Source organism: Myotis lucifugus, unplaced genomic scaffold (genome assembly GCF_000147115.1).
Source record: "Myotis lucifugus unplaced genomic scaffold, Myoluc2.0 scaffold_221, whole genome shotgun sequence".
NCBI lineage: Eukaryota > Metazoa > Chordata > Mammalia > Chiroptera > Vespertilionidae > Myotis > Myotis lucifugus.
In genome coordinates, this window is record NW_005871269.1 from 1,783,271 (window position 1) to 1,839,611 (window position 56,341).

At 42.6% G+C, this 56,341-nt stretch overlaps 1 protein-coding gene and 3 pseudogenes across 3 annotated transcripts in view; 3 read left to right on the top strand and 1 right to left on the bottom strand.

The window, feature by feature from the left end:
* The window catches only part of MTAP (methylthioadenosine phosphorylase), a 48,708-nt gene extending 39,771 nt beyond the window's left edge, over nucleotides 1-8,937 (top strand). For both annotated transcript variants that reach the window (XM_006098120.3, XM_014463774.2), the window contains 2 exons: nucleotides 3,157-3,279; nucleotides 8,481-8,937. In XM_006098120.3, coding sequence (XP_006098182.1) covers nucleotides 3,157-3,279; nucleotides 8,481-8,519 — 162 coding nt within the window. In that variant the 3' untranslated portion in view covers nucleotides 8,520-8,937. The remainder of the gene's footprint in view (nucleotides 1-3,156; nucleotides 3,280-8,480) is intronic.
* Nucleotides 8,938-8,976: 39 nt separating this feature from the next.
* LOC102442483 lies at nucleotides 8,977-9,834 on the top strand (annotated as a pseudogene). The gene has a single exon (XR_001350112.2). The product of XR_001350112.2 is annotated as a translationally-controlled tumor protein pseudogene (transcript).
* A 9,635-nt stretch (nucleotides 9,835-19,469) lies between these two features.
* LOC102418797 lies at nucleotides 19,470-20,294 on the top strand (annotated as a pseudogene).
* Nucleotides 20,295-42,460: 22,166 nt separating this feature from the next.
* Nucleotides 42,461-50,391, bottom strand: LOC102419118 (annotated as a pseudogene).
* Nucleotides 50,392-56,341: the final 5,950 nt, after the last annotated feature.

Genomic DNA, 56,341 nt, shown 5'->3' on the forward strand with positions numbered 1-56,341 from the left:
TGCATGGTGGAGTGATATTTCTTTGTGTGTGTGTGTGTGTGTGTGTGTGTGTGTGTATTGATTTTAGAGAGAGGAGGGGAGAGGGATAGAGAGATAGAAACATCGATGAGAGAGAAACATTGATTGGTTGCCTCTTGCATGTCCCCCCACCTCAGGGATCAAACCCACAACCCAGGCATGTGCCCTGTCCAGGAATCAAACCAGTGACCTCTTGGTTCATGGGTCGACATTCAACCACTGAGCCATACTAGCCTGGCTGAGGGCCTCTTTTATAAAAAATGAAATAGTAAAAAATAGCCACAGGACCATTAATGTACAAAACATATTGATATTAATTTCTTAATATACTCAAGTATTTAGATTGTTCAATTTTTCCCTCTTGTCTCATCATTTTCAACTATTCAGAGTCTCTTTTAACCTAATATTTTTCTCTCTTCATCCCTTGCATTTCACTAAAAGAAACTGGATCATTTATTTTAAAACAGAGAAAGGGACAGAACTACAGTCATATGTGTTTATTGATTTCAGAGAGGAAGGGGAAGGAAGAGATAGAAGCATCAATGATGAGAGAGAATCACTGATCAGCTGCCTCCTGCACACCTCCCACTGGGGATCAAGCATGTGCCCTGACCAGGAATTGAATCATGACCTCCTGGTTCATGGGTTGGTGCTAAACCAGTGAGCCACACTGACCAGGCCAGTCAAGGAATTTTGAAGTAAAAATGTGTAGGGGTGGCTGCTCTGAGCACATGTAGGACAGGTGACATCTACTGCAGGGGGCCCCTCCCCACCATCTCAGGGCTGCTTGTTTCACCAGTTTCCTGTAAAACAGGAATATTCTTGCTCTCTATCTGTTCATTTACTTGGATTTTGGGACATAGATGAACACAGGTTCGGTGTCTTGCATGATGCCTTATCCTGACTCTTCAGTGTAATTAACCACGAGGATGCTTTTTTTTTTTTTAATATATTTTATTGATTTTTTTACAGAGAGGAAGGGAGAGAGATAGAGAGCCAGAAACATCAATGAGAGAGAAACATCGATCAGTTGCCTCCTGCACACCCCCTACTGGGGATGTGCCCGCAACCAAGGTACATGCCCTTGACCGGAATCGAACCTGGGACCCTTGAGTCCGCAGGCCGACGCTCTATTCACTGAGCCAAACCAGTCAGGGCAAGGATGCTTTTTAATGTAAGAGATTTGTAAATCCTGCTGCAGCACAATCCCTCTCATCAAAGGGAACTGCTTGGCCTCACGGTGTTAGGAAGCTGCTCCCAATGAATAGAAGACGTCAGTGTCTGCCACTCCCTGAGGACGCATTGTTGCCTGCCTGTGGCTTTCTGCTTGATCCAGGAACATACCTCTCTGCAGAGCTAACGGTGCTTTCCTACAGTCGACCCCGTGAGGTTGGGAAAGCAGTCAGTTGGAACTACTTCAATTAAAAGTAGAGAAGCTAGGTTTGTGTAAGTGGTAAGTCATGAAGGCAAATAATGTGAAGTGCCACACGAATATATGACAGATAGCATCATCTCAGCCAGCCAGCTGTGTGTGTTGTGCTTCACACCAGATGTGCAGCCTGGCATGATCAAACGGTTTTAGAGTTGCCACGCCACCTTCAAATTCCTGTTCCTCCAAGTACTTGTGATGCCAGGCCTGTAATTTAACAAGTTACTCTTCTGCAGGATGGAGCCAGGGCTTCAGGGTGAGGGGCGTGAGTTGTTCAGTTACACTTCTGATCTTGCTAGATTACTGGGAGAATTGAGCCTAACGGAATGTGTAGAGCAACTAGTTGAATGCTGGCTCCTAGGAGGTTGGTCACCAGATAGTAGCAGTGATGGCAGTGGGGGTAGAAAGACTACAAAAAATTTGTGAAGGAAACTTGAGAATTGAGCTGGTCCTCCAACAGAGGGTTAGATTTGATCGTGAGGAGGTGAATAGGGAGGCATTTTGGGTGGAGCCCAATAGCAGGACCAAAGAGAACAGAAGTCAGTCTACATAGAAATACCAGTCACAGGAAGTGTAAGGACAAGAGTAAATGTAAGGGAAACCTCTTGCACGCTTTATGACCCTGCATTTCAAGGATCCACTTGAACTGTGCCCGTATGTTGGCCTGACAGGCACCCAGCTGGTCACTGCTCTGTGTTCCCACAGTAATGGGACTCCCTCCGCTGCGGTACTGATCGTTTTGTCTAACCACTTCCTGGTGTTTGTGGGAGGGGTCTGGACTTTATACTCCAGGAAACTTAGTTACGTACAAAAGCAGACAATACTATGGGTTTCTGTGAATCCAACGTCAACCATTATCACATCAACTTATAGCCACTCATATTTCATCTGTACTTTGATCCATAGCTTTGTCCATCAACATGTTAGGATATGTCTAACCGAGCCACCTTGTCCTTGTCACATTCCAGCCATAATGCCTTATCATTCCCAGGCAAAGTTTGAGTTTCCAGTTATCTCAGATGATTTCTTCTTCCAAGTTTTCTAAAAAGAAACCAAGTGATTTGACCTGTACTTTCCCACAGTCTGAATTGTTGAAATCATCTCCTCAGGGTAGTTTAACCAGATTCTCTGTCCTCTGTATTTTATGTAAATTGGTAGATGGATCTAGACTTGTGCAGATTCAGGTATCCTACGGAGCGTTTAGTTTTTTCATCAGAAGAGTGGGTTGTTTGTTTGGTTTGGGTTGTGTGTGTGATGTTAGCAGCCCATCCATTAATTCATTGGGAGCTGTTAAAAGAAAATAATGATATTCTGATTTCATCATTTTTCTTTATGAGCTGGAAGACTTCTCTCAAGAAATGTTTCTTTTTGGACTGGTTGGTGATCCAGTGTAGCAACAGTTTCATGACTGGGATCCATTCATTGGACCTGGGAAGAGTAGCCACAGCTTTCTAGAGCCGCTAACACATCACACCTCTGGAGAGAGTTTCTTAGAAATCATGTTGCAAACGGTACTTTTCAAAGGTGTTTGTTTTCTCTAAGACCTCCCCCATGGGACCAAGACCATTTTGATAAATGCAAAACTTGGGCTGGGGTTGAAACTAGAGTCAACTGAATTCACAGATCGGGAAGGAACTTAGGGAAATGTTCCACAAAAAGTAGTGTGATTTTTTAATTGCTGGAAACATCCTGTGCTGCTGTTTCCCTAGGTTTCGGTGGACCGGGTTTTAAAGACCCTGAAAGAAAATGCCAACAAAGCCAAAAGTTTGCTCCTCACGACCATACCTCAGATAGGTTCCATGGAATGGTCAGAAACCCTCCATAACCTGAAGGTAAGTATCCCGAGCCATCTGCAAGCAGACACTTCCACATCCTCAGCTGCCTTTCCTATTATGTGCATCTCACCCTTGGTGCATCTCCTCCTGTGTTTTATACTAGCCTGGATGTTTTCTGCAAGTTTTCATTCCATTTCCTTCCTTAGTAACCATTTGTGATATTGGGTAGTTAGAGCTGGCTGGTAATGCAAGACCATTGGAAGGTGAGGTGGGGAGAGTCCGCCAGATTCTTGACACGGTTCTGCCCTGCAGCGTATCTCTTAAGTCCTACTTCACAAGATGGATAGCACTGGCTCTTCACGTGGCCTACGTAGCCAAAAAAGTTGTTTTTTCTTTGGCAGATCCATGCAGAGTGGTTGCAGCCTTTTAAGCTAAAACTGACAGAGCAGTAACAAAATGGTGCCGGGGAATATCTGCTTACTCTTCATGTTGCATCTAACTAAGAGTCATTAGTGATAAACATCGGGTGGGTTGCAGGTTGGTAACTTTTTATTTTTTTTATTTTTATTGGTTTCAGAGAGGAAGAGAGAGGGAGAAAGAGATAGAAATATCAATGATGAGAGAGAATCATTGATCAGCTGCCTCCTACATGCCCCCTTCTGGGGATTGAGCCCACAACCTGGGCATGTGCCCTGACTGGCAATCAAACCGTGGCCTCCTGTTTTATAGGTTGGTGCTCAACCACTGATCCATGCCAATCAGGCGGTAACTTTTCAACTCTAGTATTAACTCCCCGAATATACAGAGTGGGGCAAAAATAGTCTTACAGTTGCTCAGTTGGAAAATAAGGAAATAATTAGTAATAGTACAAGAATAAACTCTGTTTTGCATACTCACAACTGTAAGCCTACTTTGTCCCACCCTGTAATTTAAACTGACTGCTACACTCAGACATGTATGATTTTTATTTGGACATGTTGTGACTCTAGATTAACCATATTAGATAAGGAGTTGCCTCAAACTGATCAGATTTTACATTCACCTAATATCCAAAGAGGGTAGCCAGTATGTTCTGAGGTCTCCTAGGACACACCTATATACTTAGGCCTTATGCCTGTAGTTGAGAAAGGATTTGAAAGGTTGATATAAGCCCTCCCTACCCCAATTACCATTGAGGAGCCCTGGAACGAGAGCCATAATTTTAGTGTGATGAGGATGCAATATGGTAGTGAATGATTGATAACCCCTGGGTGTGGGGAAGTCATGATTTATACTGTTTGCCAGTGTATGTGGTGTAAATGCTCCAGTATAGCTGACTTTAAGCTACCAACATGAAGCCACTGATAAGCTGAACAGGATACACGTAGATGGGTCTCGTAAGCTGGTATGAGCAGGCTCCTGCACACTAGTATAACTAAGGTGCCTTTAGGACTGGCAAAGTCAAGAATATGGGATTTGTAATCTATCTTTCCTACTAGACTTTTAAGTCCATAAGGAACGAGAAACATCAGTTGGTTTCAACCTGTATACCTAGGAAATAAATGTTCTTTAATGAATAAATGATAATCCCTTTCCTCCATGAAGTATTTTATCATATCTATAATAATAAAAGCATCATATGCTAAGTAGACTGGACAGCCAACGACCTTCTGGACATAGCCACGGGGGCAGAGGCAGAGGCGGTTAGGGACAATCAGGCAGGCAGGCGAGCAGTTAGGGGTGATCAGGCAGGCAGAGTGGTTAGGGGCATTGAGGTAGGCAGGCGAGCAGTTAGGGGCGATCAGGCAGGTAGGCAGAGTGGTTAGGGGCGTTGAGGTAGGCAGGCGAGCAGTTAGGGGCGATCGGGCAGGCAGGCAGGCGAGTGGTTAAGAGCCAGTGGTCCCAGATTGCAAGAGGATGCAGGCCCAGCTGAGGGAGACACCCGTCCCATGCACGAATTTCGTGCACCAGGCCTCTAGTCTACACTAATAAAAGACAAACATGCAAATTGACCATACCTTTGCTATGCCTTAAGCCATGCCCACCAGCCAATCAGTGACTATATGCAAATTAACCCAACCAAGATGGCGGCCAGCAGCCACGGAGCTGGAGCAAGCAGGAGGCTTGCTTGCCCCAGCGATGGAGGAAGCCAAGCTTCCCACCTGCCGCAGCCGGCTCTGAGCTCCACTCAAGGCAACAAAGTTTCAGTTATAGAAGATAACTAAATCCCAGATACCGGCTTTCAGCCGGCTGTGGCCACAGAGCTGGAGCGAGCAGGAGGTTTGGGTTGCCCCTGGTGATGGAGGAAGCCAAGCTTCCCGCCCGGCCTGGCTCTGAGCTCCACTCAAGGTTACAAAGTTTCAATTATAGAAGGCAAATAAATCCCAGAATAAAAAAAAGAGGCTGGGAGCTTCCATCGCCAGGGGCTTGGCCAGCCTGAAAACGGCTCTCAACCCCTCACCCAGGCTGGCCAGGCACCCCAGTGGGGACCCCCACCCTGAAGGGAGTGTGACCAGCCTGCAAAGAGCCATTAGCCCCTCACCCAGGCTGGCCAGGCACACCAGCAGGACCCCCACCCTGATCCGGGACACTCTTCAGGGCAAACCAGCCGGCCCCCACCCGTGCACCAGGCCTCTATTCTATATAATAAAAGGGTAACCTGCAAATTGACCCTAACAGCAGAATGACTGGTCACTGTGACACACTGACTAACGGGGCAGAAGCTCAATGCAGGAACTGTCCCCTGGTGGTCAGTGCACTCCCACAGGGGGAGCTCCGCAAGCCAGGCTGATGGCTGCCAGCACAGCGGTGGTGGTGGGAGCCTCTCCCACCTCCTCAGCAGCACTAAGGATGTCCGACTAAAGCTTAGGTCTGCTCCCTGCTGGTAAGTGGACATCGCCCGAGGGCTGCCGGGCTGCCAGAGGGATGTCTGACTGCCAGCTTAGGCCCAATCCCCCAGGGAGCAGGCCTAAGCCAGCAGGTGGACATCCTCCGAGGGGTCCCAGACTGCGAGAGGGCATAGGCCGGGCTGAGCCCAAGTGCACAAATTTTTGTGCACCGGGCCTCTAGTTGAAATATAAAAGCCCTTATTGAAGACAAGAGGACTAGAAAATAATAAGAATTGGAAATAATAAGAATTGGAGAATGTCAGTTTAGAAACGGTTACACTTGCCTGAGTGTAATGTGCATCTATATATATAAAAGCCTAAGTGACTTTTACGGCAGAACGACCAGCCACTATGATGCACACTGACCACCCGGGGGCAGCCGCTGAACGCAGGAGCTGCCTCCAGTGCAGCCAGAAGTCGGTCTCATTGCTGGCAAGTGCAGCTGCCATGGTGGGAGCCTCTCCTGACTCCATGGCAGCACTACCAGGCGGTGGCAGTAGGCCAGGATGAGTGCGAGCGGTGTGGCACCCAGCCTTGATTCGGGCTCCTCCCTGGCTTCCTGCTGCTTGGCACACTGCTACATCCCCCAAGGGGTCCCGGACTGCGAGAGGAATGTCTGACTGCCATCTTAGACCTGATCCTGGTGACGTTCTCTGCAGAAGGCAGTTAGTCTGAACATCTCTGACTCAGGGAACTCAGGTGAGCCTGCCACTGCGCTTGACTCACCCACTTGATGGTGTTCACAGGACAGGCTGGTGGCCCAGCCTGTGTATGTGCACCAGCTGCTGAAGCTCAAGCAGCAGACTATGCAGCAGCAGAAGGCCATCCAGCCACAAGCCGGCAGTTTGACATCCCCCGAGGGGTCCGGGACTGCAAGAGGGCACAGGCTAGGCTGAGGGACCTCCCCACCCCCACCCCTCCCCCACCAGTGCACAAATTTCGTGCACTTAGCCTCTAATAATGCAATAACGCATCACAGCGCAAGCATGGTTAAGCAAGCCCACCTTGACTTCTTGGAACTGTGACTCATACTGCTATTTTTTCCCTGCATCTTAAGATGTGGTGGGTTTTGGTTTTTCTCAACTGTCCCAATTTGACTAATCTCTTGAACTTAGATGACTTGTCAAACAATAAATTTAATATTTCCACTTCATTTATAAGTCAAAATGCCAGATGTTAGAAATCAGTGTTTTCCTCCCCTCTGAAGCTTCTGAAATTGTGTGTAAAATTGGTTTGTAGTATTCTTTTTTAAAAAAATATATTCTATTGATTTTTTTACAGAGAGGAAGGGAGAGAGAGAGTTAGAAACATCGATGAGAAACATCGATCAGCTGCCTCCTGCACACTCCCACTGGGGATGTGCCAGCAAACAAGGTACATGCCCTTGACCGGAATCGAACCTGGGACCTTTCAGTCCGCAGGCTGACGCTCTATCCACTGAGCCAAACCGGTTACAGCGGTGTGTAGTGTCCTATCTATACCTTTCTAAAGAGGGTGTATGTAGCTTTCATCAGATTCTCAAAGGAATATGTAACCTAAAGAGAGAAAGTGAAGAATCAAGGCCTTCGTTCTATAGCACTAAGGATCACCTTACAATTATTCCTTCTTCTCAGCTCTCTCAGCACTGAAATGTATATCATTCACTAATTAGTTTCAGAAACACTGAGTGCCCACTGTATGTCAAATCGTGGTTTGCAACGATACAATTAGACTTACTATCATGAAGAAGATCCTATTCTCTTTGGAGATCGTGACATTAAAATTTGAATGATTTTTTTTCAGTGGGATAAGGTGAAAAATGGAGGTTGCATAAACAAAAATCCAGCCTGGGGCTGATGTGTAAATGTGTCCTAGTGGATATGTAAGGGATGGAGATGGTGAGAATCCGAGCAGTCCTCTGAGACAAGCATCATGAGCCTCGCTCACAGGAAGGGAGAGTAAGGAATTGGTTAGGTCCAGCGGTTCTCAACCTGTGGGTCGCGACCCCTTTGGGGGTTGAACGACCCTTTCACAGGGGTCGCCTAAGACCATCGGAAAACACATATATAATTACATATTGTTTTTGTGATTAATCACTATGCTTTAATTATGTTCAATTTGTAACAATGAAATTGGGGGTCACCACAACATGAGGAACTGTATTAAAGGGTCGCAGCCTTAGGAAGGTTGAGAACCACTGGGTTAGGAGCTCTGCAGAAATCCCACATCTGGTTAGTGATTTCTACTTTGATGAACGTGCAAATTTCCTGGAGAATTTATTAAAAGTGTATGTCTCATGAGTTTACACTCTAAAATCAAAATACGGTTTTTAACAGCATTCCAGTAAAATCATACATAAAAACCAGTAAGTGCTTGGTTAATTATAATCTGTGCCTACTTTTTTCCTTTCAGAATATGGCCCAGTTCTCTGTTTTATTACCAAGACATTAAAATATAGCATGACTTCCCAGAAGATAAGACTTTCTAATTCTAGTCATATGGGGAATTCTTGCTTAATCTGAAAAGCTTTCGTGCCCTTGCCCGCTAAGGAAGAACATGTGCTAAGACCATGCCCGTGTGAAAGATGCCTTCCGAAAAACATGGACTGCTCCAAAAAACAGGGAAGCAAATGACCAGTAAACATGTGAAAATTCCTAACCTGTAGAGAAAAGACAAGAAGATACCATTCACCCTTCCCCCATTAAATTCATAACAGTAACAGGTGGGAGGTGCAGTTTCTTATGTTGCCAAGGATATGAAGACAAAATGGGACTTGGACTATTTATTGGTGGCACTGTAAATGTCTACAGTCTTTCTGGAGAGTGGTTTGGTAAATGTACCAAAAGGCTTAAAAACACTTAACACCCTTTTTGCTGGTTACTCTGCTCCTTTTATCTTTAAAAATTCATCTTTAAAAAATTAGAGCTTTTCGGCCCGCTCCCCCCTCCCCCCGAGCGCCGCTCCGGCTGCACCACGCTCACGCCGAGCTCCGTGCTCCTGCTCAGGCAGCGCCTCCGTCTCCTTCCAGCCGCCATCATGATCATCTACCGGGACCTCATCAGCCATGATGAGATGTTCTCCGACATCTACAAGATCCGGGAGATCGCGGACGGGCTATGCCTGGAGGTAGAGGGGAAGATGGTCAGTAGGACAGAGGGTAACATTGATGACTCGCTTATTGGTGGAAATGCCTCCTCTGAAGGCCCTGAGGGCGAAGGTACCGAAAGCACAGTAGTCACTGGTGTTGACATTGTCATGAACCATCACTTGCAGGAAACCAGCTTCACAAAAGAAGCCTACAAGAAGTACATCAAAGATGACATGAAATCAATCAAAGGGAAGCTTGGAGAACAGAGACCAGAAAGAGTAAAGCCTTTTATGACAGGGGCTGCAGAACAAATCAAGCACATCCTTGCCAATTTCAAAAACTACCAGTTCTTCATTGGTGAAAACATGAATCCAGATGGCATGGTTGCTCTGCTGGACTACCGTGAGGATGGTGTGACCCCATATATGATTTTCTTTAAGGATGGTTTAGAAATGGAAAAAGGTTAACAAATTGGGCAGTTTGGCTCCATCACCTGTCATCGTAACTGGCTGCTGCTTTTCATCCACACACCAAGACTAGGACAAATGGGACTGATGTTATCTTGAGCTCTTCATTTATTTTGACCTTGATTCATTTGGAGCGGAGGCATTGTTTTTAAGAAAAGATGTCATGTAGGTTGTCTAAAAATAAAATGCATTTAAATTCAAAAAAAAAAAATTAGAAATATGGTAGTGAATGATAACTGCAAAGAATTATGTGTAAAGAAGGATGTTTTATATAGTGCCAGTTTTAATAGCAAATATTCAAAACAATCTGAATATCCAAAAATTAGAGATAAATTATGGTTTAGCTCTAATTAGATTATTAGATTATGAAGGGGCCAACTGAAGATCATGTTTTTATGTAATATTTAATGTCCTAAATGCTGTATAATATAAAATGAAAAAAACATGAGCATTTTACAGTACTGGTTTTGTTTTAGAATTCTACATAAATGCAAAAAAGACATAATCTTTTGTTATATTTTAGGGGTATATTGGATCATTTTAATTTTCTTTATACTTTTCTGTCTACACATTTTTTCTACATAAATATAATCAAAGAGTATGGTTGTTTTAAAAATAAAAATTACTGAGAAAGATCCAGCATTTAAATACATTATTTCTGGGAATGAAGCAAAAATTAAGATGGTAATAATAAAAGGAATTCTTTTTGAGTTCCATCTTTATTTTATAAATAAAAAAAAAAGATCATTAACGACTTGAACAGTCATCTAGATACTTTGTTTGCAAACAACTTCGTGAGTAGAGCCGGGCAGTTAACACTAAGATAGCCTTAAGCTATTGAAAAGACTACATACACACATTATCGTGTGCCAGATATTTTTTAAATTAACATTTTACTGTTAACTTTAAAGGAATGGGTTTTCTTTTCTATCAGAGGCAGATCTTTTTTTCTCAGGATCGTTAATTTTCACTGTGGTCTATTATACAGGGTCCTTGAATGATATAGCTTTCGTCTGTTCAAAGAGTCTGTAAAGTCAGTGTGTTTGTGTCTATGAAACTGCCTTCAAGATTATAAGTTACTAATTGTAATTAAACAGTGAAATAAACCCGTTACCCTCCAGCATTAATATTGAGCTGTTTGGGTTACATGTGATTATGTCTTGGAATCGCTAATGCAGTGGTTTCAACTCTTACTTGCACATTAGAGACCCACAAAGGACCCAGTGGATCTGAACCCAGGATTCTCTGGCTCCAACCAATAATTGTTTTCACTCCCCTGTAATATATACCACCCCGTACTTTCTTTAATTCTTAGATGTCTGAAGATGTGAAGATGAAAACATGGGCTTTTTTCTTGCTGCCTTCAGAAAGTACTGTTCTCCCCCACTTTTAGATACTTTTCTTAATCCAGTTGCCTTTTCTAGCAACCTCATTTCCAGACTTCACAAATGGACTATACTTGTTTTCTGTTACCCATCATTCGTTGCTTATACAAAGCCTATCTAGTTTTCCTTAGACCTCATTCTTCAGAACTTGGACCATTTATTCTTGGTATGCTTCTCTCTCTTTTTTTAAAAAAACAAAATTAACATCGTGATCAGTTTTTAGCATTTGGAAGTGAATTATGGGCGTAATAGAAAAGTTCTGGCTTAGTGATTTAGGCCTTGGAAGAGTGGCCAGTTACAGGTTAGTACATCTGCATTAACTTACAAATCTTTATTGGTACATATTATGAGCTACTTATTATTTTCCTGATTTTGAGGATGGACAATCAGAAGTTTATGCATAGCATTAACCAAAAGAGTGGAGAAGGCTGGTATTGCAAGGTTACATTTGAGACATAAGAATGTTTTGCAAATTAGCCTCAGTACTTCCTGGAGTTGTTTATACTAGGCAACTGAAAAATGTGCTTGATTTCATAGGTATTTGTTGGAGAGCACATTTTTATAGAATAAAAAAACACAAAAGCATTTGATGATTTCATTTGGGGAAGATTAAAAGGAAATTGTCAGTGTTTTCAAACTATGTCCTCAGTTTTATAGATGATTCAGGCTTAAAAAGTCCACACATTGGAATGTGATGACACATTCCTAAACTGCCACTTTTGACCTCACTTTAGTTTACAGATGCCCCCTCCCCTCAATAAGAATCAAGATTACAAGGCTAAAGCAGTAATAAGAAAGCCATTTCCAAATATATACAAATCACCCAGCTTCAAGAATTATCTCAGCCATCGTCTTCTAAACTCCCACCCCCTAGCCTCCTCCCATGTTATTTTGAAGCATTTCTCATATCACATAATTTAATCCATGAATATTTCAATGTTACTTCTAAACAATATTTTTAAGATAATCACAAAACCATTGAGACGAAAAAATGAATAAAAATTCCTTAATGTCATCAAATATGTAGTGGATATTCAACAGTTCAGATGTTTCATAAATGCCATTTTTTACACATCGTTTATTTGAAACAGGATTCAGTTACAGGTCATACATTGCAAGTGGTTGACATGCATTTTGTTTTCATCTCTGTTCCCTCACCCTCTTACTGACTTTCCCTTTCTCCTCCCCCTCCTTACCTTTTATTTTTCACATTCTCTCTCCTCTTACAGTTTATTTGGTGAAAGAAATCCAGTTTGTCCTTGAGAGTTAAATATAATCCAGATTCTTGTAACTGCATCCCCATAGTGTAACATAATCCTCTGTCTATATTTCCTCTAACTTGATAAATTGAATCTAGACTTTTTTTTTCAAGACTACTTTAGAGGAGGTGGTATGTTCTTCCATAGGAGGGACATAATATCTCATCTCTTGGATGTTAGCAGCCATCAGCTTTGGATGCCTTTATCATTAATTTAGTGAGTTGCAAAAAATTATTCCAGTTCAAAGTTACCTTCATGTAACCCCTGAAAAGTAAGGTGACAGCCTCCCTGTTTGAATTAAGATTAAAAACAATATACACAGAAAGAGCATTTCATACAATTGAAGTCATTAATAGCAAATAATCAAAATCCTGTAGGATTTAAAAATGGATCAGATATACTAGTATACTGTGAAACATATTTGGTAAATGATTAGGAACAAAGCCACATGAAGAAAAAATAAACAATGAGACTACCTTAAAATACTAGGCAGATTTTTTGTTGTTAATCCTCACATGAGGATATTTTTTCCATTGATTATTAGAGAAGGGGCAGAGAGAGAGAAACATCAATGTGAGGGAGGCACAATGATTGGTTGCCTCCTGAATGCACCCCGACGAGGGCCCAGAATTAAACCTGCAACCCACATGCCCTTGACCAGTAATTGAACCTGCAACCCTTACGTGCTTGGGCTGATGCTCTAACCACTGAGATACTGGCCAGGACTAGGTGGATTTTTGAAACAACTAAATGGGCCCTAGCCAGTGTGGCTCAGCTGGGTGGGTGTCATCCTGAGCACTGCAAGGTTACCGACTTGATTCCTGGTAGGGGGTGTGCAGGAGGCAGCCATTCTCACATTGATGTTTCTCTCTCCTCAAAAAAAAAAAGTCAATACAGAATTTTTTTTAATGTTAAATTGAAAAAATAAATACTGGTGAAAATTTGAATTTAAAATATAATCAATAAAACTAAAAATCTAGAATTATTCAGAACATTACAGTTGGAGAGGAAAATTGATGAGGTGGATTAGGAACTCAAGAAAAAAACCAAGATGTATAGAGAAATAGAGATGAAAATATGATAGCTGGAAATGTAAAATATAGCACAAGTTCTAACAAATCTTATTAAATGGACTACATGTTCCAGAAAGAGGAAATAAAGAAAATGAGGGATGTGACTGGGTTTAGCATGAGGAACTCGACTCACCAGCAAAACTCCTGAAAATTGTTTTAAAACAATCAGGTAAAATCTCAATATGGTTGAAGAATATATGGCAATTAAAGAAACATATTCAAGAAAATGTATTAACATTTTATAAGAACAGTGAGAGTGTGGAATTTGAACTGAAATCACTTCTCCCAACTCAACAAGATGGGAACCAGACTGGTGCAGCCAAGGACACAGGGCCCCACCTCCTTCAGCTCCCAGGATGTCAGTATTTCTCATCCTGCTCCCACCTGTTCCTGAAGCTAACTTATGGTCAAGTCTAGGTGAGAGGTGGGGTTTCTCTTCTGCCTAGCCACCAAGGAGGTTCTACACTGAGCGGTGCTGCTAGCAATATGGGGGCCCCAGTCATCTTTCTGCTGGCTGGTTAGACAGTGATTCCATCCTGGGAGAGCCAAGCAAATCAGAGCTAAAGGTGCTGTCCCCCACCACCACCCCTGAGCACTCAGCCACTAAACTGGAGAAGCTTGCCATTGTCTCAACCTCCAGCTCCATAGGCATAACCAGAGGTGTTGCCAAGAGAGAGAGCAGGCCATACACCAGAGAGCTCCTTTTCCTAAAGGAATTGGTTTCATTTGAAACACTAACGGTGCTCTCAAAAAGAGTGGAAGTTGTAGGGAAGGGCAATTGGGTACGATATTGGTAGAATCATTGGACTTATAAACTAAATTGTAGGCTGGCTCATTTGCATGAGAGAACCTGGGAAGGACATAGTTGGGAGGAGACTGGGGCCAGAACAAATCTCAAATGATTTTCGGAATTATCCCTTAAAAGGAGTCTGAATTTCATTGGTTTATTGGTGAGCAATTTTTGCCTTGGGCATTATCTACACTAATAAAAGACAAAGATGCTAATTGACGATACCTTTGTCACACCCACCAGCCAATCAGAGTGACTATATGCAAATTAACCCAACCAAGATGGCGGCCAGCAGCCACGGAGCTGGAGCAAGCAGGAGGCTTGGTTGCCCCGTCGATGGAGGAAGCCAAGCTTCCCGGCCGGCTGTGGCCTCCGCAAAAGGCAACAAAGTTTCAATTATAGAAGCTAAATAAATCCCAGATACCTGCTTCCAGCCAGCCTCACTGGGAGCTTGGGTGGCTGGGGGCTGTGGCTAGCCTGCAAACAGCCATCAGCCCCTCACCCAGGATGGCCACACCCTCATGAGGTGAGGGTCCCTGCTGGGGGGCTTGGCCAGCTTACAAAGAGCAATCAGCCCCTCACCCAGACTGGCCAGGCACACCAGCGGGACCCCCACCCTGATCCGGGACACCCTTTCAGGGCAAACCAGCCGGCCCCCACCCATGCACCAGGGCTCTATCCTATATAATAAAAGGGTAATATGCAAATTGACCCTAACAGCAGAGCAACTGGGGAATAACTGGTCACTATGACACACACTGACCAACGGGGGGCAGACGCTCAATGCAGGAGCTACCCCCTGGTGGTCAGTGGGCTCCCACAGGGGGTGCTCTGCTCAGCCACAAGCCAGGCTGATGGCTGCCAGTACAGCGGTCGTGGTGGGAGCTAAGGATGTCCGACTGCAGCTAGGCCTGCTCCCGCTGGCAAATGGACATCCCCCGAGGGCTCCCGGGTTGCCAGAGGGATGTCTGACTGCCAGCTTAGGCCCAATCCCTGGGGAGCGGGCCTAAGCCAGCAGGTGGTCATTCCCCCGAGGGGTCCCAGACTGCGAGAGGGCACAGGCCAGGCTGAGGGACCCTCCAGAGTGCACACCAAGCGGTGGAGCTTGCGGAGCAGCGAAGCCTGATGGAAGCCCTGTGTGTTTATGCACCCTGGGGGTGCAGAGGTCCTGTCCTAGGCAGAGGCCGATGGCGCAACTTCTGACTCCGAGAAGCAGAGAGGAGCAGAGAAAGGCCGGAGCCTCCCTCAAGGTGACCCGAAACCTCCACCCACACCAGGCAGGCTGCTGGGCCTGTGTGCGGAGGACTCACCTCCAAGCCCAGCCAGTCGCCCTGCTGCAGCAATGGCACTCCTGGGTGCAGGCCCCAGCGGGACACGGGGTGGCAGCGGGGGCGCCATGAGTCCTCGGCTCCTTGCCTGCCTTCCGCAGCCTCCTCCTGCTTCAGGGCCTCGCCCTCTGCGGCCTCCTCCTCCCCAGCGCCCAGAGCAGCTTACCCACCGAGGGCGCTCCCCGCTGGCCGAGGGGGTGAATGGAGCAGCGGGGACTCCCAGGTGAAGGGTCGCCCTGGGGAGGAGTCCTGACACCTCCATGCCCCTCTCTTGGAGTGCTGCCCAGGCCCTGAGCACAGCGTGGAGCCATGCAGGCCTGGAGGGCACGGGCGGGGGCGGGCGCACGTGCGCCTGGTGCAGCGGGACGTGCTGGTGAGCCGCCTGCCTTCCGGGGCCTCCCCGGGCCTCAGGCCCAGCGCCCAATGCAGAAGGGCCACAGTGGGGCCACCAGGCCCTGGACGCTGCCCTGGAAGCCACACAAAGACAACCTGCTGCTGGAGGGCAGGCGTGCGGTGCTTCGGGAAGATGCTGGAGGAAGGGAAGGAAGGTCATGGAAGGGAACAATTGCAAGGGGAGATCCCGAAGGTTCTGAAAGCAGAGGACCAGCTCCCTACAGACCTGAACTCTGTGTGGGCATCTTTGTCGGCCCTGTGGAAGTGGTGCAAGACATAGGAGGAGGTGACGGACCGGGGCTGCGCCCAAGGAAGACTTGGAGGAGGCACCGAATGGACAGGGCCAGGCGGAGCAGGCAGGCCCATGCGGAGCCCCGCTGGAGCGCAGCCAGACCCCAAGGCGACCACCAAGCCAGGCCCCCAGGGAGAAGCGAGCAGATGCCACTCCACTCGCTGGAGAAGATCATTGAGCAGAAAACTAAAGAAACTGATTTTACATCATTTCCCAGGTGGAGAACAGTTGGCATGTAAGCCCCTGACCAGTGCCCAGCCTCTCCTCTGTCTGTCTATCTCACTCTTAGGTACCATGTTCTTTGTTCTCTCTTAACTGCAACTCATTTTTAAACTAGATTGCTTTAAAAAAAAAAAAAAAAGACTAAATAAAGTTTCCCTTAAGTTATTTAGGCGGTGCTGGGGCTGCTGGGGGCCAGATTGGAGACACAAACACGCAGGGGAGCCCAGCACCCAGCAGCCTCAGACACAAACCAGCAGGCACGGCACCCAGCAGCCCCAAGGCCCACCACCTTGGTGCTGGGGCCTGATCGAAGACACAGATCCACAGCCCCAGCACCCAGCAGCCCCAAGCCCTGCCATCAAGGTGCTGGGGCTACTGGGGGTATCAGAGACACAAACCCGCAGGCCCGACACCCAGCAGACCCAAGGCCAGCCTCCGTGGTGCTGGGGCTGTGGGGGCCAGATCAGAGACACAAACCCGCAGGGGGCCCGGAACCCAGCAGCACCAAGCCCTGACACCACAGTGCTGGGGCTGCTGAGGGCAGGTATTGGAGACACAAACCCTGTGAGCCCTGCACAGGACAGGACGGGTGCTCCGCTCCAGGCGAAGTGCTTTCCCTCCGACCCAGCTCTCCCTGGGAGTCCGGCGCCAGGCGTGGAGGGCGCTCTCCCTGGGAACCTGGAAATCCGCCTCTGGGGTGACTGTGCAGCAGCCATGCCTGGCGAGCCACGGAGAGGGTGATCTACCCATGCGGATGTGTACACTGGCGGAGGCCACGCAGCTGCCATAGTTGAAGTCGGGGGGATCAGAGTCGGCCAAGTTGGCAATGGAACCCCAGCTCCCCACCGAATGACTAGAGCACACAGTCCTCAGTCACTTCCTGAGCAGCAGTCAGCCCCGACCGGGGATCAAACCCGAAACCTAAGTAGGTGCCCTGGCAGAATGGAACCCAAACCTTTGCTGTAGCAGAGGAGCTCCGACCCACAGCAGGGGCCAGGGCAGCCAGAGGGGTTTTGTTGAGGGACCCTGACCGGCAGCGTGCAGCGCAGTGGGTTAGAACCTCCTCCCGATACAGCAAGGTTGTGGGTTGGATCCCTGGTCAGGGCACAGACAAGAAGCAACCAAAGAGAGCATAATAAGCGGAACAACACACTGGGGTTTCTCTCGCTCCCTTCCTCTCTCTAAAATAATCAATCAATAAAAATTAAAATAAAAAATAAACCCTCTGGCTTGCAGAGTTGCTAAAAAAGATAGAAAGTGAAGTCTCATCCCTTCCCGCTCATTCAACAAATACTTCATATGCTCCTTCAACATCACACTGGGGATGGTATTTGTGTTTGTTTTGTTAATCTTCACTGAGGACATTTTTGCATTGATTTTTTTTTCTCGCAGAGTGGAAGGGAGGGAGGGAGAAGGAAAGGGAAAGGGAAAGGGAGAAAGAAAGAAAAGAAAGAAAGGAAAGAAAGAAAGAAAGAAAGAAAGAAAGAAAGAAAGAATGAAAGAAAGAAAGAAAGAAAGAAAGAGAGAGGAAAGAAAGAGAGAGAGGAAAGAAAGAAAGAAAGAAAGAAAGAAAGAAAGAAAGAAAGAAAGAAAGGGAGGAAGGAAGGAAGAAAGAAAGAAAGAAAAGAAAGAAAGAAAGAAAGAAAGAAAGAAAGAAAGAAAGAAAGAAAGAAAGAAAGAAAAGAAAAGAAAGAAAGAAAGAAAGAAAAGAAAGAAAGGAAAAAAAGAAAGAAAGTAAGAAAGGAAGGAAGGAAGGAAGGAAGTAAGGAAGGAAGGAAGGAAGGAAGGAAGAAAGAAAGAAAGAAGAAAGAAAGAAAGAAAGAAAGAAAGAAAGAAAGAAAGAAAGAAAGAAAGAAAGAAAGAAAGAAAGAAACTAATGTGAGAGACATCAGTTGGTTGCCTCTTGCTGAATCCCCGACCAGGGCCCGGGTTGAGCCTGCAACCCAGGTATGTACCCTTGATTGGAATCCAACCCAGTACCCTTCAGTTCGCCTGCAGAAGCACTATCTACTCAACCAAATCAGCATTTTTTTTCTTTTTAAGTTCTCCCCTAAGGATATGCTCTTTTCATTGATTCTAGAGAGAGAGGAAGGGAGAGAGAAAGTTCCCCAAGCATTCTGACAGGGATGGAACCCACAACCTGTGTATGTGCCCTCACCTGGAATTGAACCCATTACCCTTTGGTGCGTGGGAGGACACTCTAACTACTGATCCACACTGACCAGGACCTGGAGGTACACTTAAAAAATGTTTTCAGATCTGCCCTGGTCAGGTGGCTCAATTGGTCAGAGTCTCAACCTGTACACCAAAGGATTTCCTGTTGGATTCTAGGTTAGGGCACATACTTAGGTTTAGGTTAGATCCTAGTGGGTCAGCAGGTGCTGGTATTTCTGGTATTTCTCTGTCACATGGATGTTTCTCTCTCTAAAAATCAATTTTAAAAACATCCTCAGGTGAGAATTAAATATATATATATGTATATCTTAAAAAATTTTTCAGATCTAAAATGTTATTTGGTTCTTTTTTAAATTTTATTTTTCATTTACAGTTCACATTCAATATCCTATCCTATATAATAAAACCCTCATATGCAAATTGACCAAATGGTGGAATGACTGGTGGCTATGAACTGACCACCAAGTGGCAGACGCTCAATGCAGGAGCTGCCCCCTGGTGGTCAGTGTGTTTCCACAGGGGGAGTGCCACTCAGCCAGAAGCGGGGCTCATAGCTGGCGAGTGCAGCGGCAGTGGCCGGAGCCTTCCGGGCAGCACTAAGGAGCAGCAAGCCGAGCGTTAGGAAGCAGCAAGCAGGTGGGCGGTAAGGAGGGAGGGGTCCCGGACTATGAGAGGGCACCGGCTGGGCTAAGGAATCCCCCACCCATCCCCAGTGCACGAATTTCGTGCACCAGGCCTCTAGTTTAAAATAAAGCAATCACATAGCAATTAGTAAACCTTAACAGCTGGCTATGGTCAGGAAATGAAACAGCCAAAGAGAACCCTGTAAAAACCACTGTCCTCCACCCCACCCCCACCCCAGCTACCCAGGGAGGGGCCCAAATAGCCTTGTTCTCGGCTCCCATGTAACTTAAAGGAGAACTTTCACAATGTCCAGAGCCCTAAAAATCCTGCACATGAAAGAGGAGGATGTCTTCAAATTCCTTGCAGCAGGAACCCGCTTGGTGGCACCAACCTTGACTTCCAAATGGATCAATTCAACCACAAAAGGAAAAGTAATGGCATCTACATCATAAATCTGAAGAGAACCTGGGAGAAGCTTCTGGCAGCTCGTGCCATTGTGGCCACTGAAAACCCAGCTGATGTCAGTCATATGGTCCAGGCATACTGGCCACGAGCTGTGCTGAAGTTTGCTGCTGCCACCGGAGCCACAGCTATTGCTGGACGCCTCACTCCTGGAACCTTCACTAGCCAGATCCAGGCAGCCATCTGGGAGCTGAGACTTCTGTGGTTACTGATTCCGGGGCTGCCCATCAGCTTCTCACGGGGGCAGTAAACCTGCCGACCACTGCTCTGTGTAACACAGACTCTCCTCTGCCTGTGTGGACATTGCCATCCCTTGCAATAACAAGGGGGCTCACTCGGATGCAGTGGATTCTGGCCCAGGAAGGTCTGCACCAGTGTGGCACCATCTCCAGTGAACACCATGGGAGGTCATACCTGATGTCTACTTCGATAGAGCTCCTGAAGAGACTGAAAGCAAAGAGCAAACCACGGCTGTGCTCCAAGGAGGAACTTCAGGGTGAATGGATGTTCTAGCTCCCAAGTTCACTGCTGCTCAACCTGAGGTTGCAGACTGGTGTGAAGGCATGCCGGTGCCCTCTGTGTCTATTCGGCAGTTCCCTACTGACGCCTGGAGAGCTCAGTCTGTCCCTGAAGACTGGTCTGCAGCCCCCCACTGCGCAGGCCACTGAATGGGTAGGAATAAACTGAGTAGTTTTAAAAGTTCCGCAAGCTTTTAAGCAAAATAGAAATAAGGTTGAAGGAAAATAGAATTTCTAAAAATTAAAACATGCACAAAATATACTGTTAACCCAGGATGACAATGGACATAACCCAAGAATATGCTCCCTGGGGAGCATTATCAGAAGCTTACCAGTACAGGAAAGAAAAAGACTCCAGCCAGTTGCTAAAGAAACCAAAACAACAACAACAAAACTAGCAAATAACAACAAGCACCAGAGGGGAGGCACCAGTCCCCAGAGGTGCTACAATATATTATCTAAAATGTCCAGTTTTCAACAAAAAAAAATATTAGTCATGCAAGGAAACAGGAAAGTATGACCCATCTACTGGGGGAAAAAAACAAACCAGAAATTGCCTGTGAGAGCAACCAGATGTCAAATTTAACAAAGTCTTCAAAGTAGCTATTACAAATATGTTCAAAGAACAAAAGGAAGCCAATGATTAAAGAGTAGAAAAGGTATGGTGAAAATGTCACAGCAAATAAAGAATGTCAATAGATAGGAATGATAAGGAAAGAATCAAATGGAAATTCTAGAATTGAAAAGTATAATAACTGAAATGAAAAACTCACTAAAGGGGCTCAACAGTAGATTTGAATTAGCAGAAGATGATAATTAGAAGAAAGATCAATAGCGATTATGCAACCTGAAGAACAGAGAGAAAAAAGAATTTTAAAAAATGAATGGGCTTCAGAGAAATGTGGGTCACTATTAAGTGCAGCATATTTGAAAAAATCATGGCTGACAACTTCTCTAATGTACTGAAAAACAGTAATTATATATCTAGGAAGCACAATAAACTCAAAGAAGGATAAAGGTAAAAAGGTCTACAAACAGACGTATCATATGAGGAATACTGAAAGCCAAAGACAAGGAGAAAATCTTGACAGGAGTAAGAAAAAAATGACTCATCATTTACAAGGGAACCCCAATAATATTCAAACCTGACTTCAGCAGAAGCCAGAAGCCAGAGGAATAATATATTCAAAGTGCTCAAAGAAAGAAAGTGTTAACTAAGAATTCTGTATTCAGAAAATTTATCCTTAAAAGATAAAAGCAGCCTAGCCAGTGTAACTCAGTGGTTGAGCATCTATCCTGGTCAGGGCACATGCCCAGGGTTTGGGGATCCATCCCCAGTAGGGGGCCATGCAGGAGGCAGCAGATCAATACTTCTCTCTCATCAATATTTCTATCTCTCCCTCTCTGAAATCAATTAAAAATATTTTTTCAAAAATAAACTATTAAAGAACACAGCCATGGATACAGACAATAGTGTGGTGAGGACCAAGTGGAAGTGGAGTCAGGGGCTGAGTGAAGGTGGACAAAGGGGGGAAAATTGGGGAGATCTGCTATAGTGTCAAGAATATAAAATTTAAATTTAAAAAATGAATCAACCAATGAATGCATAAATAAGCGGAACAACAAATCTCTCTCAAATCAGTTTTTTAAAAAGAATAAAATGCTTAGGAATAAACGTATGTAATGAAAACATCAAAACACAGATGAATGACATTAAAGAAGACACAAATTAATGGAAAGACAGCTTATGCTCATGGATTGGAATAATATTGTTAAAATTTCCATACTACCCAAAGTGATCTACAGATTCAAAGCAATCCCTATCAAAATTACATTCTCATTCTTTTTCACAAATAGGGAAAAAATCCTAAATTTATATGGAAACACAGAGGATATAGAATAGCCAAACCAATCTTGAGAAGAAGAAGAAAACTAGCCGTAGCCAGTTTGGCTTAGTGGATAGAGGGTCGGCCTGCGGACTGAAAGGTCCCAGGTTCGATTCCAGTCAAGGGCATGTACCTGGGTTGCGGGCACATCCCCAGTAGGAGGTGTGCAGGAGGCAGCTGACCGATGTTTCTTATCAATGTTTCTAACTCTCTATCTCTCTCCCTTCCTCTCTGTAAAAATTCAATAAAATATATATATATTTTAAAAAGAACAAAACTAGAAACATCACACTTCCTGATTTCCAAATATATTACAAAGCTACAATAAACAAAACAGTGTGGTACTGGCATAAAGACAGACATAGAAACCAATACAATGGGAAAAGGGGCCCCAAAGCAAACCCACACATATACAGTCACCTGGTTTTCAAAAAGGGTACCAAAAATACATAATGGTAAAAGGATAGTCTTTTTTAAAAATATATTTTATTGATTTCTTACAGAGAGGAAGGGAGAGGGATAGAGAGTTAGAAACATCGATGAGAGAGAAACATCGATCAGCTGCCTCCTGCACATCTCCCACTGGGGATGTGTTCGCAACCCAGGTACATGCCCTTGACCGGAATCGAACCTGGGACCTTTCAGTCCACAGGCCGATGCTCTATCCACTGAGCCAAACCGGTTTTGGCAAGGATAGTCTTTTTAATAAATACAATAGAATGAAGTTGAATCATTACCTCATACTACATACAAAAATTACTCAAAATGGATTAAAGTCTTAAACAGAAGACTTAAAACTCTAAAACTAGAATAAAACATAGGGAAAGCTTCACAACACTGGACTTGGCAATGATTTATTGTATATGATACCAAAGCACAAGTGACAAAAGTAAAGAGACAACACCAAACTTTTATACTTCTGTGCATCAAGGGATACAATCAATAGAGTATAAAGGTGACCTATGGAATGGAGGTTGATATATTTGAACTATATATCTGATTGATAAGGGTTTAGTATTCAGCATATATAAACAACTCGTACCACTCAACAACAAATAGACAAATAACCTGATTAAAATCTGGACAAAGACTTGAATAGACATTTATCCAAAAATGATACATAAATGACCAAGAAGTGAAAAGATGCTCAATATAACTAGTCATTATAGAAATGCAAATCAAAACCACACTGATATATCACCTCACAACAATTAGGATGGCTGCAATAAAAAAACAAACAAAACAAATTAATCCAGCAATCCCACTTCTGAGTATATATGCAAAACAAACAAACAAAAAAAACAAACCCTGAAAACAGGATCTTGAAGAGATATTCAAACACCCATGTTTATAGCAGTTTTATTTATAAGAGCCAAGATGTGGATGCAACCCAGATATCCATCAAGAGATGAATGGATAAACAAAATATGCTATACAAACAATGGAATATTACTCAGTTTTAAAAAGGAAGGAAATACTGTCACATGCTATAACATAGAAGAACCTTGAGAACATCATGCTAAATAAAATTAGCCAGTCACAAAAATACAAATACTGTATGATTATATTATGTATCGAAATTAAACTTATGGAAACATAAAATAGAATGGTAGTTACCAGACACTGGGGAGAAGGGGAAATGGAGAGTTGTTGTTTAATGGGTATTGAGTTTTAGCTTTGTAAAATGAAAACAAATGTAGTGATCTGTGGAACAATAATATATATGTACTAAACGCTACTAAACTGTACACTTAAAAATAGTTAAGATGGTAAATTTTATGTAATGTGTTGTATCACAATTAAAAAAATAACTTCTACTCTGAAAACTACAAAACATTGTTGTTGTTGTTTTTAATATATTTTATTGAGTTTTTACACAGAGGAAACGAGAGGGACAGAGAGTTAGAAACATCAATCAGCTGCCTCCTGCACACTCCCCACTGGGGATGTGCCCACAACCAAGGTACATGCCCTTGACCGGAATCAAACCTGGGACCCTTGAGTCCACAGGCTGACGCTCTATCCACTGAGCCAAACCAGTTAGGGCCAAAACATTGTTGAAAGTAATTAATAATCTAAATAAATGGAAAAACATCCTATACTTATGGATTAGAAGACTTAATATTATTAAGATGCCAATACTCCTCAAATTGGTCTAGAGCAGCGGTTCTCAACCTGTGGGTTGAGACCCCTTTGGGGGTCCAATGACCCTTTCACAAGGGGTCGCCTAAATACATCCTGCATATCAGATATTTACATTACGATTCATAACAGTAGCAAAATAATTTTATGGTTGGGGGTCACCACAACATGAGGAACTGTATTAAAGGGTCGCGGCATTAGGAAGGTTGACAACCACTGGTCTAGAGATTCAACACAGAATTACATGGAGAAATTTACAAAGCCACAATCAAAGTGAGAGATTTTTATTTTTCTCTTTCAGTAACTGATGCATCAAATAGACCAAAAATTTAGATATAGAAGATTTGAACAACATAATTATCAAATGTTATTAAATAAATATATGCTATATATGATAATTAGAAAAATTACATTCTTTTCAAAAACCCATTACATTTATAAGAAATAATGACATTTTAGTACACAAATTATGTCTCAACAAATTTTAAAGTAACTTTATCAGAGGTTTTACTCTCTGACCACAATACAAAAGTGAAGGTCAATAAAAATTAAAAATCATAAACAAATAGTATCATTTGTAAGTTTAAAAATACATTTCTAAATAACTCATGTGTAAAAAAATAAAGAGTAATTAGAAAATTTGATTACGTATCTAACTGTGACATGAAGCTAACTCTTACACTTAAAGGAAATTTATAGCCTTTAGATGCTTATGCTAGAAAAGAAGAAAAACTAATAACTGCAACTGTGATTAACTATTAGTATTATAAGAATTTAAAAAGAAGAGCTCTGGCCAGTGGCTCAGCTGGTTGGGCATTGTCCCATGCACTGAAAGGTTGCCTGCTCGATTCCTGGTCACAACACATGCCTGGGTTGCAGGCTCAATTCCAGGTGGGGGACATGCAGGAGGCAGCTAATTGATGCTGCGCTCTCATATCATTGTTTCTCTCTTTCTCTGCCTACCCCTTTCTCTCTCTCTCTAAAATAAAAAATATTTTAAAGAGAGAGAGAGAATGTTCAGGTCATGGCAGAGTAGGTGGATCTTGCACTCACCTCCTCCCAGGACCCAATTGGAAATACTATAAATTGGGGAACAATCACCCTGAATAACCAACTGAGGACTAGCTGAAGAGGAGTCTTACAACCAAGGATTTGCAGAAGCCACATCAAGACTAGTAGGAAGGGCAGAGACTTGAAAGGGGTTGACACAGGTCCCACGGGTGGTGGCTGAGGTGCCAGAGGGATACCTCAGCCATGGTAGGTTACTCTGACGAGATGTGGGGCCTAAACCCCAGGCCAGGCTTCCCAGCCCAGAGCATGGAAGAGGCCCACATAGCTTCTGGCTGTGAAAAGCAGCAAGGTTTCTGTCCACCAAGGAGAGGCAGAGTCTGATGGAGATACAGGCAATATTTTCAAGGGCCAACATGCAAAATTTCATTCACAGCCACACACCCTGGGCTCTGGCAGAGGGAGGGTGGTGTGGACTGGAGTCATCTGAACAGAATCTGGGGTTTGTGGCTTGGGGAGAAGTATAGGGGGACAGCCACCAGGATCCCTGTACTGAATCATTCTCGGATACCGCAGTGGCCATCTTTCTTGGGTGGAGCAGTGCCCTCTGAGTGGCATCAGCCTGGGGGAGAGCAATTACCACACCATCAGGAATGCCTCTTGCAGCACTCTGCAATGTTACGCCTTGCTAAGGAATCAAGGGCATAGGCCCAGGCAAAGAAGTCGGGGCTGACTCAGGGGGTGTCAGTGACTGGTTTTGAAGCAGGGCAGCTCACGCCACTTTCCCGTGAGCCTGATTGGCGCTTACCCCTCAGGAGATCTGATAGAAACATCCATCCGGCTTTCCCGGCAGACCAATCTCTGGGCTCAGGAAGCCCACCCATCTGACCACTAGCTGCTCTATCCTAAAGAGGTCAGGCCAAAATCCAGGAAAGATTCAGACGTGTGGCTCTGGAATGGGGTGTTATACCCACCACGTTTCCTTAAGTCTGCACAGCACCTCCCCCTGATGAGAGATCCACTAGCTCCATCTTTCAGATTCTGCCAGAGGCTCTTTCATTGACTGAGCTTAACAGGCAGCTGGCAAATGGAGGCAGGCAGAGGCAGAGGTGGATCCTGGGGTGCCTTGGCACATCTGCTGACCTGCCCTGGGACCTAGTTCTAATAAAAGCTGTCCTGAAAAGTAGCTTGGTTCTTCCCATGTGCAGCCATGCCCCACAGAAGCAACTAAAAGCTGTGGATCACTTGTATATTCAAACAGGTTGCCAAGGGCCAGGCCCAGACGTCTGATATTGGCCTGCACCAGAGTCCCTCCCAAGAGGCCCCAAAACAACACACCAAGTGGCAAGCTTCAGACAACATCAGAGCAGGACCCCAAACTTCACAAAGAGCCTATCCAGAGGGAGATCACAACAGACACTAAACTCTGCTGAGGCGAATGGGACTTCTTTTTAAATATTTTTCTTTTATCTTCTCTTTTTTCTTAAACATTTTTTCTTTTCTATTTTTCTTTTTTTATCTTTTTACTCTTTTTCCTTATTTTTTTCCTTTTATCTTTTCTTATTCTCTTTTTCATTTTTTAATTAACTTTTTAAAAAATAATTTTTTGGTCAGCACTTTGCACAACAGCTTGCAAGCCAAGGTCTGGGTTGAGCTTCACAGTCATCCAGCCTGTGGGTCAATCCCATGCAATCAAGACTCAATTACAACAGGAAGGCCCACATAACTCACAAAAAGGACATTCCTAGAGAAAACAGCTCATATGATCAAGGAGATCATACCCCTGGGTCCCATAGGACACCTACTACATAAGGCCACTCCATGAAGACCGAGATCTATCTAATACATCGGAAGAAAACAAAGAGACAGACAAAATGGGGAGACCAATAAACAGGCGCAAAATGAAAGAAAAGGAAGAATCTCTAAAAAAAAAAGAGCTAAATAAAATGGAGGCACACAATCAGATAGAGTTCAAAGTAATGTTTATAAGAATGCTCAAGGAACTCAGTGAGAACTACAACAGCATGAAAAAAGACATAGAAACCATGAAAAAGAACCAGTCAGAAGTTAAAAATATATCTGACATTGAGAATACACTGGAAGAATTAAAAAGTAGTTTGGATGAAGCAGAGGATCGAATCAGCGATTTGGAAGACAAGTTAGGAAAAAAACACACACACAATCAGAGCAGAAAAAAGAAAAAAAAGAATTAAAAAGCAGGAGGATAGTTTAAGGGGACTTTGGAACAACATGAAACATAATAACATTAACATCATAAGAGTACTAGAAGGACAAGAGAGAAAGCAAGGGATCGAGACCCTTTTTGAAGAAATAATGACTAAAACTTTCTTAACCGTTTGAAGGAAAAGGACACACAAGTCCTGAACAAGATGAACCCAAAGAAGCCCACACCAAGACCTACAATAATTAAAATGCCAAAGGTTAAAGACAAAGAGAGAATCATAGGGCAGCAAAAGCAATATAGTCAATTAGCTGCAAGGGAGCTCCCATAAGGCTATCAGCTGATTTCTCAATAGAAACATTTCTGGCCAGAAGGGACTGGCAAGAAATATTCAAAGTGATGAAAAACGAGGATCTGCAACCAAGAATATTTTACCCAGCAAGGCTATCATTTGAAATTGAAGGAGAAATAAAGATCTTTCCAGACAAGAAAAGGCTATAAGAATTTCTTATAGCCCTGACCGGTTTGGCTCAGTGGATAGAGCGTTGGCCTGCGGACTGAGGGGTCCTATGTTCGATTCCGGTCAAGGGCAGTACCTTGGTTGCGGGCACATCCCCGGTGAGGGGTGTGCAGGAGGCAGCTGATCAATGTTTCTCTCTCATCGATCTTTCTAACTCTCTATCCCTCTCCCTTCCTCTCTGTAAAAAATCAATAAAATATGTTTAAAAAAAAAAAAAGAGTTTCTTATGACCAAACCAGCATTATAAGAAATGTTAAAGGGCCTGTTAGGAGGAGGAGGAGGAAGAGGAGGAGGAAGAGGAGGAGGAGTAGGAGGAGGAGGAATAGGAGGAATAGGAGAAAGAGGAGAGGAAAAGAGTTAAAAGAATACAATGGCAGCCCTGGCCAGTGTGGTTCAGTTGGTTGAGCATCATTCCATGCACTGACTGCTCACCAGTTCAATTCCCAGTCAGAGCACATACCCAGGTTGTGGGCTCCATCCCCAAAAGGTAGAGTGTAGGAGGCAATCAATCGGTGTTACTCTCTCCCTCCCCCTTCCTCTCTCTCTCTCAAATCAATTTTTAAAACATGTTTTTAAAAGAATACAATGGTGATTAAGCAAGATGGTGGCATAGGTAATCACATATACTTGCTGCCTCTCACAACCACACCAAAATTACAACTAAATGGCAGAACAACTACCACCCAGAACCACAGGAAAGCTGGCTGAGTGGAAATTCTACAACTAGAGAGGTGAAGAAAGCGCATTGAGACAGGTAAGAGGTGCGGAGACACAGAAAGTGCTGGCACCTGGATGTGCTGTTCTTTAAACTGGGAGGGAGATAAAAGCTCCCGCTTGCCCTGAATTACAGTGACAGGCGAGACTCTGGGGGACCCAGACACATACAGGGAGAAACTGGACTGTCTGACATTGGGACAGGAACATGAGGGCAGCTTACTCTTAGAGGTGCTCAATGCAATCATTGTTCCTGCATGGGTGCGCGGGCGGAGAACCAGGGACTTCTACAGTTCAGGGAAGCCATTGCTGTTTGCTCCGCCCTGGTGATTCCCAGAGACCATGCCCCACCCAATTTATAACCCCACCCAAACTGTGCGCATCGGTTTTTGCATATGAATTGCCTGTCCTTTCGCCTAAAACAAACTGCAGCTGGATCAGAGAGCCCCAGAGATTCCAAAAGAAGGCCCAATACCTGGTAGAAGCAGCAGCCTTGCGTCATAGCTGGGCCTCGCCTGAGCACTTCCAAACTCCATACAAAGAGGAGGAATCTGCAGATGTCTCTGTAGCTCCTGCTGGGTGGCCCCAGATAGTGGCTGACCGAGCACCTCCTTGGAGATGATAACGGATTACAACTCTTCACATCCATAAAAGACACACTCACGGGGCAGACTCAGTGAGCACCAAAGCCCCACTGAAGCAAGTCCTGCCCCATAGGGTGTCTCCTGTGCAACAGATTTTCCAGTGTAGACACAGCTGGTCACCAAAGCCAATTGGCCTGGAGGTCAATTCCTCCCAGTGATACCAACAGCAATCAAGGGTTAACTACAACAGACTGTGCAAACATCCTGCAAAGGGGTGCACTAAGAGAGTCCATCTCAGGTAACTGGGGAGGCTGAGCCACTGGGCCCTATAGGACACCAACCATACAAGGCCACTCTATCAACTCAAGGAGATTTAGCAGCTACCCAGTACATAGAAACAAACACAGGGAAGCAGCCAAAATGTGGAGACAAAGTAACAAGTTACAAATGAAAGAAATGGAGGAAAGCAAAATACTGGATATAGAGTTCAAAACCACGGTTATAAGGTTACTCAAGAATCTTCTAGAAACCTCCGAAAAATTTAGTGAGACCCTCAAGGATATGAAAAAGGACCAATCAGAAATTAAGCATACACTGACTGAAATAAAGAATAATATACAGAGATCCAACAGCAGATGAGAGGATCCCAAAAATCAAGTCAAAGATTTGAAATACGAAGAAGCAAAAAACACCCAACCGGAAAAGCAAAAAGAAAAAAGAATCCAAAAATATGAAGATAGTATAAGGAGCTCTGGGACAACTTCAAGCATACCAACATCTGAATTATGGGGGTGCCAGAAGAAGAGGGAGAGCAAGATATTGAAAGCATATTTGAATAAATATTGACAGAAAACTTCCCCTACCTGATGAAATAAATAGACTTACAAGTCCAGGAAGTGCAGAGAACCCCAAACAAGAGGAGTCTGAAGAGGACCACACCAAGACACATCATAATTAAAATGTCAAGGGCAAAAGACAAAGAGAGAATCTTAAGAGCAACAAGAGCAAAACAGTTAGTTACCTACGGGGGGTACACATACGACTCTCGGGTGATTTCTCTACAGAAACTATGCAGGTCAGAAGGGAGTGGCAAGAAATATACAAAGTGATGAATAGCAAGAACCTACAACCAAGATTACTCTACCCAGCAAAGCTATCATTCAGAATTGAAGGTCAGATAAAGAGCTTCACAGACAAGAAAAAGCTAAAGGTGTTCATCACCACCAAACCAGTATTATATGAAACTAGGGGCCTGGTGCACAAAATTCATGCACTGGGGTAGGGGGTCCCTCAGCCCAGCCTGCTTCCTCTCACATACTGGGAGCCCTCAGGGGATATCCTAGTGATGGCTTAGGCCTGCTCCCTGCTCCCCTTGGGGAGCGGGCCTAAGCAGCAGTCTGGCCTCCCTTTGTGGGAGGCGACTGGGCTGATCAGGGGAAGGCACCAGCCCCATCACCCCGCTGCTGCAGCCACTGCCAGTCACTGCAGCCACCAAGGTTTTTTCATCAACACGGACTCCAGTCCCTTCACCATGAAAAAATGACAACTTTCTTTAGGCATTTTCAAGATGTCTTTCATAGAATATGTCATTTCTTTATAATTTTTTTTATCCTCACCTGAGGATATGTTTCCATTGATTTTTGAGAATGTGGAAGAGAAAGGGAAAGACAGAGAGAAACATCAAAGTGAGAGGAACACTTTGATTGGTTGTCACCTGCATGAGCCCTGACCTGGGCCCCAGCCAGGGAGGAGCCTGCAACCTAGGTACATGCCCTTGGTCAGAACTGAACCCAGACCCTACGGTCGTCAGGCCAAGGCATTATCCACTGAGCCAAACCGGCTAGGGCAGGATATGACATTTCTTAGCCCTCCAGCAGCAGACCTTCAGGAGGAGTGTGGTGAAAAACCCTAGATCACCTTTTTGGATTCTTATTACCCAAGTTACTAAGAATATTACCAGTGGCATACAGGGAGCTTAGCCAATGAGCAGTCAGGAAAAGTGTTTCCTCTGTAGTTCATATTAATTGCCGGCTCAGCCCCCCGCCCAGGCCTGATGCCTCAGCCAGAGGTGTCGACCCCCATCACCCTCCTATTGCCTGATCAGTCCCTTGCCCAGGCCTGACACCTCTGGCTGAGGCATCAGGCCTGGGCAGGGGACCCCCATCTCCCTCTGATCGCCGGCTCTGCCCCCCCCCCACAGGCCTGATGCCTCTGGCCCAGACATCAAGCCTTGGCAGGGGACCCCAGACCCCTCCAATTGCCAGCTCCATCCCAGCCTAGGCCTGACGCCTCTGGCCCAGGCTCCAGGCCTGGGCAGGGGACCCCCATCTTCCCCGGATCACCGGCTCTGCCCCCCACCCAGGCCTAACACCTCTGGCTGAGGTTTTAGGCTTGGGAAGGGGCCCCCTGCAGCTCCGATGGCCGACTCCACCCCTGCCCAGGAGCCCCCTGGCTCAGGCCCCACACGGGGCCTACCTTGGAGTGACCTGGGTGCCAATGATGTTCCTGGGACCCAGGCTGCTGGGCACCTATGTATGCAAATTAACCAGCATCTTTGTTGAGTTAATTTGCATACTCCCCTGATTGGCTGGTGAGCATATCGAAGGGACAGTCAATTTACATATTTGTCTATTATTAGGTAAGATGCTGAAGGGTATTCTCTAAGAAGAGGAAGAAAAGTTAAAGATAAAAATTATAAACAACAAAGTGACAACAAATACATATCTATTAATAAGTGAATCTAAAAATCGAGTGAATAAAAAATCTGAAGAACAGAATAAACTGATGAATATAATAGAATCAGGGCCATAGAAAGGGAGTAGACTGACAATTCTTGTGGGGGAAGGGGATGTGGGGGGTACAGGAAGAGATTGGACAAAAATCTTACACCTATGGTCGAGGACAATGAGGGGAGGGTAAAGGCATGGGGTGGGGGTGAGAACTGGGTGAAGGGGAGCTATGGGGGGAAAAAGGGGGAACAACTGTAATAATCTGACCAATAAAGATTTATTCAAAAAATAAAAATAAAATAAAATATTGCATTAAAAAAGAATAAAATGGCAATAAATATGTGCCTATCAATAACTACTTTAAATGTAAATGTCTTAAATGCTCCAATCAAAAGACATAGGGTAACTGATTGGATAATAAAGGAAGATTCATATATATGCTGTCTACTAGAGACTCACCTCAAAACAAAATACATACACAGACTAAAGGTAAAGGGGTGGAAAAAGATATTTCATGTGAATAGAAATGGGGGTGGGGGGGAATCTGGAGTAACAATACTTATTTTGGACAAAATAGACTTCAAAACAAAGGCTAGAGTAAGAGACAAAGAAGTATGCTACAGCCCTAACCGGTTTGGCTCAGTGGATAGAGCGTCAGCCTGTGGACTAGGGGATTCCAGGCTCGATTCCGGTCAAGGGCATGTGCCGTTGTTGGCACATCCCCAGTGGGGGGTGTGCAGGAGGCAGCTGATTGATGATTTTCTCTCATTGATGTTTTTAACTCTCTATCCCTCTCCCTTCCTCTCTGTAAAAAAAAAAAATCAATAAAATACATTTAAAAAAAGAAGTATGCTACATAATGATAAAAGGGGCAAAACAGCAAGAGGATATAACTCTGCTAAACATTTATGCACCCATCATAGGAGCATCTAATATGTAAAACACATTTTAATGTGCATAAAAGGAGAGATTGACAGTAAGGTTTTTTTTTTAACACCCCATTTATAGCAACAAGGATACAGTGATTTTAAATGAAATACTTGATCAGTTGGGTTTAATTAATATCTTCAGAGCACTTCATCACCAAACAGCAGAGTATATATATACTAGAGGCCCAGTGCACAAAAATTTGTACACTCGGGGGGGTCCCTCAGCCCGACCTGTGCCCTCTCACAGTCTGGGGGATCGGGCCTAAGCTGGCAGTCAGACATTCCTCTGGCAGCCCGGGAGCCCTCGGGGGATGTCCACTTGCCAGCGGGGAGCAGATCTAAGCTGCAGTCGGACATCCTTAGCGCTGCTGAGGAGGCAGGAGAGGCTCCCACCACCACAGCTGTACTGGTAGCCATCAGCTTGGCTTGTGGCTGAGCAGAGCTCCCCCTATGGGAGCACACTGACCACCAGGGGGCAGCTCCTGCATTGAACGTCTACCCCCTGGTGGTCAGTGTGTGTCATTGTGACCAGTCATTCCCAGTCTTTCTGCTGTTAGGGTCAGTTTGCATATTACCCTTTTACTATATAGGATAGAGGCCTGGTGCACGGATTGGGGCCGGCTGGTTTGCCCTGAAGGGTGTCCCAGATCAGGGTGGGGGTCCCACTAGGGTGCCTGGCCAGCCTGGGTGAGGGGCTGATGGCTGTTTGCAGCTGGTCACACCCCCTTCAGGGTGGGGGTCCCCACTGGGGTGCCTGGCCAGCCTAGATGAGGGGCTGAGGGCCATTTTCAGGCTGACCTGCGACTAAAGCTCCCAACCTCACCTTTTTTTCTTTTTTCTTTTTTATTCTGGGATTTATTTACCTTCTATAATTGAAACTCTGTTGCCTTAACTGGCGCTTCCAGCTCTGAGGCCGCGGCTGGCTGAAAGCAGGATTCTGGGGTTTGTTTAGCTTCTACAATTGAAACTTTGTTGTTTTTGGAGCTGTTGCTTTCGGAGCTTAGAGCCGGGCCGCGGCAGGCGGGGAACCTTGGCTTCCTCCATCACTGGAGCAAGCAAACCTCCTGCTTGCTTCAGCTGCGTGGCTGCCGGCCGCCATCTTTGTTGGCAGTTAATTTGCATATCTCACTGTTTAGCCAATGGGAAACATAGCAGAGGTACGGTTAATTACCCTTTTTGTCTTTTATTAGATAGGATATATATATATATATATTTTTTCAGGCACTCATAGAACATTTTCTAGAATAGACAAGTTAGGACACAAAAAAAGTCTCAATAAATGTAAGAAGATTGAAATCATATGAAGCATCTTCTCTGACCATAATGGCATGGACTAGAAATTAATCACAGGCAAAAAGTGGAAAACACACAAATTCATGGAGGCTAAATAACATGTTATTAAACAATGAATGGGTTAACAACAAGATCAAGAAAGAAATCAGTTATCTTGAAACAAATGAAAATAAGAACACAACAACCAAAAATCTATGAGACATAGCAAAAGCTGTTCTAAGAGAGAAATTCATAGCATTACAGGCCTACTTCAGAAAGCAATAAAAAACTCAAATAAACAATCTAACTTTATACTTAATAGAACTGAAAAAATCAACAAATAGATCCCAAAGTGGGTAGAAGGAAGGAAATAATAAAGATCACAACAGAAATAAACAAAATATAGTGTAAAAAAATACAAAAGATCAGTAAAACCAAGAGCTGGTTCTTTGAAAAGATAAACATGATTGACAAACTTTTAATAAGACATATAAAAAAAACAGAGAGGAGCCAAGTAAATAAAATCATAAATGAAAAAAGTCAACTGACACCAAAGAAATATAGCGTGTCCCAAAATTCACGCAAGATTTGAATTTTGCATGAGCATTAACAACAACAACAACAAAAAATAAAAGCTTAATTTTACTTGGTTTATTGAATCAGATTCTAATATCTGTTGCCTTTTGATTTCAATCCCTTCAATTTGATAAGCATTACCAAGTACCAATTATGGCCCAGGAGCAGGGACAATGAAGATCAATGAAGACCACGGCTTTGTGTATGTGCCAGCAAATCCGTGGAGGCCATTTACCCGATGTGCTATTCCGTACATAATCCTATACTGTATACTTTATGAATCAATAAAAAATTTACATTTTTAATTATAAACCTGTGTTTTCTATCAAAATTACTTCTTGCATGAATTTTGGGACACCCTATACAAAGGATGATAAGAAAGTATTATGAGCAACTATATGCCAACAAATTGGGACAATCTGGATGAAATGGATAAATTCTTAGGACATACAATCTTCCAAAACTGGACCAGGAAGAATCAGAGAATCTTAATAGACAGATTACAACTAGTGAAATTAAAGCAGTAATTTAAAAAACAACAACTCCCAACAAATAAAAGTTTTGGACCATGTGACTTTATATGCAAATGTTACCAAACATTCAAAAAAGAACTAATACCTATCCTTCTCTAACTATTCCAAGAAATTCAAGAAGAGGGATGACTTTCAAATTCATTTTATGAGTCCAGTATTATCCTAATTCCAAAACCAGATGAAGACACTACAAAATAAAGGAAAGTACAGGCCAATATCACTGATAAACATAAATGCTAAAATCCTTAACAAAATATTAGCAATGCAGTAAATAGATCATTCACTGTGATCAAGTGGGATTTATTTCTGGGATGCAAGGTTGGTGCAATATTCACAAACCAATAAATGTGGTATACTACATAAAGAAAATGAAGAATAAACATCATACATTCATATCAATAGATGCAGAAAAGACATTTGATAAAACTCAGCACATATTTATGATATCTCTCAGCAAAGTGGGAATAGAGGGAACCTACCTCAAGTAATAAAGATCATATATGACATCATCACCACAGCCAACATCATACTCAATGGGCAAAAACTAAGTGTTTCCCTTAAGTCGGGGATGTCTGCTTTCACCACTCTTGTTTAACATATTACTGGAAACTCTAGCCACAGCAATGATACAAGAAGAAATAAAAGGAATCCAAATGGGAAAGGAAAATATAAAAACTGTCATTTGCAAATGACATGATATTGTACAGAGTAAACCCTAAAGACTCCACCAAAAAGCTACTTAGATCTAATAAATGAGTGCAGCAAAGTAGCAGGATACAAAATTAATATTCAGAAATTGGTGGCATTTCCATACATCAATAATAAACTATCATAAAGAAAAATAAGAAAACAATCCCATTTACTATTGCAACAAAAAAATAAGGTACCCAGGAATAAATTTAAACAAGGAGGTAAAAGACCTGTAGTCAAAAAACTATAGAACATTGAAGAATGTAGTTGAGGCAGATACAGATAAGTGAATTGAACTGGAAGAATTAACATCACTAAAATGCTAATACTACCAAAATCAGTCTATAGATGCAACACATTCTTATAAAAATACCCACAGCACATTTCACAGATTATAGAAAAACTATTCCAAAAATTATATAGAACCAAAACTGAATAGCTTCAGCAATCTTGTGAAAAATGAACAAAGTTGGAAGTATCACAATACCTGATATCAAACTATAATACAAGACCATTATAATAAAAACAGCTTGCTACTGGCATAAGAACAAGCATATAGATCAGTGAAACAGAACAGAGAGCCCAGAAATCAACCCATACTTATATGCTCAATTAATATTTGACAAAGGAGGCAAGAGCAAACAATGGGGTAAAGACAGTCTCTTCAATGAATGCTATTGCTAAAATTGGACAGGTACATGTAAAAAAATGCAATTAGACTACCAACTGACACCATACACAAGAATAAACTCCAAATGGATAAAATCTTTAAATGCAAGTTGTGAACCCATAAAAATCCTAGAAGAAAGCACAGGCAGTAAAATCTCAGACAACTCTCTGAGCAGTATTTTTGCCAATATGTCTCCTAGAGCAAAGGAAATAAACAAATGAGACTACATCAAACTGAAAAGCTTCTCACTGCAAAATAAACCATTAACAAAATGAAAGACAACCAACTGGATGGGAGAACATATTTGCTAATGATAATTCTGATAAGGGGTTACTCTCCAAAATATATAAAGAATTTATACAGCACTCAACACAGAAAAAAAAATCCCAAAGAATTCAATTTTTAAAAATGGGCAAAGCAGCTGAATAGACACTTCTCTAAAGAGGACATACAGATGGCCAATAGACATGAAAAAATGCTCAGTTTCACTATTCATCAGAGAGATCCAAATTAAAAGCACAATGAAATATCACCTCACATCTGCCAGATAGCTACCATCAATAAATCAAGAAAACAACAAGTATTAGTGAGTATGTGGAGAACTATAGTGCACTGTTAGTGGGAATGCAGACTGGTACAGCCCCTGTGGAATACAGTATGGAGTTTAGTAAAAAAAATTTTAAAATAGAACTACATTTTGACCCAGCAAACCTACTTCTGCAAAAATATCCTAAGAGTCCCAAACACCAATTTGAAAGAATATATGCATCCCTATGTTCATTGCAGTGTTATTTACAATAGGCAAGATCTTAAAACAGCCCAAACACCCATCAGTAAATGAGTGGATAAAAAAGCTGTGGTCCATTTACAGAATGGAATACTAAGTGGCCATTAAAAAGAAGGAAATCTTGCCCTAGCTGGTTTTGCTCAGTGGATAGAGCCTTGGCTTGAGGACTGAAGGGTCCCAGGTTCAATTCCAGTCAAGGGCACATGCCTGGGTTTTGGGCTCAATCCCCAGAGGGGGGCATGCAGGAGGCAGCTGATCAACAATTCCCTCTGCCTCCCTTTCTGAAATCAATTAAAAAATATATTTTTTAAAAAAACGAAGGAAATCTTACCTGTTGTGACAGCATGGATGGACCTGGAGATTATTTTGCTAAGTGAAATAAGCCAGTCAGAGAAAGACAAATACCACATGATCACACTTATATATGGAATCTAATGAACAAAATAAACTGATGAACAAAATAGAACAAGAGGATAAATGGATCAGAGTGACAGCTGTCAGAGGGGAGGGGTTGTGAATTGATGAAAGACTGTGAAGGCATTAAAGAACATATATGCATGACCCACAGACACAGAAAACAGTGTGATGATGGCCACAGGGAGGGGTTGGGGACAGTGTGAAGGTGGGCAAAGGGGGAGGGGGAGAAATGGGTATAGCTGCAATTAAAATGATAATAAAATAATCTTTCCTTTTCCAATAAAAAATTAAAAATAGAATCAAAATTATTAACAGAGGAAATGTTTAAATAGAAACTCCATATTAGACTTGAAGAGAAGTCATTAGAACTACTATGTTAGTTCAGCAAGTGTACTGGATACATGATTAATATTTTAAAAATCTATTATCACCCTGACTGGTTTGGCTCAGTGGATAGAGCGTCAGCCTGCGGACTGAAGGGTCCCAGGTTCGATTCCAGTCAAGGGCATGTACCTTGGTTGCGGGCACATCCCCAGTAGGGGGTGTGCAGGAGGCAGCTGATCGATGTTTCTCTCTTATTGATGTTTCTAACTCTCTATCCCTCTCCCTTCCTCTCTGTAAAAAATCAATAAAATATATTTTTTAAAAAATCGATTATCTTCCTATATGCAATCAATAAACATTTAGATATATAGTTTTGTTTTATTTTTAACTTTATTTTTATTGTTGACACTATTATCGATGTCCCCATTTTTAAAAGATCCTATTTATGATAGCAACAAAACAAGATCTCTAGGAAAAAAGCTTAGAAAAAAATGTACAATAGATTCATGCAGGGCGGGGTGGGAGCGGGGGAAGATTATTGAAAGCATTAAAGAAAGCCTAAATAAATGGAGAAGTCTTCATGGAAAGAAAGACCCAATGCTACAAAATCATCAGTTTTCCTCGATGTAAACTAGCCAATTCAATTTTGATTTTTTTAAAAATTGAAAAGAGTTGAGCATTACATTTTTGTATTATTTCACAATATTTTAAGTTTAAGTGTACTAGAGTAGGAGGAAATTCAATGAATCTTGACAATTTAAAAGGAGACAGAGTCTTAACAGCACTTTGACTACCTCAGAAATAATCATACATCAGGCACACAAAATTGACAGATTATAGAGACTTGGCTACTTCTATTTTGCTGCAGCCTTTCCTATCGTTATTAACTGGAAAATTCTTCAATGAGCTTTCATTAGGAGTCAGAGATGAGAGTGAGGGCCTGGAGAGACTATGGCACTTCCCTTTGCCTGGTGTGTGGAGGAAAATAAAAGGGTAACCACAGCCACAAGGACAAGGGAAGAAGACCAAGACCTATGGCCTGGCCACAAGGAAGGAATGAGAATTTGAGGAACCCATGTGGGCCTGAAAAGACCCATAGAGTTTCCTGATAGGTTAAAACCAATGGCATAACAATACAAATAAAATGAATTAAAAAAAAAACAGGAGAAAAGGAGCAAAGGTAAACAAGCAAATTATGCTAATTGTAAGAGCTATTCTCTGTACTATGATCCAATTCCAAATTTGATTCTGAGATTTCTATCTGTAAGTGGGGAAAAAGGAAAGTATGACAAATGTTGTAGTGCTCATTACTAGAAATTACTTAGGGATTACTATAAATCCCTAAGTATAGTGTATAAGAAATTGCTGTCAGTCTGGATGCTCACATGCAAGAAACAGATGCCATCTGCAGTTGAGTTAGGCAAAAATGTAATTTACTAAACAGATATTGGATAGCTCACAGGATCCGCCATGATGGATAGAAATACAGGCTCCAGGCGAAACTACTAGGAAAAATGCACTGAAGGATGCTGTAGAATTGGTCTGGAGAGAAACTGTTCCCACTAGTGCTGCAGATACTGCCATTTCCACCTGCAGAGCTAGAGTTGTGTTAAATCCTATAGGTCCGCTTCTGATTGGTGGAGCCTAGATCACATGTCTATGCCTTAGCTGCAAAAGAGGAAACTAAGTATCTGTCATTTTTAGCTTCTGTCATACAAACCAAATATTTATATTTTTAAGATTAGGGATTCAGCAAACATAAAAAATGGTTCTGCTGCTGGACAGTCAAAACAGATGACAGATGTCCTGACAGTAACCATACATCATCCACTTCTGAGTGTGTGTGTGATCAGTGACATCAATCCTGGGAAGGGCTTAAAATAAGGACACAAATTGTTACTTGTCACTAGCATATGACCGAGAAATTCCACTTCTGGGTATTTGAGAAAACACAAACACTAATTAGACAAGGTATATGTACCCCTATTTCTTTGCAGCATTATTTACAATAGCTAAGATATGGAAGCAATTTCGGTGTTCCATCGATAGATGAATGATAAAGATGTGATATAAAATGAAATACTATTCATTCATAAAAAAGAATGAAATATTGTCATTTGTGACATAGATGGACCTACACGTATTATGCTAAATGATATGTCAAGCAGAAAAACACAAATACCATATTTCATTTATACGTGGAATCTAAAAAAAATGAACAGATGAAACAAAACAGAAACAGAGTCATCAGAGAACAAACTGGTGGTTGCCAGAAGGGAGGGTGTTGGGGGAGGGGTAAGAAGGGGGAATATGAGGTACAGACCTCCAGTTATAAAAGTCACGGGATATAATGTACAGCATAAGGAAAATAGTCGATATTATAACAACTTTGTATGGATACAGATGGTTACCAACATTGTGGTGATTGCATTGTCAAAAAATATAAATGTCAAATCATTATGTACACCTGGAACTAATATATTATTGCACGCCAAGTATAACTTTAATTGAAAAAAGAAATTACATTGAGTTCTAAAAATAATTGTTGCTTGTGCCCATATTGACTTATTGATCAAACTATTATCAATTCAATTATCTATAATAACACTGCATTCATTTCACTTCCTGTTTTCAGTAGAAGCTCTTAATACATCCATCTATGTAGCTTTCTTGTATTAATTTAACTTGATCCAGAATTCTACCCTTTGGAGTGGATAAAATAGCCAATCCTTTTTATTATCTCTAAGGGCTCTTAATAAAACAGAGTTAAAAAAGCAAATGATTATGCCAAGAACAGAAAGAGCAACACATAATTTCTAGTCGTATACCGGTAGTGACTAATGAAATAAAAATATGACTAGAAACTGGAAACTTCACCAAAATATAAATCTCTAAAGTGACAGGTTTCTAGGAAGAAGTGAAAATTACAATGATTATTGAAAGCTATTGGGGAGATCAATTCAACTACATGCATAACCATCTCAAAATGGGCTCTGTTGTCTTCTCTCTGAGTATTCTCTAAGTGCAAATGAGGAAGGATTCCGATTGCCTGTTTCTGCCGGTGGGCACTGATGGAGCCTGCTCTGTTAAGTGACTGCAATTGCAGGCTATTTCAGACGGGGGATGCAAGGACGGTCTGATATGCACAGTAAGGCTGCCGTGAGCATGCCTGGGGCACGCTCAGGCTTGCTGTGAAAAGATCATCCCTGGTTTATCTGAACAAGGTAGCTTGAAACATATAATCAAGACCAAAACAAATCATATCCAGAGCCAATTTTTAAACGGTATCTAAAATGTCATCTACTGATAACATAATGTGTGGAATTAGAAAGAAATTCTCCTGGAAGGAGAAGAGATAAAAAATACAGAGCAAAGATGCTGGCAGAAGAAGAAAGCCCAGAGCAGCTTCTCACAGAGCTGCCATTTGTCCCAGGGCCATTCTGGGCTTCTCTGTTCTACTGTTTTTGCCTCATGAACCCAGGGACGTATGAGTCACTGTTGCCAGTATGCAGACAGTCTTCATAACTGGTAAACGGCAAGAACAAACAATCCTGACTCTCTCTCTCTCTCTCTCTCTCTCTCTCTCTCTCTCTCTCTCTCTCATAAAAAAAGCATAATCATTTGCTTTTTTAACTCTGTTTTATTTGAGAGAGAGAGAGAGAGAGAGAGAGAGAGAGAGAAAGAGAGAGAGAACATTAGACATCAGAGCCAGCAGAGAAAAAAAGATTCAGGGCAGAAAGAAAGTTATCTAATAATACATGAGATTGTTTTGGTACTTGTTGCTGTTGATTAATAAGGGTTGATTTTTTATTTTTATTTATTTTTTGCTCTAAAGGATCATTTTATTTGAACCTATTAATTTCTTTTCACTCAACACTGCAAAGATAAAGCAACATAAAATATGAGGCAAAGGGAGGCCGGTCTTTAAGAATTTGTGTCTTCAAACTTTTACTGGTATAACAATCCTTTCAAGCCTGGAGCCACTCAAAGATGAATCATGAAAATAAGAAGAAAAACTTTCCAACAGGTTTGGTGGTATGTGTGCTACAGCAAGGCTGATGGTAGCAAACAGCGTCATTCAAGCCTGCATTGATATATAAATTAGACATTACTTGGAAATAATTCCTTTATGCTGAAATGTAAATTCAATCCAACATTATGCCAACTTTTGCAATTATGCTCCACCCTATTTTAGTACTAGAGATGAAATGTTCACCACCAAAAAATGAGAATAATAGCTACTGCTAAGGTAATAGCTGTGAAATTCATTCCCCGGTATTGTTTTGAAAATATATCCCTAGGTTGTTAAGAGAAAATCTGACTTTAATGAAATGTATTTTTAACTGGAATTCTTCAGTCATCAAATTGAAATAATAAGAGGAATAACGGTTGGCCTGTCATTCTTCTTCTTATTTGACCCCAACCAATTAAACACCAGTGTTTTCTCAACTCTTCTGCTAAGGGCAAGTTTTTCTCTTCTGAGCACACATGATTAGAGAAAACGATTTTGCCCAAGTCAGCCTCGACTGCACCTAGCTCTTCTTCCTGTTGACAGGAACATTATGTTCACCATGACCACCTCACTCTTTTTCACAACTTTTGCACCTTAGCTGCTTTCTGGTCTCCTTCCGTGCATGCACCTAGGAGCCTTCTAAGCAGGAACTAGGAGGGTTCCAATTCTGTGAAAATCTCAGGAAAAGCACCAACTGCATCAAGTACCTGCTTCACCATTCTGTCAGCCCAGAACAGAGTGGGGCCAATTTTTAGTCCTACTTCAATAAGCCTTCCTGGAACACCATACTGAAGATCATCATAGTCCCTAAACAGTGATACAGTTTTGAAAAAGTTCAAACTATACATGAATTTTCCTTCCCTATCTTTGGAAACAATACCAGGTCTGACTTCTATCTCCTGGCCCACCTTTAGCATTCCTTTTAGAATACCACCACCAGCTACACCCCCCTTAAGGTCATCGACTTCACAGCCAGGTTTGTTGATATCAAAAGACATAATAACAATAAGTGGGGGTTCTGAAGTAAAGTCTCTTGGGGGCACTAGAATTTTCTTTACTATGTACTCACAGGCAACTTCAATGTTGTATTTCAGCTGAGCAGAAATTGGAATCATAGAATGCAAGGATCTGTTCATATTGTTCTTAGCTTGGCTTTTTTTTTAACCAAAGAATTTTATTTTGTAGAATTAAAATATGCTTCAGTTTCATGATTTCTATAGCAGCCAGGTGTGCAGAAGTCTGAGGCTGAGGACAAGACTCATTACCAGCTGTCAACAGAAGACCATTATTGAATGGTCACTGTAATTATGTTAACAGTGTACCATTGCTGCTACACTGTCCAGCAGAGTAGCCATCAAAACATTGTGGCCAGTGGACATATTCCTAGAAAAATACAACATTCCAAAACTCAATCAAGAAGAATCTAAAAATCTCAATAGGCCGATAACTATGGAAGAAATTGAAGCAGTCATCAAAAAGCTTCCAGCAAACAAAAGCCTGGGGCCAGATGGCTTCACAGGGGAGTTTTACCAAACATTCAAGGAAGAACTAAAACCTATCCTCCTGACTATTCCAAAAAAATTCAAGAGGAAGGAACACTTCCAAGCTCATTCTATGAAGCCAGCATCACCCTAATACTAAAACCAGATAAAGACAACACAATGTAAGAGAATTATAGGCCAGTATCCCTCATGAACATAGATGCCAAAATCCTTAACAAAATTCTAGCAAATTGGATCCAGCAATACATCAGAAAGATCATACACCATGACCAAGTAGGATTTATCCCAGGGATGCAAGGATGGTACAATATCTGCAAATCAATAAACGTGATACATCACATAACAAATTGAGAGGTAAAAACCACATAGTCATATCAATTGATGCAGAAAAGGCATTTGACAAAATCCAACACCCTTTCTTGATAAAAACTTTCAGCAAGGTGGGAATAGAAGGATCATACCTCAACATAATAAAAGCCATATATGACAAACCCACAGCCAACATCATACTCAATGGGCAAACAGTAAAACCATTTCCCCTAAGAACAGGAACAAGACAAGGATGACAAGGAATGGTGCCACCATTCCTATTCGACATAGTACTGGAAATACTAGCCATTGCGATTAGACAAGAAGAATTAAAAGGCTTCCAAATTGGAAAAGAAGAAGTAAAACTGTCCTTATTCACAGATGACATGATACTGTACATAGAAAATCCTAAAGATTCCATCAAAAAATTATTAGACTTAATAAATGAATTTGGCAATGTAGCAGGATACAAAATTAACACCAAGAAATCTATGGTATTTCTATACAACAATAGTGAACTTACAGAAAGAGAGACTAAAAAAGCAATCCCATTTACCATTGCACCAAAAAAATAAGATATCTGGGAATAAACTTAACTAAGGAGGTAAAAGACCTATATGTGGAAAACTACAGGACACTGAAAAAAGAGATAGAGGAAGACATAAACAGATGGAAGAACATACTGTGTTCATGGATTGGTAGAATCAACATCATTAAAATGTCCATATTACCCAAAGCAATCTATAGATTCAATGCAGTCACCATTAAAATACCAATGGGATATTCCACAGACCATGAACTTCCCAGAAATTCATCTGGAATAAAAAAAGACCCTGAATAGCTGCAGCAATCCTGAGAAAGAAGAACAAAGTAGGTAGGATCTCAATATCAGATATCAAGCTGTATTACAAAGCCACTGTTCTCAAAACAGCCTGGTACTGGCACAAAAACAGACATACAGATCAATGGAATAGAATAGAGAACCCAGAAATCAACCCAAACCATTATGCTCAATTAATATTTGACAAAGGAGGCATGAACATACAATGCAGTCAAGACAGTCTCTTCAATAAATGGTGCTGGGAAAATTGGACAGATACATGCAAAAAATGAAACTAGACCACCAACTTACACCATACACAAAAATAAACTCAAAATGGATAAAGGACTTAAACATAAGACGGGAAACCATAAAAATACTAGAGGAATCCATAGGCAGCAAAATCTCAGACATATGCCGAAGCAATTTCTTCACTGATACCACTCCTAGGGGAATGCAAACTAAAGAGAAAATAAACAAATAGGACTACATCAAAATAAAAAGCTTTTGCACAGCAAAAGAAACCATCAACAAAACAACAAGAAAACCCACTGCATGGGAGAACATATTTGCCAATAATATCTCTGATAAGGGTTTAATCTCCAACATTTACAGGGAACTCACACAAAGTGGAAAAATACCATGTAAGGAAAAATATCCTGTAACTAATTTACATCTAGAAAAAATTTTTTTCATTTGTAATGCTAACAGCAAGACACCCATGAGAAACATACATGGTGTCAAAATAAGCCAAAGGAAAATCATTTGGGCAAATATAAAAAGGATCCCAAGTAAAATTTCCTTTATTAACTTTTGGTCGAGAATATGTTTGTATATTTTCAGAAAACAACTCCAAGACCATGTGGATTCCTGCAACAGAGAGGAATTATCAGGAATGCTCTTACCATGAAGATAAGAGGAAAAACAATCCAGAGATGGAAAACGCTGATGACGCTTTGCCATGCTAGCAGTCAGCAGCTGTGCGTCACTGCAGGTTGCCCAGGATCAAACCAGAGAGGGTCGGACCTGCATTGCCACCATTTGTCCACCATCCAGAACTGAAATATCATTGCTGACATGTACACATAAGGAACTGTCGGACATTGAAACTTGGACTCAAAACTTTTGGACATTGAAATTGGGACTTAAACACTTTTTGTTCTTGATGTTTAAGTTTTATTTTCATTATAGTAGTTTAATAATAAAAGAAGGGTGAGATGTGGGGAGCCGATATAGGGTTAAGCCTCGGACTGACCTGTTGGCAAAGTCACAAACAAGTCCCAGCTTAGAGGGCACAGTCCTCTTATCATAATTAGGCTTGACCTTAAAAGACTCCCTAGATCTTATCTGGGAAGCTACTGGGCTGAGGGAAGTGCAGGAAGTGTAACTATGGTCAAAACAAGGGAAACTCACAAGAACAGTGTAACTATGGTAACCACTACCTTGTTTACCTCTGACTACAAAATGGTTGGTGTGGTCTGAGCACTGGTGGAAGTCCTTCCTCTTGAGTTGGACTTACCCGCCTGCCCCCCCAATATTCCCAAATTATCTCTTGTCTTTTCTCTTTCATTTGTGTGCGGCTCCTCTTCCAGATCCTGAACCCTGAACCACGCGGGATGTGGAGGGAAACATTTACAACAATACAACTTAACAAAAGGAAGATAAACAACCCAATCAAAAAATGGGCAATGGACCTAAATAGATACTTTTCGAAAGAAGACAGAAGGAAGGCCAAGAGACATATGAAAACATGCTCAAAATCATTAATCATCCAAGAGATGCAAATTATAACTACAATGCGGTACCATCTCACACCTGTCAGAATGGCTATCATCAACAAATCAACAAATGACAAGTGCTGGCAAGGATGTGGAGAAAGCCGAAACCAGTTTGGCTCAGTGGATGGAGCGTCAGCCTGCGGACTGAGAGGTCCCAGGTTCGATTCCGGTCAAGGGCATGTACCTGGGTTGCGGGCACATCCCCAGTGGGAGATGAGCAGGAGGCAGCTGATCGATGTTTCTCTCTCATCGATGTTTCTAACTCTCTATCTCTCTCCCTTCCTCTCTGTAAAAAATCAATAAAATATATTTAAAAAAAAAAAAAGGATGTGGAGAAAAAGGAACCCTCGTGCACTGCTGGTGGGAATGCAGACTGCTGCAGCCATTGTGGAGAACAGTATGCAGATTCCTCAAAAAACTAAAACTGGAACTCCCATTTGACCCAGTGATCCCACTTCTAGGAATATATTCCAAGAAACCAGAAACACCAATCAGAAAGCATATATGCACCCCTATGTTCATAGCAGCACAATTTACCCTAGCTAAGATTTGGAAACAGCCTAAATGCCCATCAGCAGATGAGTGGATTAAAAAACTGTGGTACATCTACACAATGAAATACTACGCTGTGGTAAAAAAGAAGGAATTCTTACCGTTTGCAACAGCATGGATTGACCCGGAGAGCATTATGCTAAGTGAAATAAGCCAGTCAGAGAAAGATAAATATCACATGATCTCACTCATTTGTGGAATATAATGAACAACATAAACTGATGAACAAAAACAGATCCAAAGACAGAGAAGCATCGATCAGACCGTCAACCTCAGAGGGAAGGTAGGAGAGGGTGGAGGTAAGAGGGAGAGATCAACCAAAGGACTTGTATTCATGCATATAAGCCTAACCAATGAACACAGACAACAGGGGATGTGTGGATCGGAAACCAAGATGGCGGCATAGGTAAACACCGGAAATTGCTGCCTCCCACAACAACTTCAAAAATACAACGAAAAGACAAAACGGACATCATCCAGAACTACAGGAAGGCTGGCTGAGTGGAAATTCTACAACTAGAAGGAAAGAGAAAAGCACACTGAGACCCAGAGGAGCTGCGGAAGTAAAAGTGTAGAGGTATGGAGGCTCGAGCACGTGCGTGGTTGCAGGGAAAGGGGCGGGCACCTGAGGATGCGGCTGTCTTTTTGAATCGGGAGGAAGTCACAAGCTCCCGACTGCTCTGAACTCCAGTTCCGGGAGGTCTCTGGGGACCCAGGACTCATACGGGGAGAAACTGGACTGTCTGGCAGCAGACAGAACTCAGAACTCGAGGGTGGCTTTCCCTCAGAGGTGCTTGCAGCAATTACCGGGACACTGAGATGCACGGCCCCTTAGGGCAGGGCTGAGGATCAGCAATAGCTGCTTGCTCCGCCCTGTTGCTTCCAAGACCCCGCCCCACCCAGGCTGCAGCAGAAGCTTTTGCATATGAATGCCCTGGCCCTTTGCAATCTGAAAAGTACCTAACAAACTGCAGCTGGGCCAGACAGACCCAGAACTTCCAAGAGAAGACCCAAGGCCCCACAGCAGCTTGCATTGCTTCAAGCTGGGCCTCATCTGGGCACCTCCAAACCCTCCAAAAAAGGAAGGGGAATCTGCAGATCTCTTCATAGCTCCTGCTGGGTAGCCTTAGGCAGAGGCTAAATTAGCACCTCCTTAGAACCAAGAGCCAGTGTACCCAGTGGTCAGAGTGGGACCATCCAGATTACAACTCCTCAGATCCATAAGGAACACACTCAGGGGGCAGACTCAGTGAGCACCAAAGCCCTACTGAAGCAAGTCTTGCCCCAGAAGGGTGTAATCAGCACAGAAGTTCTCCCACTGCAGACACAGCTGATTCTCACTGCCAACTGGCCTGGAGGTCAATTCCTCCCAGTGATAACTACAACAATCAAGGCTTAACTACAACAAGACAGTGCACACAGCCCACAAAGGGGTGCACCAAGAGTGTCCACCTCAGGTAATTGGGGAGACTGAGCCACTGGGCCCTATAGGACACCTAGCACACAAAGCCACTTACCAACACAGGGAAGCATAAAAAATGCGGAGACAAAGAAAGAGGACACAAATGGCAGAAATGGAGGAAAGCAAACGACTGGATATAGAGTTCAAAACCACGTTTATAAAGTTTTTCAAGAATTTTATGGAAACAGCCGATAAATTTAGTGAGACCCTGGAGGATATGAAAAAAGACCAATCAGAAATTAAGCATACACTGACTGAAATAAAGAATAATATACAGAGATCCAACAGCAGACAAGAGGATCCCAAGAATCAAGTCAAAGATTTGAAATATGAAGAAACAAAAAATACCCAACTGGAAAAGCAAAAAGCAAAAAGAATCCAAAAATATGAAGATAGTTTAAGGAGCCTCTGGGACAACTTCAAGCGTACCAACATCTGAATTATGGGGGTGCCAGAAGAAGAGAGAGGGCAAGATATTGAAAACCTATTTGAAGAAATAATGACAGAAAACTTCCCCTACCTGGTGAAAGAAATAGACTTATAAGTCCAGGAAGTGCAGAGAACCCAAAACAAAAGGAATCCAAAGAGGACCACACCAAGACACATCATAATTAAAATGCCAAGAGCAAAAGACAAAAGAGAATCTTAAAAGCAGCAAGAGAAAAAAAGTCAGTTACCTACAAGGGAGTACCCATACGACTGTCAGCTGATTTCTCAACAGAAACTATGCAGGCCAGAAGAGAGTGGCAAGAAATATTCAAAGTGATGAATACCAAGAACCTACAACCAAGATTACTTTATCCAGCAAAGCTATCATTCAGAATTGAAGGTCAGATAAAGAGCTTCACAGATAAGAAAAAGCTAAAGGAGTTCATCACCACCAAACCAGTATTATATGAAATGCTGAAAGGTATTCTTTAAGAAGAGGAGGAAGAAAAAGGCAAAGATAAAAATTATGAACAACAAATACACATCTACCAACAAGTGAATCTAAAAATCAAGCGAATAAATAATCTGATGAACAGTATGAACTGGTGATTATAATAGAATCAGGGACATAGAAAGGGAATGGACTGACTATTCTTGGGGGGGGGAAGGGTGTGGGGGTGCGGGAAGAGATTGGACAATAATCGTGCACCTATGGATGAGGACAGTGGGTGGGGAGTGAGGGTAGAGGGTGGGGTGGGAACTGGGTGGAGGGGAGGTATGGTTGGAAAAAAGAGGAACCAATGTAATAATCTGAACAATAAAGATTTAATTAAAAAAACCTGCCACATACTAGTATACTATTAGCAATAACAAACTGTGTCTACGTAAAAAAACAACAACAACAACAAAAAAACGGGATGTGTGAACGCATAAGTGGGGGGAGGGTGGGGGGCAATGGGGGGATAAGGACACATGTAATACCTTAATCAATAAAAAAATTTAAAAATAATAAGTAAATATTGTGGGCAGGACAGTCAACAAAGGAGACATGTCTGACTAATTTGAAGTTCCCTTTGGTCCCAGGAAACTCATCAGGCGTACTACTTCCACAGGATCTACAGCATTATGGCCCAGGACAACTTGAGTCATCAAGTTTCTAAATCTTAGCATTAGCATATTCAAGCTTGATTGTAATATTTAGTTAGTTTTTGGACCTGACAGTGTGAACTCCAGAAATAGCTTTTACAACTGTGGATTTCCCATGAGCCACCTGACCCACTGTGCCTCTATTAATTGTGGTTTGTCTGCTGATAACTTCATGTGAGAGTGGCATCAATTTGGGAACATCCAAGGTGGCGGGATTCTGGTGAGAAAGATGCAGCTGGCTCAGAGTCACCCCACTGTCGTATCCCCTGGCCATCTTGCCCAGAGAGGAGAATTTTTCACACCATATTTTCAGCATACAACTGTCTCAACACATTTAGAATATCATTAGGATCAATGATGTTCAGAGATTGTCTTTTTTTTGGAGGAAAATGTTAAATTGCTTAGAGCTTATATCATGGGATTTTGATCTACTTATTATTCATTAGTAAATAGAAGGTAAAAACTTAAAGCCAACATACCTTTAAAAAAACCTATTGGTTTACTAGTAGGTTTGTGTTTTCTCCCCAAGTTTCCATTAATATGCCTAATTGCAACACACACACACACACACACACACACGCACTGCCTTTTCCAAGAATATGGAAGACTAGAAAATGTGAAAAATATTTCACCACAGAAAGTTAGAAATGCTGGAGAAAATGTAGCAGGCATTCTGTTCAGTTCAATAAAGTGAAAGAATTTCCAAGGGCTACAAAACAAAGGAACTCAAAAACAAAGCAGTGAGAGAATGGGAAGGGGAGACTTGGGTGTAAGGGATCAATATTTGGGTTATAATAGCCACGCTCTGATGGAGACAAGACCTTGAGACTATGGAAGCAGTAAGTCAGAATTGAAATCCCCACATAGAATCAGATCTCTAAGAGCTATAAACTGGTGGCTAGGAGATCCTAGAAAATATTGCAGAGACAGATGGCGATGCATAGGATCGTGCCACTTGTTGCCAGGAGTGACTTTGAGTGGGGAAAAACATCTTGTCAGAAAGTCTGCCTTCATGTTGGTTTGATGTTTATTTTAGTTACATGATCTGAGTACCTTCAAGCCAATAAATTGACTAATTGTAGTTTGGCAATATTCTTGTGAGGCCTAAAAGAAATAAACAGAAGCAAAATGCTCTAGAGGGATTCATCTAAAACCCAGGCTACTCAGGATCTCTATGAATAAAGCTCCACTTAAAATGAACTCGTTTTCCAAAATACAAAACACAAAAGGTACAATCTTCCATGAACAGATGTCAGTAGATGAAGAAATAGCCAGATTAAATTTCTAAGAACTTGAGGTAATAGAGACATCAGCTCACATTGTCAAAAAAGATAACAAAGGAGATAAAAATATGATCTCTCTCTCTCTCTCTCTCTCTCTCTCTCTCTCTCTCCCTTTCTCTCTCTCAGCTCCATGCCAGTCTGCTCTGTTCTTCCCTGTGCTGCTCTGTTCTGCAAATGAGGACTCCAAATCCTCAAAGTTTGATTGTTTCAAAAAGGCACTGTCCTGATTGGTCGGAATGGAGCCTCTCTGACTTGTTGGTGAAGATGCTGATGGGGATATAGCTGCACAACTTTGTTTGGACAGGGAAAGCCTCAGTCCTATTGGCTGAAATACAACCCCATTGGACATTTCCATTATTCCTCAACATCAGAAATAGAAATAACTGTTATATTGTAAATAACTTCTTTATAAGGGCTGACTCTGATGCAGAAAAACACAGTGTAAGCAGGCAGTTCAGTGAGAGAGGGAGGCAGCTAGTGCAGGCTTCTCCCTGAAGTGCAGTTTGTGTGAGAGGCCCCTGTAGAGAAATGGATGCTAGGCTCTGTGTTTGTTTGTTTATTTGTTTGTTTGTGTTGAATTAAGGATTTGCCCTATGATTTTAAAAATGAATTCCTTATGAGAAGAAAAGAAGTTGAGTCATCTCTTTTCCTGTCCATGAATACTTGGCAGTAATTCAGTAAACCTACGAATAGCCTACGACTGAAGGCTGAACCCAGCAATTGAAACTAATGTTAAATGACAGGTATTTTCCAGTAGTTAAGGCTATGTAATTCTATGAAGGAATGTGGTTGGGTTAGGGGTCAAGTGGGGAGATGGAAATGCTTATTAAGGAAATAGCATGTGATAACTAAGTACAATGCCAGATGTCAGGCTCAGCTAATCTATATTTTGGCTATTTAGACACAATGGTGGTCAGTAGTGTTTAATTTACATTAAACTCTAATGCAATGATCGCTAAAGGCTGCCACATAATATCTTCATGCTTAATAATCCTATCTAATACAGAGGGAATATGCAAATTGACCATCATGCCATCACAAAGATGGTGGTGCCCATAGCCACAAGATGGCAGTGCCCAGTCCCCTCAGCCCCTCCAGAGTCCCACAGTCCTTTCAGCCCAGTTTGGGGGTGGGGTGGCAGGTGCACAGTGCAGCCGGACCTTCCCTCAGCCCCCCAGCTGCCCAGGGTCAGCCTGAGGTGCAGGCAAGCCTCTAATGTAGGCTGCCCAGCCACCCAGGGCCACCTGAGGCTCAGGTAACCAGGGCTGGCCAAGGTTTGCACTGCTGGTAGTGGCAGCAGCAGAGGTGTGATGGGGGCGTCACCTTCCCCTGATGGCTGGGTCACCTCCCACCCCTGAGGGCTCCTGGACTGTAAGAGGGGGCAGGCCGGGCTGAGGGACCCCCCCTCCAGTGCATGAATTTTCATGCACTAGGCCTCTAGTCTATATATATATAAGGGTAATATGCAAAGTGTCCCCTTGGGAATTTGACCAGGAGATAAGGAGTTTGATCACTCACTATGATATGTGCTGATCACCAGGGGGTGGCACAGAACATGGCGGTTTGATCAGCGGAGGCGGCAGCTGGGTTGCTGAGGGAGTGAGGAAAGGAGGAGGCAGGGAGGTGGGGAGGTAGGGAATCTGATTGGCCCTGATCACTGGTCAGGCCTAGAGACCCTGCCTGTGCACAAATTTCATACACTGGGCCTCTAGTTTGTATATAATAAAACAGAGTTATCAATGTATTTCAAATGGTGTGATTGGATTTCAGGATTATTCTTTCTCATACAACATACTTTTTTTTTTTACTACAAAAGTAATTCCTGTATAAAAATTTAAGATATATACAAATCACAAGAAAAAAACTTAACCATTGATAATCACCCAAAGAAAACATTGATCAACTTTTTAGAATATTCAAAGTATATTTTGTTATATTATCTTTTCATTAAGCTTTTTATTTTGAGAGACTTAATAGATTCATATGTAATTCTAGGAAACAATACAGACAGATCCTGGGTACTCTTTATCCAATTTACTCCAATGGTAACATCTTGCAAAACTATAGAAAAATATCAGAGGCAAGATATTAACATTAATACAGTCAAAATATAAAACATGTCTTTCACTACAAGAATCCTACAGATTGCCCTTTTATGAAGATTGAATCTGAGAATTCCCAAGTTCCATATTGAATAGCAAAACTGTAATAGAGTACCACACTATGACATGAATTTAATTCTATTGTAGATTATATTCATTCCCTTAACATTGAACATTTCTATTATTCCTCAACATCAGCAACATAAATGACTTTTATATTATAAATAACTAATCAGTCCTACCTCCACCTTTACAAAGGAGAGAAGGATCTATGATAAGCATAAAAATACTATGTGATAAAATATAAAAATAGCTAATATTTATTCAACACTTTCCATGTGCTAGACAGTGTTATTTATTTAAAGAGCATTACATCTTTTGTTTCTCACAATCCATAATAGCTGGGGAAGAGACAATGGGAAGGAGGGTAGCAAATTCACCTCTTGGCGTTACAACAGGATTGCATGTATACCAAGAAGGTATAAACTTATCTAAGAAGAAACTGAGGCTATAGGGCATTGGTTAATGATGTAGTAGAAATACCAGGGAACACAGTGGAAAGTATGGGCAGTGGGAGAGGTTTGGGTTAAGGACAAATAAGTATAAAGCATTATGGGAATAAAGGGGAGGTAGGGAGAATTGATCAGAGTACTTACTTACACTGATTGATGAAAACAGGCATGAGAATCAGGGTGGCTTTAATTTCTGTTGCCTTTTTGAGAAAGGTCAAAGGACCTAGACTGCCCAGTCTAGAGCAAAGTCAGGTTTAATGGTCATAGTCTAGGAGTTCCTGGACAGAACTAGCATCAAATACTGGCTCCACCACTCACTAGATGTGTGTGGTTGGGCTACTTACAGCACCTCCCAAAGCCTCAGCGCCCAGGTTTATAACATGAGTAGAATAATAGCAGTTAGTTGAGGAAACTTGTGCAGTCAATCTCTGTAGCACTATTGAAGACTTGGAGGATTCTCATGCCTTCAGCAAATTGTGTGATCCCTCAGAGTCTCTATTTCTTGATTTTAAAGGTGGAATAGCAGTGCCTTATTGGGGGGGGGGGTGTTGCAACAATTCATTGAGATATTGTTTATGAAGGTGATTGGAAAAAAAAGAGGTAATGCTAATATTCTTTAATGACATTGAGCCACGATTGTGTTCTGTAACTGTGTCTAAATGCACCATAAAAGGGTCCTTAAAGAAGACAGCCCCACTCTATTCTACTTTTTTCCTCTATCAGTCTGGGTTAATCTTGCACGCCAATTTAGCTTCCTTAATCCACCTGGTCCTATTAAGAGATCATTCCTGTTAGCGTCCTCACCCCAGTTTGTGGGAGAGAAATCTTGTCCAGATTTTTCCTGATGGCCACAAAAGCCAAACTCTTATTCTCTTTGATATGTGCTGATCACCAGGGCGTGGCACAGAACATGGCCGGTGATCAGCAGCAGCGGCAGTGAGGTTGCTGAGGGAGTGAGGAAAGGACAAGGCAGGGAGGTGGGGAGGTGGGGAATCTGATCGGCCCTGATCACTGGTCAGGCCTAGAGACCCTGCCTGTGCACAAATCTCATACACTGGGCCTCTAGTTTGTATAAAATATATTATATTATCTGATATAATAATTCATATCCAGTCATTGCTCCAATTTTATTCACCAGAGATTCTGGATGCCATAGACTGATCTTGCAAGAGTTTTGGGCTTTGGAGCTCATCTTTGAAAAATCTATCCCTGGTGTACTTTTTTCTTCTCTGGGGTCTTAGGGGGGAAAAAGTAATGAATTAGGCAGTGTATTAAGTTGAATACTGCCTCCCAAAAAAGATGTGTCCAAGTCTGAACCTCCAGCACCTATGAGTGTAAACTTATTTTAAAATAGGGTCTTTGCAGATGCAATTAGATTCAGGATCTCAGCATGGGATTATTCTGGATTTATAGTGGGCTCTAAATCTAATAACCACTGTAGGTACAGGAGAAAGGAGAGGGGGATTTGACCACGGAGACCCAGAGGAGAATGCCATAGGAAGATGGAGTCAGAGATTGCAGTGATGCCTCTACAAGCCAAGGAATGCCAAGGATACTCGCCATCCCTAAAAGCTAGGAGAGAGGCCAAGCAACACATTCTGCCTCATGCTTATTACTTATTATTGCTTAAACCAGATGTTTGAGACTGAGAGGAGCTGCTGCCCCCGGACCCAGGACCCACAGCCAGTTTCCGTCCCTGGAGGTGGCAGGGCCCAGGCCTGCTCTGCTGGCCCACGGGCTCCCAGTTGACCCACTGAAGCTGATTTTTTTTTTCTTGTTCACTTCAGGCTCAGTTTCTTCTTAGATAAGTTTATACCTTCTTGGTATAAATGCAATCCTGTTGTAACGCCAAGAGGTGAATTTGCTACCCTCCTTCCCATTGTCTCTTCCCCAGCTGTTATGGATTGTGAGAAACAAAAGATGTAATTAATTGTGAGAAACAGCAGAGCCTTTTATATCCTCCAGGTCTGGTTCGTCCGTTAGTGTGGAAAAGCCCCGCGCCTCCCTCCCCTCACCCTCCCCCTCCCCCTTATAGCCTTAAACTTACCGAAAACTCCTCCCTTTGTTTCCTCTCTGTTTCCCTTTTATTTTCCCCCCACCTTCCGTGCGTCTTTTATTTTTAAACAGACACAGTCCGCCCAGTGCCTCAGCCAGCACTTTTGACAACCTGGTCCAGCGAATCAAGACGACTTCTGGGTCCCGCCCAGAAGAGGGCAGGGCGCTGCGTGCGCGCCTAGCGCGCTGGGCAGGCTCTGGGCGCGAAGCCGGGAGAAGGCTGAAGGACCCGAGGCCCGAACGGCGCCCGATGCGGCTTGGTACCTGGAAAC